We start from the raw sequence: 72089 nt of genomic DNA on the forward strand, positions 1-72089 counted from the left end.
TTGTCCTTCAGATGACTGTTTCTGAGAATTGAATACTTAAAGCAGTAGTTCAATACCTGAAATCTATGGACTTCAAGGAAGTAGGTCAAGAATGCTCAAAAAAAAAAAAAAAAGAATGCTCCAAAATAGTGTGGAAAACATTTGTAAATATGAACATTTTTCTGGAGAGAAGATCTGTTCTGTTAAAGGCCCTCAAGATGACCTAAGATATAACAAAGGTAAGAAGTACTACCTTAGCCTAAACAAGAATGAGAATTTCAGGCCTGTCAAAGCACCTGTAAAAATTGCATTTTAAAATGTCTTTTATCCTATGAAAGACAAATTGGCAAACAATTGGTAAAAGCTGCTCTTCCCTTACACAAGTAATTTTTTTTTTTTAATTTTGGCTTGGTTCTTTAATTTCAAGTGATGATGAAAAATTATGCATTAAACTGAATCAGCCAGTAATTTTTCAGCCAGTGTATACAATCTGTGCTCTAACTCATAACATTGTTCAACTGAGCTCTTACTTATTGACACAAACAAATGTGTCTGAAGGTTATTTCACCCTCTTTTCAAAATTAAAAGATTTTTGAAATGATTTATCTGGTTGATGCATACTGACATTGTAATGAATTTTGAGAATATAAACTCCTTGCTTTCCTAGCAAAAAAAAAAGCATGACTATCATGAAAAATTCCAATTAATAAAGCTGTCTCCATTGCTTCTGTTTAACACTTGTTAAAGCATTTGTGAACTAAAGTTAAAATAAAATTCTCTGAAATTGCAGCAAATGAAGTCATTTTAGATTACAAAAAATATTTCTCTCTTTTGAAAGCATTTTCTTCTTTGCCTGTATATGAAACTTCATTGAACCTGAAAATTATCATAACTCAAACCTGTGAGTTTTAAAAAGAAAATATTTTCAAATTAAATATAAGGAAAAGTAGATCTATAATTCAATGTTTGTCTTAAGGATGGCAGACTGCTGTAGCAATGTCATCAATAACTGACATTAATACAGAACTTCCCTGTGGGAAAATCCTTTTCCAAAATTTGATTTCTACCAATTTTCACTCATAAAATAATATAACTTATCTTTCCCCTTCCCTCTACTTTTGACCATGGCAACATATTCCTAACTACTCTCACCAAGCGCCAATCTATGTTTCACAATATTAACAGAGTGATAATTCCAAAAGATACGTTCCTGATAATGGACACATTTAACATCCCTCAGTGTCTCCTCATTAATTTTAGGACAAAATCTAAGTCTTCAGCAATATGAAAAAAAAGGTCTTGCCTACATTTCCAAATTGATCTCCCACTGATCCCCTAACACACCTTGTGAAATAATCATACTTTCCTTATTTATATTATACTTGGCCTCACCTCTCTGTCTTTGCACGTGCTGATTCCTCTGCCTAGAACTTCCTTCTCCAAATAATACAATTAAGAAAACCATCATTTTACAATTCCTAACGAAATAATTAATTCAAGCAATGGTCATCAATGGCTATTAAAACCATTAGGCCAGGAATAACATACTTTCACTACCTCAGTTTACTGATCTACTAAAAGTGAGATAACCGGGCATTATTTCATTCCTGGTGGGATGTAAGATGAGGTACTCAGCACTATCTATGAAAATTCTTAACCTACCTACACCCACCTCCCCCCCAAAACAACAGTGAATCTAAAAAATCTTTTAGTTCTAACTCCAATCAATGGAAATAGACTAATAAATTAAATGACATCATGAGAACTATTTAACCAGATTTAGATAGCAGATATCTTAGGTTGGGTTTTCCCCAAAAGAAGACCTTGAAACAAGGTTTATGGTTTTTTTCTGGGATATCATTTGAAATTAGCAGAAAGGAAAGGAAACCACTATTAGGATTACTGAGCAGGGTACTATTGCAGATAGGTGAGGTTCAATCTCACAAAGGAACTCTGAAAAACAGAGTAGAGTATATCTCAGAGTTATCCCAAAGTTTAGGAAGCTGAATCATTTATCCATTCTCATCAATCACTGGTTGAAGGCTGCTGGGGAGCAGTGGAGACGGAGGGGGTTATTATTAACTCATGCTTGGCTAGTGGTGGGGAGAGGCAAAAAAGCCCAAAGGAGGTCCCAGATGCTTTCTTTTGGAAGCCATTAGGTCAGTGTGCATGAGAACAGTCATTGTCAAAGGAATAGGAACATGGCATTAATAGCATCTTCTACAGTAAAATACTTTATAGGACAACCGACACTTCAGCCAAACAGTGGAAAACGGGGGTAATCTGGAATCATGGAAAGGCACTTTTCCAGACTAAAAGAGACTTTAAAAACTTCAATGAAATAACCAAACCAGCGAGTGGCTTGTTTGGATCCTGATTTGAACAAACCAAAATATTTTAAGACAATCAGAGGAATTCACATATGGAAGCTCATTCCTAAGCATATTCTGGGAACTGAAATGTTTTATATCATTTTGTGAACTGTGTATATTTTACCTCCTAATATAAAGATTGTATTTTCTAGTATTAGAATACACTTGTTCTTCCAGACCTTTAAAGTAGAACTTGTTGATTATGTTTATTGTGTATTGTCTTTTTCTCCTATCTAGAACATAAGTTATATGAGAACAGGTATAATTGTCAGTTTAATTCACAGGTGTATTCAGTGCCAGAACAGTGCCTAGCACCCAGAAAGTGCTTGTTAAATATTTATTGAAAGAATGAATGTACTGAAGAGTTATAATATCATTCAGGGAAATGGCAGACAGAAGTTTTGTTTAATGGAAATAAACTGGGAGCATTGTGATGAGGAGATCCTTTGTAATTCAGGCTCAATCAAAAAATCACTCTTACTTCTAAAACCCCAAATGGGATAAAACCTTTCCCATCATCACTGCATGATAAAAAGAATGCAAAATAAACCAAGAAAGAGACCTGGAGAAGGAGCTCATAGCACCAGGCAATGGAGAGAGAGCTTTCCCCAGGAGATTGCAGTTCCCAACCGGTACTTTGCAGGACATATTCAGGATAAGTTCCATTTTCTGACATGACAAGTAAAGACTCACTACTTAAAGTGCATGTAATGCGGTGGCAAAATTTTCTGCAAAGGGTTAAGTTTGATGATACAAGCAAGAATATTTCCAAGCAAGATATCAGCAGAATAAAAGAGAAGATAATCTATAATTCAGTTATGAAAAATGAGAGAGAAACAATGTCCCTTTCGTTATGACTCCATTCCCCATGGCATGATCAGACTCCCTGGTCAGAAGAAACTTGGGTTTCATTATGAATTGATATTTCATAACAGTCAAAATACTAAGAAGTGAAGCGAGCACATCTGCTGAAAGTGACTAAAATTAGAATCAGGGTGTTTGTTTTTAAAAAGTAGCTTAAGATTCTATACTCTGAAACAATTTTCAATGCCTGTCTTAGGTTAGTAAAAAAGAAAATGATCTGCTTAGCAAAAATGTCAGTGGAGACCATGTCTAATTTTGTGATACTCTGTGATCTCTCTGGCTACTAAGACACCTAGGAGATGAATGCTCTTGGACCAGTTCCCATAGTAAGAGCACAGTCTAAGGGGTTTTGTCTTTTCCCGATGCTAGGCACGGAGCTAAGCTGGAGCCAGCGGTCGTCTTTCAGCTAACCACCACAAATGACTTCACCCCTGTGGCCAGCTTTGCTGAACCCCAATGATAGAGTCTCAGTGTCATTGGTTTATGTATATTGCCTTCCAAGCCAGCCTCCAAAATGTCAAATTAACATTATAGATGGTAGGCATCAGTATGGCTATTAAAAACTCTATCAAAATTGTTACCTTGAAAAAGGGCATCCTGCCATCTGGAAGGTTTCCTGATGAGAATCTTTTGCCTGGCTATGAATAGATAACAGCTGGTCAGATGATCACTCTACCTTACAGTCCACAAAAGCCCTAATTAATTTGGAAAAACTGCACATCTAGCCTCATCTCTCACCATGCACACCTCCTTCGCAGCCATGCATTTTATCCTTAGGCCATGCAGAATTTCTATCATTTCTTTGAACATCTTGCTTCCTCTCATATAACATCAGTTGTTCCCCAGTCACCTTACCAAATGGGGAACTCTGATGAATCTTTAAGATGTCAACTTTGATGTCACCCCCCTCTATGATAATTTCCATAAGCTCCCTACCCAAGTTGAACAACTCCTGTCTGCTCTCATCATTTCTTCTTTCATTTCACCCAGTATGCTCTTTGCTGGTGTCTATAAATTCTGAGGTCCACAAGGAGAGGAATCGTGTATAACTCATTCAACACTGTATCTACAACAATTAGCACAGTACCTAGAAAACTAGCCAGTCGATTAATATTAATATTGGATGAATAAGTAATTGATCTTAAAAACACAGAAGAGAAGGCAAAATAGAATTTTGTCCAAATAACAAAATATGGTCTGGAATCCTTGCCTTGATTACACAGAGCCAAAAATTTACCTATTTCTTGAAAATGTTACATCTGAATAATGATGAGGGTGGTGAGGAGAGGTTGATGCATCACGTCTCTTACCACCTAAGCATAGCATCCCGAGCTTTAACCAGAATAGCTCACAACATGGAAGGTTTACCAGGTAGTGCTTCAAGTATTTTGTGCTTTGTGAATTCGCTCATGGAATCCTCACAAGAACTTCATAATATAGATACTAATATTACATCCTTTTACATATGAGGAAAATGAGGTTAGTTGACTTGCAAAAAGGCTCATCGCAGGGAGTCAGGATTTGAACTCAGGCCTAGGGATGAGATGACAATAAGAGCCATTTCCATTAAATACAAGGAAAAAGGTTTTAGCATCAGGGAAATGAGAAACATGGGTAAATTACATCATGGTTTGGTCCAGAATTGTGTGCCTTCCTTCATCATATTTCAAGTGAAAAACAAATCTACCTGGTCTACTGATAGCAGTCAGTAAGTTTGGACACGGAAATCTCTTTCAAACTAGAAGAAACTGCAATTTCAAAATACAATTTCCAACTATAATTTCACCTTTGTTTACTATTAAGTAAATAAGTCAAAGAAAAGTTAAATTCTGAATATTTTTCTTGGTCCTGAGGTTAAATAGTGATACTGGCTATCATAGGAAGTTAAGTTAAAAAAAAAAAAAACACCTGGCTTTGAGAAAATTTTAAGAATAAAGGAGAATAAGTTTGAGATATGTTCCATGGATCCCAAGCTCTGTACAATATTATGGGGGGAGGGGAGGAAAAATCATAGAAATTTGGAAATGGTAGGTGAAAGTCAAACAAGAATGTACACTGCTGACTTTCTCAAAGCCTTTAATGCATTATTTGTTGTGAAACTCCATACCTAATAGGCAGTGTTTCCTAAGTTATTTAATCATCAAATTATTTTCTTAAGGCATTTTCTCAGGATTTGTATATCAAGAAATTTATTGGGGGAATTTATTGAGGGATTTGGTGCAACATCCTGCCCAGGATGAATGATACTGTGAAAAGTTGAGGTTTGGTTCAACTTTCCATGTAATAATCTTACTATGAAGGATTAAAAATGCTTCTCTGCACAGAGATTACCACATATTCTATAGATATAATTAGAGGCCACATCAGCTGCCTCACTATAACTAATTATAGAGGGGACAAACTAGGGTGTCAATATAATGAAACATGAATTTATGTTATTGTATTCCTTTAATTGGACTAAATAGGCTTCACAGTAACTCCGTATCCTGTAAATAACTTATTCCAGGAAAGCAACAATGAACTCGAGACACTAGGGTACACTACAGGTCCCTAGTACCCCATAATTAATGACTGCTGCCTAATGAAAGTCCATAATTTACCAACAACTGATAAAAGTCAAGAATGTGTGCTAGGCAAAGACATGGAGAACCAGCCAATGACAGAAGAATTTAGGGGCAAAATTATGAAAAAATCAAAATATTAATGGTCTTTCATGGTGACACCAATTCTTGCCATTTTACAGATGAAAATACTAAGCTCAAAGAGAGTAAGTGACTTACCAACGTCACAAGGCAAGTCAAAGGCAGAGTCAGAACTCCGAGGTTGAACCAACTTCATTTGATGATGTATGCTGTTTTTGACCTACAGAAATGCTAAAAGAAGGCGAAGGAGGAGGACGGAGTGGGAAGGGGAGTGGTGGGAGGGAGAGGGAGACAAAAGGAAAAAGAAAATTCCTGCAACTAATCCAAGGCTTTTTTTTAACATGTCAGACCTTCAGTGCCTGCACATTGCCCTGAAAAAGGAGGGAGATTGGGGGTTTGGGGCAGAGAAATATCTGGGATTTGAGTCTCAATGACCAAATATAGCCTTCACCTAAATATTGAAAATCCACTCTAAGTATTGGGACATGAATACTTAGTCAATTTAAAAAATAATAAGATAACCAGTGGAGAAAAAAAAAATGGAATGGGCAATGACTACAATTAAATAACTGGCTCAAATAATATACCAGTTTGCAAATCTTAAAAAACAATAATCTTTAAAAGTATTTCAAGCACAAGCTGAGAGTTGCTAGTAGTTCTGTTTCTTGTGAGCTTCCCTGCAAGGCTCCTGGGCTCCACCTAGTGCCAAACCATCAAAAATTACACCATAAACATGACATGGAAATCATGCTGCCAGTATCTTCTTTTCCTTAGAAAAGCAAGTGACCGTGTCATTAGTCTCTTCTCCATAAAGAGAAGCTGTGAAGTGTTTTAGCTCTTTGCAAACTTCAGGGTTCATGGCAACCACAGCTGACTGGATATGTCTACATACTCATACCTTGAAAGAAATTTCACCTAATACACAATTCATTCTTTTATTCCACAGACTTTATCGAGCACCTCCTTTGTTCCAGGCACTCTACAATTGACTAGGGATAGGAAAAAAGACCTAACACTCTGGTGGAGGAGAAAACTAAGTTATCAAATACAATGGAGTACAATAGGGGTTACTTGCCTGAATTAAATTTTAAGGCTAACAGGAGATACCAGGTGAAGAATCAAAGGGAAAGGCATGCCTTACAAAATGAACAACCCTCTGACGGCTTGTAAGCACAGAAGGGATGGCCTTCAAGGAGCTGAGTAGCGTAGAGGGCTCTGAGAAGCACGATTGTTAAGAGTAGGCCCTGAAGCCAGAATGGCAAGGTTTAATCTTGATTCTGTTACTATACTTCTCTGCGGCTTAGTTTTCACATTTGTCAAACTGGGATAATAACAACTATCTCTCCCATAGGGTAACTGTGAGGATGAAAGAACTTAATACACAGAATGCACTTAGAAAAGCACCTGGCACATAGTAAATACTCACTATTTATTGGTTGGAACTATTTTATCTGCAGTGTAAGTGCTTACAGATTGGAAAAAGAGGCAGTCACCAAATGATAGACAGGTGTTATGAACAACCAGGCACTGAGAGTCGTCTCTCCCTCCACACACATGTTGTGGAGTGAAGCCAGGCCAGGGGTGCTCACACCCAGTTTATTTCCTTTATCTAAGGATACAGTGGAGGCGCCTGGAGAACCAGATGCCTCAAAGGTGACTGCTTTCACTTTCAACCCTAGTGCAAAGAGAAAGGCTGCCAGAACCTCTTGAGAGCTCTTACAGTTCAGGGGCTCAATGGTTACATGAAGCTAAGAGTCTCGTAGTGGAGAAATTTGTGGTCCCTGTAGCCTCCTCCATATCAGGACAGACAACAGACAGACAGAGCAAACAGAATTGTGAGAGAAAGACCATAGCTCACTGAAATTTTTCTCTTATATCTGTCTGCCTTCTTTTTCTGATGTGTCTTGCATTTGCTGGTACATTCTTACCTTCTATCCACCAGGGGACTCAGGAGGAAAAGAAAAGGAAAAAGAAGGAGGAGGAAAAACAGGAGGAGCGCAGAGACTAATATTTATTGAGTGCTTATGTCCTAAGCATTTATATGTATTAATCTCATTTAATTAGCACAACAGCCCTATGGGGTGGGTCTACTGTTATTCACAATAAACTAAGGCCCAGGGAGATTAAACAATTTACCCGAGATCACACAGCTGGTAAGTGGTGAACCTGGGATCCTATCACATCTGAACTACCACATTTATTGTCTTCCTTGCACCCTTAAGCTTTCCAAAGGTCCTGAGTATGGTGGGCCAACCAGGCTTGCCTTCTTCATGAGGTGTTCCGTGATCCAAAATTATCTTTTCTCCCCCCGACCCAGACCCCTACGTAGATATTCTTTCAAAATGGCTAGATACAACTAGGCAATAATAATATATGTTATTAATTGTATTAATTGTAATTAATAATATATTATTAATTGTAATAATATATATATTCACGCATGTATATATATATTTGTGTTTGTCCCAGTAATATGCATCATAACAGGCTTACGCACGTGTGTGCACACATACCCCAACACTTAATCCTCCCAGGAACATTTGACTTAAAAAAATGTTAATTTGAATTATTTCTGAACAAAACATAAAGGAATATAATTTTCTTCTTGAGAACCTCTGACCTTATTTACTTATTATTTACCAGATGTAACTATTTTGATTGGAGTATAATTGCTTATCTTCTCTAACCTCAGACAATTAACACCCTTAAGATCAGAACTATTCTCCGCTATCAAGCACTGGGAGTGCAAAAAAAATGTACACACATGACTTGTGTTCATCTTTTGTTAAGGGTATATATTGAGTATTACAATTTTAATACAGTATTTTCCTGCACTCCCTATGTGTGTGTTGATGTGCAATAAAGTTCATGTGTTACTTCTCCTTGGGATTATTAAGTCTCAACTTTACTATAGAATATAGTTATCCCCTTCCCCATTAAAAGAATCCAAAACATCTCTAAAACATGCACAACTGTTTTTTTTCCTAAAAGGACATAAAGGTCAGACTTATGTGAGAGTAAAGACTCAAATTCAGAGAGAAACAGAATGAGAATTGGTCAATATTCAAGAGAATGATAATTTTTACACTAGGTATTTTGTGTTTGACCCTAAAAATCTCTATATATTACTTTTTCCACTAATAGAAATATATGTTTGTTTATAAGAGTATTTCAGATCCCTCTAAAGCTGAGCTAAAAAAAAATAGAAAAAGGAAAGTGGAAATAAGTAGTAAGAAGGATGCTGTGAAAACATAAGCTTTACAAAAGTTATTGTAATGTAATCAATGTAAAACCTCCATTTTGCAATATGTGAAGTTACTCTCTTAGGTCAACAAAATACACATCAAGATAGCTTTGTTTTGTGGGCGCACTGTAAGAGGAAACCCAGGCAGGCAATGACTAGGTGTGCTTTCAAAATTGGTTTCTTGTTCTAAATTTAATTTGACTCATCTAGTGCATTATCTACATATTGTGTCATTTTTCACTTCTGCTGAAACAGCCTGAATCACTATTTTGATTTAAAATTGACAAAAGAAATGCTGTCTGCAGACACCTAGCAACTTGAGTCATTGATGTTTTTATACCTAGAGTTTCTTAAATTGAAATGCAATCCATAGATGTTCAACAACTTGAGTCAGAGATGTCTTTATAGCCTCATTTTCTTAGAGAGACAAAAGGAGATTTTAGGGGTTTTCCCTAAGCATTGCACACATATTTTTAAAGCATGTACTATGAAAGACGTTATGGTAGACTGTGAAATATGGTGTTAAATAAGACATAATCTCTAACCTTGAGGAGTTTGATGTTTAGTTGAGCAATTAAGAACTCACTAATTTTATTGAACAGGTATTGTGTTAAGGCATTGAATGCTAAATGAAAAACAGGCTACATTCCCCTGAAAAACCTGGTGGCAAGTGTGTGTGTGTGTGTGTGTGTGTGTGTGTGTGTGTGTGTGTGTGTGTAAATAACCAGAATTTACAGTACAATGTGGTATCATAAATGCTAAAACAGTCATGCACCAGGAGATCTGGGAGTGCAATGAAGATGGGGGTAGGGAGGGAGAGAGGTCCCCTGGAAGGTTGCCTAAGGTAAATCTTAAAGGATGTTTGGGAGTTCAAAATTTACCAGGTAAAGTAATTCAGAATAACCAGGTTTTAGAAAATGGATAAAGGCAATTGAGAAAGTACAAACAGCACAGAAATGAGAGTCGAATGAAATAGCCAGATATCTGAAAGACAGATTCTGATAAATGCTATTGAAAAGGTATCACCAAGGACTACTACAGTTCAAAAAGGGAAGAAATTACTTCCAACTAGAAGAATCTGAGAAAGATTTCCTCGAAACATTATATTCGACGGTGGGTAAGACCATGCAAGCACAAACTAAGGGGGTGAGGGCAGCAATAGGAAGAGAATTCCAGGAAGAAAGAATACAGTTATTCTCAGTTTTAGGTTCTGCAAATTACAGCGACATCTTAGGCAGTCAAAAGACTCCCAGGCTCATATAACCACCTATTCCCAATTAATAGTGATAACAATAATAATCAATTAAAAAATGGAAAATATTCTACATGCTAATTTGTGAGACTAGTTCTGTATATACAATTACTCCATCCACAGGGCTACGGACAGTCAGCAGTTACCTTTGGTCCCTGCAGCAAAATGCCTCGGACTACCTTTGATTTCAGCCAAGCAGCTGTGGACAGCTCCATACAAACTCAGACCCAACTCACCATGAGCACCTTCTTACCTCCTGCCTCAGAACCTTCACTGACTCTTGCTGGGCAGTCCAGATGTGCCCTAAAAGCCCTTGGGGTCAACTCTCAAATAAGACAGGGTCATATACAGGGTCATCTAGGAATTCAAGGAAGGTGGGAAGGAATCACCTGCAAGGTTCTCCAGAGGTTTTAGGGAATTCTGGACTCCACTGATTACTACAGCAACTTCAATAACACACCCTCATATTGGATTTCCCACATTCCTGTTTCACTCTCCCCAGTCCCTCACTCTTGAAATCACTTCCCAAATAAACTACTTGCACAGAAGTCTTTGCTTTAAGCTGTTTTCTGGGAAGCCAACCCAAGACAAAATGATTCATATTTTAATTTCAATGTGTGCAAGTCTTAAGGTCTAGTTAGTTTTTGAAAAATTATAAGCTGAAAATGCTGGTGATCTAAATATATTTCTCTTCAAGCTGTAAGGTTAACCAAATGATTTATAACAAGTCAAAATTGAAAATGATTAAGCTAAATGAACAGCAATTACGAATTTTTAAAAATATCAATGGGAAATGAAATGTAAAATCAGTTTCAATTGGTAACTAACAATATGTACTTCTGGAAATTTCAGTTGCCTGGGAGCTTTGCCATTACCAAGACAATGTGTCAGCCAGATACGTGAAAAGGAGAAATTCAAATCCTTACCGAACTTCATTAAGGCACTGATGCTTATGAATACCAAATTTTAGCAATACCTTACTTAATACCTCCCTTAATAGTTAATACCTTAATCTTCCACTAGTAGGTAAGGCTTAGTCACATGTAAAGAGTAAGAACTACGGAATTGTGCATTATTCACTGACTGAAGGACAAACTTGGATTTTTGGATTAGTTCTCAACCCACAAACTGAGAGGCTGAGAAATCTTTTCATTACACAAAGCTATCTGTTGTGATGGGAATTTGTCCCAACAGAATTTGAGCTATTATAAGTTTGCACACACACACACACACACAAATGTATAAGAAGTATTAATTGAATTGCCTGGTTTTGTTTTTGTTTTGTTTGGTTTTTGTTTTTTTGGTTTTTTTTTTGGGGGGGGGAGTATTTTAGAAAAATAAAGATTCTTCTGAAGAGACTTAGGAACCAATTTTTATTTATTTGAAGTTATCAGTAACTAACCAAAACAATCTCTGAGTCAAAGGGGATTCCCCAGAAAGCTGCTGAACAAAGCAAAAGCTTACTCAAAGGAAACATAAGGCCTGTTAGTGTACGGAAATGATCCATGGACTATTCTCATTAATAGGGTTAATTTCATTCATTCATAATGAGATCCCTGTATGAACCAGATTTAACCTTCTGTGACTTTCTTTGACTTACAACAGGGTTGTAAGATGGATGCAGGGCAAGCCAGTAGATCTGAATTTCAAGTTAGAACCATAGCTGTGAGATATGCTTGGCACCCAGACTCAAACAGGGATGGGTCAGAGTGGCATTGTCAGAGTTCTGTGGAGTGGTGAACACCTGTCCAGAAGACAACTACAGCAAGGGCCATGGCCAAGGTGTGGGGTTAGGTGAAGGGAGTCGAGAGGAAAGGATATTAATGATTATTTATTATCTACCAGATACTAGGCACTATGTGAGTTATCTCGAGTTTTCATGTAATCTTTACAACCACTATATGAACTCAGTACACCCACTTCCATGTTTCAGATGAGGAAAAGGAGAGTCTGACAGATTAGGTCATTAAGTCGGAGGACACTGCTAGGAAAAAGCATTTCACCACCAGAGGTGAAGAGGTGAAAAATTCCCTTTTGCCTAGATCTTTGTCTTATCTTTGTATTCTCCTCAAAATGTCTACCCAAAGCAGACCATCAATATTGTTCATTAATTGATGAATTGACCACATTGTGGCTGTTCTGTAGTCTGAAGGAAAGGTCACTGGTGTCAATAAACAATGAGATCATTAAATACCACTTATGAAACAATTAGGCCAAGGGAATTTTTTTTTTTTTTTTTTTTTTTTATAACATTGAAAGGTGGGAGTGGGAATTTGGCAGCACAACCTGGCAAGGTCCTGTTTATCACCCAGGGCCACAGCAGATTTGTCTTCAGGCTGAGGGAAAGTCCTTACTGAAGTGTGAAAGTGTTGATTTGAAAAATAAGTCTCCCCCCCCCCACCGTTACTACATCCTGAAGTTTCTTTCAGTTTGCCTTTGAAGAACACACAGCCAATAAAGTGCCACTAGGTGTCCTCAAAGTAAAAATAATAACAGGAGAAAAAGTACCTCGGCCCTTTTTCAAACTAGCTTGACTTATTTTTATCTGCGTTCTTTGACTCCTGGGCTCTAAGGGATAAAGTTGACAGTAAGTAAACAGGTATATTTAACCTAAATGAAATGGAGTACTGTATTCTAAGAAAAAGACATTTAAGATGCTCATTTTCTTTTTCTTTTTTTAATTAGAGTTTATTGGGGTGACAATAGTTAGTAAAGTTACATAGGTTTCAGGTGGTCATTTCATTTTAAATTAGAATTTGTATTACTGTGATTCAGGAAGGCAGGCCAAGGAGACTTCGAACGGGCATTGGAAACGTTGTTGTCACCCAGACTTACCAGTGCTGTGGGCACTGCAAAGTAGGGGACACCTAGGGGCCAGTTTGTCATGGCTTCCAGCAACTGAAAAATTTCAAATTTACAGAAACTCTGTTCTGGCAGGTTTTTAACGACTAAACACCTTCCTATTTAAATTAGGTGAATTGCAGCAATTGCCTTCCCCTGAAATAGCTCCTGAAACAGCCTTTGTTTTCTTTAGTTACGGCTGGGCAAATGGAAGAGTGCAATTTAGCAAAGTGTGCTCTCGGACAGTCTTTTAAGTAAACACATGCTTCTCATCATTGGTCTCAGCGGGCTCAGGCCCCTTCTCTCCTCTCCTTATTTCCTGTCCCTTTCTCTTTTCCAGTTCCCTTTTCCCATCTCCACCTCTCCTGTCTCTCTTCTTCCATTTTCTCCCTCTTTTAACCATTTTTTACACAAAAAGCCAGTTTCCTGATTATGATCTTTTATACATTCATCTTAAAAAAGTACTTGCTCTGGCTTTTTAGAGAGTAAGGAAAAAGGGGGGGGAAACAGAAATGGACAAAAAGAGATTAGAAAACCGGTGTCTCTATCTGCATCTGTCCAAAACTTAAGAAGGAAAATTAGGCCCCCATGGTATGGGGGTGAGATAAAAGCCATCGAGGACTGCTTTGCTTTGTTTTCCCTGCCAGATGCTGGACTTCTATACCATGTTTTAAGAATTCCTCATCTTACCACTGCCAGATGACTCACACCCACTGACTGATTCTTCAGGCTTCTATAAAACACCTGGAAAGATAAACCTGAGAAAACAATTTCACCCCAGGTTAGCCTCTCAAGGTAGGTAGGGGAATTTCCCACATTTATGTCCACTTTGCTCACTCAAGACTCACAGGCCTTAATCTCGATTTCAAACGTTGTTGTGTCCGACAGTCAAAAACAATTTCCTGTCATGGACTGGGGCTTGCTTCTGTCTGGGGACGGAAACTGAAATGAGTCAACGGTGACCTTATTTCAGGCCAGAAAGAACTGAGATTCTTGTGGGAAGGCACCCTGTCTGCTTGTGGAAGCTGGTTCTCTGGCTCCCCAAACCGTTCATCCCTTTATGCACCGCACTCACCCCAGGTTGCCTTTTGGGGACAAATCTTTTTTATCTTCCTCAAGGCTGACTAGAATGATCTTTGAAGTAAAGTCTCTGTGAATGCAAGCCATGAGGGAAAGAGAAAGTGGGGTCCATAGAGTTGAATTCAAAACTTAAATGTTAACTAAATCCACAGAAACCACCATATATCAGCATGCCTCTTCTTTTTGTATGAAAATCAGAAGGAAAAAGAAATCAAGAAACTACTTTTCTGAAAGTATATACAAGAGTCCTGAATTTGGAAACCCTGGATATAGAAGTAAACCATACATAACCAAAAAAAAAAAAAAGGAACTGCTTGTTCAATTATTTGTTTCTAAGATAACAGCTAAAAGTAATCAAACACTTAAAAACACTTAAACTATTCCTGGTTCTGTATTAGGGACTTTACAATCATTAACTAATTTAATACTTTCAACAACCCTAATAGATGCATATCATTTTTAAAGTTGAGATATAGTTGATATACAGTTGAGATATAGTTGATATAGTTGATATATAGTTGACATTGTGTAAGTTTAAGCTGTACAGATGTGTTGCTTTGATACATTTATATATTGCAATATGATTACCACTGTATATCATTATTATATGCACTAACAGATAGGAAATTTGTTGTTCAGAGAGGTCTGAAATTTTCCTTGAAGTGAACAGCAATTTCCTCTGACGTAATTTGACTGAGGTTCTGAGCATGCCTGAGAGCCTGAGGGACCTGGAAATGAGGAAAAATTGAATTAGAATTTAAGATGGGAAATCAGACCATTAATAAATTATTAATGTTTGGATCTTCAAAAATGAAAATGCCCAATATTTCTCAGTACGCAAAGGAGGGAAACATGCTCCTTAACCATCCCCTATTTTTGTCTTTTTCGCTTTTAGATTATCTATATTCTTTCCCAGTAGACTGCATTCCCCATCCCAAGTTTCCATGGACACAGACAGAGCTAGTAGGCAAAGACCCAGGATTTGAACCCAGGATGATCCAGTTCAGAGCCTGGATTCCTATTTACTCTGCTAGGCCTATGTGTCACTGTTGTCACCCCTCATGCCACTGCCATGGAGACCAAATGTGAAGGGCAGAGGAACTGAAACTTTTAGAAATCCGAGTGCTCTTGTGGGAATGAAGGGGACAACTGTGAAATGTCAAGGGAGTAGAGGAAAGTCACTCCCACAGCCAACTGTCATTAGAAACGGGCTCATCTGCAATACTATATCCCATTGGCAACATGTTCCCTGAGGTTGTTTACTTCAGTGCTACTCAGTGTGGCCCAAGAACCTCTAAACAAGATAAGAACAAAAACTGAGATTGTGTAGAAACCTTTGGTCGTACCACATCATCAAAGTAAAAGATTCTATGTGTCCAAAAATACGTCTGACATAGTTGAAAATTAAAAAAATGTTCAAGACAAATAGTTTAAGAAACACTAGTTTATTTCACTAGGATCTTGGTAGGTGTCTCCAGGTCTCCGTTATAAGGCTCACAGATCATTCAGCAAAACCCAAGTTTATGTCTGCCTCTCCAACTAGTACCTAAGTTCCCCAAGGGGGGTACTTTGTTGTGTGCACTGCTCTGTCCCTAGTTCCTAGAATCATGCCTGATGGTCAATGAATATTTGTTGAGACACTGAAATACACTCACTTCCCAATGGGAAATGCCCAAACTTTTGTCCAAGAGTTGCCCTGGACCACATTGAAAGTGGATCACAAGGCCCAGGTTACAGTGAGGCCTCTGCTCCCAGCCAGCCTCCTCACCTTCCTGCCATCTATTGTCCCCTCACCCAGCCCATACCTTCACCTCCCCAGGAGGAGAAGTAGGGGAAATTATGTCCATTTATTTTTCCCAGATCAGCTTCAGAATCATTTGGGCACAATTTCCAAAAGGTTCCACAGAGATTTTGATTGAATTACTTTAAATATATAAGTTATTTTGAAAAGACACAGTTTTATAACATCGAGTCTCCTCATTCACAACCATGATATGTCTGTTTATTTTCTTGTCTTCTTTTATAACTCGTAGTAGAATTTTGTAGTTTTCATGTGGTTTCTGCATATTAATTGGTAAGCTAATTTTAGGATGCTTTATTTTTAAACTTGCTGTTGTGGATTGGGTTCTTCCCACAACCTTTTATTTTCTAATTGTTGTTATAGAAGAAGAAATGAATCATTTTGTGAATGTTCATTTTGTATCTATTCATTTTAACTAAACCTTTACTAATTCTAAGAATTTTCATTTGATTATCTTGAACATATTATCAATAACTAATCTTTTTATCTTCTTCCACTTCCTTCCTCTAGTTGTACCTCTTTTTCAGCTCTATTTCTTATTGAATTCAGCAGAGTGAATTCTACTTAATGAAAGTTTTGGTTGAGAGGACAGTTAAGAGACAACAGAATAGTTAAAGAACAAAATCATGAGAGTCTACATCTCAATCTGGGATGTTACCACTGCATTACTTATAGGAGATTTATTGCTCTCAGTGCTTATATTAGGGAGGAAAGAAAGAGAAACAACATGTTAAGCCAATACCTGATGAACTTTGTTCTTTTTTTCAAAAAAAAAAAGAGAGAGAAAAAGAAAAAATGAAGTAATAAATTTAAACAAAATGGAGGAATAAGAAAAAGATTTGGTAATTAAAAAATTATCCTTCACCACAAATAGTTTAAGAAGACTGGTTTACTATACTAGGTCTTGGTAGGTATTTCTGAGTCTCTCTTATAAAGCCTAAGAATCAATGAACAACAGCCACTCTGTAAAGAGAGTCAACAGACTATTCTCTAAAGTTCTTCAAGCCTGTAGGTCTTGAAAATAAAACTAATTAATACAAGTAATACTTTTTGAATTTAGATTCTAATACTATGTTTAAAATGAAATAAAGAAGTGTGATTAGCCACTATCTACATTTTTGTTTTCAAATGGTAGTTTTTGCACTCAGGCAGCTCAGTCACAGAGTGCTTAGTCACTCTGAATCACTCAAAGCCCTACCTGCCTTATGAAAAGAAAGAACCCACTGGGCATTTCTTCAACGGTGCCTGCAGAGACCAACTCTAGGAACTGCCTAAGATGAAGAAAGATGGACCCTGTCTTCTTGGAGATACAAAGGCTGTGGAAACAACTCTACCCTCACATTTCTCCATTAGCATGCACCTATCCCTAACTAGAGAGTGAGAAAATATAATTTACAATTTGTCTCTCTCAGGCCTTTGCTCAGTGAAAAGAAAAACATCTCCCCTAAAAATGTTGAAATTCAATCAGGAAGGTTGGAGGGGTAGGGAAGTTGAATTATATCTCTATGAAATCCTGGAACAAGCAAGTAAATTAAATGTGCCTCTAAGTTGATAACACCCTGAGATCTTGTCAAAAACAAACAAAAATCTTTTCTGAAACTTTGAAGATCTTTATCCAATTCCTCTCTGTAGTCTAAAAATATATATATAATCAGCCAAATATGAGGAATAAGTAATCAAAATGAACAAAAACATGTGAGAAAAAATAAACAGGACTTTCAGGAATGAAAATATAATTGCTGAAATTAAAAACTCACTAGAATATTTGAAAAGCAGATTAGAATGAGCTGAAGAAAACATTAGTGAACTAGGAGCTAGATCTGAATAAATTATGCTTAATACTTCAACGAGAGACAAACAGTTGGGAAAGATATGTTAAGAGATGTAGAGGATAGAATGAAAAAAAAAAAAAAAAGAAAGGCTCAGAGTTCCAGAAAGGAAAAATAGAGAAAATAGAAATATGTTAGTCATCTATTACCAGGTCCCAATTATTCTAAAACTTAGCTGTTTAAAACAACAAACAGTTTTTTCTCACAGATTGAGAGGGTCAGGAAACTGGAAGCAGCTTATCTGAATAGTTCTGGGTCAGGGTCTTACATGATATTGTAATCATGCTGTTGACCAGTGCTCCAGCCATGTACAGCTTAGCTAGTTCAATTAACCACAATGATACAAAAATTCTAAACTTGTATATAGTTACTAACAAAGCCTCATAATATATAAAGCAAAACATTAACAAAGTCGCAAGGAAAAGCTGACAAATCCACCACAAGTGGGGGGAGGGGTGGGTAATTCTAACATACCTTCTACATGATGAATAGGTGAAGCAAACCAACCAATATAGGCTTCCAGTCAAGATGGTGGACTAGAACTGAAATGCACACTTGAAATACAAAACTGAAAGAAAAAAAAAGCACAATATAACCATACAAATAAAGAACATTTGAACACCATAATAATTTACGTAACAGGCACAACAAAACCTTCCACAACTAATGATCAGCGTATACACATTCTTTTCAAGCATACATGGAACATTGATGAAAACTGGACACATATCAGTCCATAAAAAAAATTCTCTGTAAATTTCAGTCAGTATCATTCAAACCATGTTCTATGTCTTCAGTGCAATTATATTGGAAATCAGTAAAAATAATTATTACAAGAAAACAGATTTGGGAAAAATTATAAACATACTTTATTAAACAACTAAAATATCAAAGAAAAAATCCTAATGAAAATTAGAATAAACCTAGGACTGGACTGCAGCTTTTATAAGGGCAAGAGTCATGTCTGTTTCTTTAATAAAAATAATCTAGCATTCAGCAGGGACTTCATCAATAATGGCCAGATAAATACATGAATGGATTTGAATCATAAAAGTTAAAAAATATTTGCATGTCATTTTAAAAAAATTCTTATTGCTGCCTTCATTTTTCTGAGGTAATGAAAAAAAAGTCCTCTAGCTGTTGTTACATTGCAATGTGTCCCTAGATGAGCTCTTTAAAGAGTCTGAATGCTGCCAGGTTGGTTAGGCTGTTTTTTTCCTTCAGCTTTATTGAGGTGTAATTGACAAATAAAAATTATATATGCTTAAAGTATACAACTTGATGTAATAATACACATATACATTGTGAAATGACCACCACAATCAAGTATTAATAATTAACATATTAATCACCTCATACCGTCCTTTTTTTATTTCTGATGAGAACACTTATAATCTACTCTCTTAGCAAATTATAAGTATAAAAGTATACAATGCAGTGTTGTTAACTATCATCACCATCTGTACATTAGATCTCTAGAACTTATTCATCTTGCATAACTAAAACCTTGTACCCTTTGACCAAATTCTTCCCATTTCCCCCATAACCCTGGCAACCACCATTGTACACAGTGTTTCTATGAGCTCAACTATTTTAGATTCTACATGTGAGTGAAATCATGCAGTATTTATCTTTCTGTGTCTGGCCTATTTCACTTAGCATAATGTACTCCAGATTCATCCATATCAGTGCAAATGGCAGGATTTCCTTCTTTTTTAAAAGGCTGAATAATATTTCGTTGAATAATGCATGTAAGCTTTTTAATTACCATAAAAGGTTGTAACAACTATTTTTATGAAATCCATTTGTTATAAAATAAACAAAAAATAGGAAGCAATCTATTTTTACTTGGATAAAACTACACACATGAAAATGCTATTGTTTCTGACAGTGAATCATATATGATAGCAAGTTAAATGACATGGAAATGTTATATTCAGTCAAATCCCCATTCTACACTTTAAACATATGAGGACCAGAAACAATACTGTATTCCCTGGGTTCTTATGGCTATTTAAGGGAAAGTACCCATCACCTAATTCTATTCATTTGTAACTATGCCATGTTTATATAATGTGTCTTCCACATGATTTCTGCTTTCACATATCATGACCTCCCTCTCCACACACCTTCTCCCAGGTGACCCATGAAGAACTTGACCTGAGAGTGTAAATAATAATTAATAATTTACAGGAATTTTTATGTATACCTAACAAAATTGTAATAAAATTATGTATATTACTAGGAAATTATCAGCTAAACACTGCTGTAAGTTGTATTTTATAACAAAATAATATTGCCCCTGTGTACTTATTGTTAAATTTCTACCATTTTTATCTGCTACAAAGAAAACATTGGCACAAATATTTCTGAACTGCCTACCCAGGAGGTCCGACAATTAAGTTCACGAACTTGTTACAACCATGTTGCTAACCTTTTTTGATATCAGAAGGATTATTCATTATGAATTTGTACCAACGAAGCAAACAGTTAACAAGTTTACTATTTGGAAGTGCTGAAAAGGCTGTGTTAAAAAGTTACATGACCTGAACTTTTCACCAACAATTTATGGCTCTTGAATCACAACAATGCATCAGTTCACACAGCACTGTCTATGAGGGAGTTTTTCACCAGTAAACAAATAATTGTATTGAAACACCTTCCCTACTCAACTGATCTGGCCCCCAATGACTTCTTTTTTTACCCAAAGATAAAGGAAATATTGAAAGGAAAACATTTTGATGACATTCAGGACATCAAGAGTAATAAAATGACAGCTCTGTTGGCTATTCCAAAAAAAGAGTTCCAAAATTGCTTTGAAGGGTAGACTAGGCGCTGGCATCGATGCATAGCTTCCCAAGGGAAGTACTTTGAAGGTGACCGTAGTGATATTCAGCAATGAGGTATGTAGCACTTTTTCTAGGCTGAGTTCACGAACTTAATTGTCCGACCTCGTATGTCGTTAGGAGAGGACATAGAACACCAGAACAGGGTAACAAACATTTATTCTTAGGATTTCTGAAGTCCTGGATTGACTTGTGTTTTTTGCAGATTTCTTTCCACAGATTTGTAGTCACACTGGGAGATATGCAGCACACATTCAGCACTTTTCCCAAGCTCAGGTTCAAGACTGTCTGCCCTGCTCTCCTACTCAATCTGTGAATATGCAGTTTAAGTTCAGAAACACTGTTTAGAAGTTTATTTATTTATGGATAAAAATTGTCTAAGGACAAGAAGCGCTGCCTTTGAGAAAGCCTCAGCTCTCAGTACATTAGAAAAGTTCTTTTAAGGTTGGAAAAGTGATTTCACTTTCAATTTTTCACATTATTTTTGAAATACAACTTTCCAAAATCCAGTTACATGCAAAAAAATAGAAATTTTAGAACTTTACTTTGAGAACTTTTAGCTGTCACCAATTAGCTATATCTAAAAGTCCTCATTTTTTGTTCTCTAAGAAATTAACATTTTCTCACTACAAACTAACAAGAGGTAACATTTGGTACCAGAATTTCCTTCATTATTCTAAACTCCTTTGTTCCCCAAATCAAATCCTTTCTTTATCCTCTTTAGTCCAAATATGAATATGTAACATAGTGAGAACAAAAGAACTTTTAAAGAATTATCTTCATAAGAAAAGCCTATATCATATGACTATTATAGTGATATAGATCACAAGAAGTTATTTCTTTTTTCTTTTAATTTCTTTTTTAAATTTATTGGGGTGACAATTGTTAGTAAAATTACATAGATTTCAGGTGTACAATTCTGTATTACATCATCTATAAATCCCATTGTGTGTTCACCACCCAGAGTCAGTTCTCCTTCCATCACCATATATTTGATCCCCCTTACCCTCTTCTCCCACCTCCCACCCCCCTTACCCTCTGACAAGAAGTTATTTCAACCTCTGACTTTACTATAGTCAACTAAGTTTAGAGGAAAAAAAAATCATGCCATGGAAGCCACAGCAATTTTCCAGTCTTCCGGATTAATTGATTCATCCATTCATTTATCCATTCCTTCATTCTTAAAACTATATAATAAGTGCTCAATGGGTAGGGTGTGGGCAATCGTCTAGGCACTAGAGAAACAGCTATAAGGAACATGAAGTCCCACACACACCCCCATCCCATAGCATTTACATTCTAACAGAGAAGAAAGGCAATAAATAGGTGAACGAATGTGTGAGTACTGTCCAGTTTTATGAAGAAAATAACAGCAGGGCTAGAGTGGGAGAAGTAATACTATAAGCTGTGAGGGTAAGGTGTCTCTATGGAGGTGACATTTGAACAAAGATCTGAAAGAAGTGAAGGAACAAGCCACAGCAATATCTCAGAGAAGCGTGTTCCAGTGGGAAGGAATGGCAAGTGCAAAGATCCTGAAGCAGGAATGTGAAGGATGTGTTAGATAAAGGGGGAAAAATATGAAGTATGTGTTAGATTTTTTAAAAAAAAGACTTAATCTTTTATATTTTTAGTCATATTTTGTCTATAATCTCACATTTTTAGCACAGGATTGATGCACACAACTGACAGATACAGAGCACCTACTAAGCCAATACCAGGCTGACTACTCTAGAGATGCAGACCCTGTTTAAAGGATCTTAACAGCAGTTTCTGTGAATCAGAAGAAATCTTAGAATTTCGGTTCTGTAACTCAACCGGAATCTCTGAAATAGGGCAAAAATGTGCTTGCTTTTTTTTTTTTTTTTTACATTGTGTAATCCAAGTTTAATTTTTCTAAGGGACTGCAGACAGAGATATCACTTGCAAAACAGAAATGGGGGTTTATCTCTCACAGTCTAAAGTATTCCAGTAGGTCATAAATCAGCTAGTCATTTCTCTATTTAATGATTTACCACCTTATCAAAGGCACCTTCCTGTTAACTTTTTATGAGGTTTATCATCCCAAGCCACCCTTCAAAATTAGAGGCTAATAAATGACTAGCTACATGTCTAGATGTGCAACAGCTGACTGAGAACCAATAAAAGATCCCTCCTCCTTACCATTCAGCTGGGTGATTTTGTCTGTGCCCACTGGCACAATCTTGTAAAGATCTGGAAATCACTCTGTTAATATGTTCAACACTGGCAGCTGGAGGGGGAAGACTCTTCAAAGTGGCTTGGGAGAAACTTATAATCTACTGCTTATACTGATCACATTTAGAATTCTCAGACCTCTACCTCCCTCTGTCATCTGTCTGTAGACAGAGACAGATATTACTATTTTGATTTTGATTTATAATTTTGAAACTTATGGGCTTTTCAAGTATGCTGTCAGATTTCATCTGATTCAGATTTGGATTCCATCTTGATTCAGATTCCATCAATTTTGGAAGTCCAAATAATGCTAACAATAAAGGCAAAATGTTCACCTTTAAAAGCAAATCCTTTCTTTCCTGGTAAATTTGCAAGCAAATTATGTGGAAATACTTGTAAGGGGTAAAGATGTTTTATATTCCATTAGAGTAAAAGTTTTCATGCAATACAGATGTATCTTTTCTAGCCCAATCTAGATATATAGGTATGTCCTGCCTTGGAAGATAATAAATAGACAGATAGATAGATAGATAGATAGATAGATAGATAGATAGATAGATAGATAAAAGAGAGAAAGGGGGAGAGGGAGGGAGAGAGAGAGAGAGGGAGGGAGGGAGGGAGGGAGGGAGGGAGGGAGGAAGGAAGGAAGGAAGGAAGGAAGGAAGGAAGGAAGGAAGGAAGGAAGGAAAGAAAAAGAAAAAAAAGAAATCTATACGAGTGTATCACTAGGATATGCTTGATTTTCTCAGGATTGATCAGCCTTTTGGAAGCTGACTCAGTCTAACAATCGCACATAGGAATTTTATAAAAAGTTTATATTCACAATCATTTTTAAATTTTACTGGAAGAAATCTCCCTAACCAAGACCTAAGGCCAATCTCCTGCCTTCTTACGGAAAGATGTACTCAGCATTAAAGTTTGGTTGGTGGAGAGAGAATTTGAACCAAAGGAGTGTGTTGTGGCAGAGATCACTATTGATAGTATAGAAAGAACAGAAAACAGAACTGCTAACGTAAGTGGGCTGATGGCTGAGGTAGAGGCCCTCCTTCTGTCTCAAATGACACCGCATTCATAGCGGCATCACATTCAGGATTCAGTACAGAGACCTGAAAACGCAGAAAGTCAGTGTTGATGGTACAATCACAGAAGATCCCTCAAAGAAGAAATAAATCTTGTTCATATAGTTCACCCTAAGTGGGTGTATATGCTGGTTATTAGCACTCTCCATAAAATATTCCTGGCTCGCCACTCTCCTGGTACACGGTAGGAGTGATTTCCCCACCCGATTTATATTAGATATGCTCATTACTTTAGCCAAAAAAAATAATGTACGAATAGAAGTGAAATATGTCACTTTCATGCTGAAGCTCTAAGAGGCAAGGTGTGATTTGCGACATGCCCTGATATGGTTATTATGGACACACAGATGGAGATGACGACAGTGAGAAGCCCCATGCCAACCTTTGTTGGGCATGTGTGTGAGAAAGAAAGAAATGATTGCCATGTAAAGCCACTGAGATGTTGGGGTTGTTTATTACTGAAACATAACCCAACCTATCCTTCCTGTTGGTGTATACAACCTGGAATTAAAAATTATTATAAATTGAGGCACCATCTTCTTGGAGTCAAGGTACAATGACAACCTAATTGATACTTAGAAGGTGACTTGGTGTTTATATAATCAGAACAAAGGCAAACTAGAGAGTGTTGTGAGATACCTGGAAAAGCATCATGACCTATTACTGCATTATGGCAGAGCATAGTCTCTGGTGATTACATTGGACCTGCCTGCCAAACACCATAGCTCATTCATTCATTAATTCATTCATTCACTCAACAAATAAGTATACAAAGCGCTTTACTATGTGCCAGACACTGTGCTGGATCCTTGGCATACAAACATGTAAGCCCCAGCCCTTATAAATGTATTTACTACCTTAGCCTCTTTACTCCCATTCTTCTAGATTCCATGAAGATCGTGTACTTTTCACCAACACATATTCCTTTATCATAACTGCTTAGGCTGCCACTTCCTCAGTTATGTTCTTGTTCTAAACATATGCTCTACATCAGATGTCTCAACTTACCAGGTTTTTTTCTAATACTTCTGTAGAATACAATAAATATAAGTTACTAGAAAAAAATATTTTTTTGTAATTGGATGTCAAAGCGACATCAATAAGCTATAAAAGTTTCTAAATGATTACTTGCAATTTCTGTACTTATCTCCTGTGAGATGGGCAAAATGTTCACAGATTATTTCTGGTGTATGCAGGACCCTTTGAGAATCACTGCTCCAGATGTGTACTGAGGACTTAAGCAAACTATGTTTTCTATTTTAATTTTTTAAACTATCTGCCTCTTAACCACCAAAATTATAAAGTTTTATATGCTGGGTAAACTTCTTCAGGTCAGTCCCCCATTCAGCTCGCCACTTGTATTATTGTTTAGTTAATATTTTTTAAATTAACTCATTTTTATATGTCTACTCCATGTAAGTGGAAAACCAATTTCACTAGCCATAAATAAAATGCGACTGTACGAAAAAGGGCTATGAATAAGTAGCTATTCAAGTCTAGGAAGATGTGGTTGCCTGCTCTGAAAAGAGTTAAACTCTCAGTAATGCCAAACTCAAATATCTTGCTTGACATAATCAGAAAATTGAGAGGGAATTAAAAAGAACACTTACTCATATATTTCATTGCTATGTCATGCCCTATTCATGTTCCATCTAAAACCATTTTAAGGACCAAACAGTAGTCTCTCTATACTTCAGAGAACAAAGCATTATTTTAACTCTCCCAAAATGATAACCAACTTGTAGTATCCTCCATGACTATGAGTATGTCTGTCTATAGTCACCAATCAGGTGGTCATAATCAAATAGATAACTGATTGGACATGGGTGTTAAATGTCACCACTTCCTTTCCTTGTGCCCCTGTCTATGGATCACTGATGCTGCAGACCGTAAGCTCATTCCAACTTCTGAAAGGAATATTTTCCCCAGATCTAAATAGTTTGAATTTAAGTCTCAGAATCCATTTTTTGTGTGTCTTACTGCAGCTTCCGGAACACCGTGAGTACCCAACTAACTTGTATTTTCTTCCTTCTTCCATTAATAACCAGTTTCTTTACCTGATGAGATAGGAAATACATATATTATATATATATATATATATATATATATATGTAAAATAACTGGAATTGCCCCTTAGGCTTACTGTTGTAATGATTTAATCATAATTCACAATTATAATATTGGTGATATTATCCAACAGACCTCAGAGATTTATCCAACTTAGAGCATTATTTTGACAGGAGGAAGCAGAGACTTCAAGGACATCAGAAGAGTTGTTCAGCCAAGGGTTTATCCTCAGTATGTCGCCCCACATCAGGACTTCTGTGTGCACTAGGTCAAGCTGTGAATATGCTCAGGCAGAAGAATTAAATTTGTGATATTCCCAGAGATGTGAAAATGAGTCAAATCTTTATAACAATGGAAAGATCCTTCCGCAGGCATTTCTTACCTAATGTTGAACTTTTATCAAAGAATTTTTTTTTTCCAACTAGCTGTTTCAAATAAATGCTAACCATACAGTGGCTCTTCTCTCCCTTCAGGATATACAAACCACAGAATTCCGATGACTCACCCCAAACTAGTTTATGAATATGCCAGGGGCGGAAGGGCATGCTGTTTGGTTCTTTAAAGCTTCCTGCCAAACTGAAGAAGCTGAGAAACTGAATATACACAGATTTGGGGGACTAACTGTGAATAATAATGAGAACTTAATCCCTTTCAGTTTTCTGGGTTAGCAACAGCTTGCCTAACATGTCCGGTTTGTATCCTGTTTGCTATACACATGACTCCTCAAAAAATAATAATAACAAGAATAATAATAATAATAATAATAATAATAATACAATATCAATAGCACAATGTTTCACTGTTAAGATTGCTACTATCTATGTCAATGGTTCCCAAACATTTGCAGCCATTTGTAGAGGAAGGTCATTTTTTGGAAGAACTGTAAATTAATGGCTTTATGAAACAAATATATAATCATTATGACTTTGAAATAAAAAGCCAGGATTGTATGGAATGTTAAGGCTACATAAGCCTTTGAAAAAGAAAGGCAGTAATGTATATTGACTGAAATCTTGGGTTTGAATCCCAAGTCTTATACCAGCTATGGCACTTTGGCAGATGCTTGACCTCTCCAAGTCCTAATTTTCCCATATGTAAAATGAGGACAATAATAATACTATGTGTAGGGTGAGGATTAAATAAAGGCATGTATGTAAATGAGAAGTACTACTAAGTAAATAGTTGACCTAGTGCAATCTCTTTTCACAAATAATGAATCTGAAGACCAGAGTCATTCAGTGACGTAAGCATGGCCACACACTCATCAGTGCAGTGCCAAGACAGAGCATCATAAGGTTGTGGTTAGAAACAGGCTCTGGAGCCAGTCAGCCCAAATTCTAGCCCCAATTTTCCTACATGCTAGCGGTACAACCTTTGGCAAGTCACTTAACGCTTCTGTGCCTCAATTTTCTTTTCTATAATATTAAGATAACAATAGTATTTTTCTCACAGGGTTGTTGTGACAGCTTAAAAAGAATACATGTAACAGTGTCTGTTATATTCACACATAATAACTAATCAATAAATACTACTACACCAAAATTGAGAAGTTCTGGTTCTTCCAAAAACAAATTTTAAAGTAAAATAAACGTCAACTATATCAGACTTTTTAAAACTATAGCCATAAAAGTAACCCAAACATAAAAAAGATAAACAACTGAAAAATTTATAGAATGTAATTTATAAGATGATCAGAATATTTGTAGATGTCTTTCCAGATCAAGGTCCACGTCTTCTCCAACCATGTTTATGTGTCCTATTTCCCTTTTCTTATAGAGGAAGGATACAGCACAAATAACTTAAAATATTTCAAACAACCCCAACTGCTGAAGAGTCACTTCGATTGGAGTTTGAAAAGAATGCCAACATCCAGCTGCCCTTGGCATTTGTAGAAGCAGCATTTTAAAAAATGTAATGAGAAGAGCTGCAGCCTCTCCCTTTCAGTCCAAGTTCTACACTTGCCCAGCTATAGTCAAGTCACTCAACCTCTGAGTCGTCATCTATAAAACTGGAGCAATAAACTGTGCCTGCCTTACTGGAAATACTAGATGGAAACAAGCATGTGACATGCTTCATAAAATGTAACATGCTCTAGTCATATTCATGTTTTAAACACGGTCATAGCACTTTGATGGACTAGTTTATTCAAAACTATTTTGAAACAGGAAAGAATCAGAAATATACTTTTCTTTGCTTATTACATACTCAGAGGACACACAGACTTTCATTTTAAGAAGCAGTGGAAAAGAGAAACAGGAGAAAATCTTCAAATCTCAGAAAAAGGAAGAATTTGAGACTTCCCAATCTTGACATGTGATAAAAAGGCATGTAAGACTACCGTATATATTTTTACATTTCTTGACAAGAATTAGCACAGAGCCCCATGCGTAGTAGGTGGTTAAGACATATTTATTAAAAGAATAGATAAGACACAAATTAAAATTTTAAAATGTATTGTGTTCAGCCCCTAATTGACACCACTGTATCCCTACTCCCACCCAATATGTATCTAATTTGAAAATCACTGATGTAGGCCCAGCTATAGATGGCCTCCAAGAGTTATATGCGTATAACTGCTAGCACCTTAATAAAAAGGTTTAAAAGGTGACAGTGGTATAAAGAAGTTCCCCCAACCCATCATTTGTTTTTCAAGTAATAGACTACTCTTTCCCTTTTTATTGTCTTTAAGTTCTGCAAGAGATTTCAATCCCAAAGTGAAACTAAACCAAAGTATGGTTTAGAAACCATACTTCCCAGCCTTAATCGGTATTATTTCCAAAAATAAGAGAAAAAAAACATCCCCATGGCCTTTATATTTCATGTGTCTCTTGAAGTACCATAAGAAACAAACAGGAATATTTTGGGGATTTGGGAGTGAGATGGGGGCCTGGGTAGGTATGGCCCCTCACATCTCCTCATGCCTTCCAGGAGAAAGCTTGCTGAAAAGAACTCTGCTTAAAGTTTCAGGGAGCACCACAATTCAGACTCCTCCCTCCCGTTCCTATCACAACCAAAGATGAGAGGGAGACCATTCTTCAGAGCAGCACATGTTTGCTGGCACAGGATGCTCAGTGCTTCAGAGCCTCACCTGACCCTGACTCATTCCTGGGTAGGAAGCCAAGGCCTAATTGTGTTGGTCATATGTAACTTTCCACTTCCAGCCAAGTATTCCAAGCCTACTCAGAAAGAGTCCACCAACTTGCTTCCCCACTATGCCCTGAAATATTTCTAAGACCATAGCCAACAGACTCCTGAATTCTCTTACCATCATGAGTTTATTCCTGTCTCTTCTGATGGCCCTCCTCCCCTATTACAGCGACCTCTGAGTCAAACCTAATGCAAAAGCTGGGAACCTCTTCTTTGTTGGCTGTCGGTAAATATTTATTCAACTCAATTCAGTCCCACTCAAAGATAATAGGCATCAAGGGTTACCAGATTTCCTAAATGCATCTGAAATCCATAGCCTGGGGTCAGGGGGATAGGAGGTTGTTTCCTTACAGAAAAAAATCAATTTTCTCAAATGTGCTGCATTAAGCCTCAGTACAGATGCTGTGTCTTACTCAAGCTTTATAAAAAATTCAACAAGTCTGTCATAGCAGCTTAAGGCCCCAAGGCAGAAAATCTGAATCAGTAACAAAACTCTTCCAAAGTAGTCGATGGTTCACAGACATCAAAGAGTCAAACCTATCGTGAAACATGGACTGAACACAAATAACATAGAACCAGCTCTTTTTTCATGATATTTCAAGCAGCACATCCTCCCGTTTTTCACGGCAGATTCCATGTCTTATTAGTTTGTGTACCCCCTGTGTCTGCAAAGTGCTGGGAACATCAATACATATTTTGGATTATTTTGTTACAAAAATAAAAAAATGAATGAATATGGGATGGCAAGAAAGAAATGAAAAAGGAAGGAAAAAAACAAAAAACAAAAACGACCAATCAGCATTTATTCTATGAACGTAAGCACTTTAATATTATTGTTGTCTATATTAATATCTTAAATATAAAAACAAGCCTATGAAGCATAATTCTGTGTACAATGGCAAAAAGACATAAATAGAATCTAACCCCTGCATTCAAAAGAATAAATTAGGGAAAGAAAGTTTCACACAAATCGTTTTAAAAAAATATCAAAGTTGTTCAAGATAAAAATACTAGATATACAGTAGGATCAAACATAGCTAATTTACCAAAGACTGGTACATGCAATAATTCCATAATTTGAGAGGTAAGGGAGATCATGGTGGACAAAAGTACAAAACAAAAAAGCTTCCATAAATAAGCAAATAAACAAAAGTAGGTGAGTCTCAAAGAATTTGGGGGACGTGAATAAGTGAAATAGAAAAGAGAGAATTTCAGGAACAAAACTGGGAAAGGCGTTTCCCAGGCTCATGCATGTTGAATGACTTAAACTAATACAAGAAATCAACAGGGTGTGAGGAGAAGACAGAATCAGAACTGTCCTTCTCTCTTCCTGGAGAAATAGATGACTCTTAATTGTAAATGATAATTATCAATACTAAATTATAAATATTAATATCTATTAGCAATTAATAGCTACAAATATGAATGGGTGGAAAAGGATAGACAAAGAAAAATGTTGAGAAAAAATGAATCTGGCAAGACCATTTGGGGGTAACCGAGGAAGGTGAGGGAGGTCTCAACTAAAAGTCCGAGGAGGCACCTTTGCTCACGGCAGAGGAAGAAGCTCTTTGCTGGGTGCTCATGTAGCTCTTTGTACATATATCACCCAAAGTGAGTATTCTTATATGCTACTGCAACTGTATCACCTTCTATCATGGTGTTATCATAGCAGGTACTTAATAAATAGTTGTTGAATGAAAAAATTCACCAATGATATGGACTCTGACAATGACAGACTTCTCAAGCAGCGGTGGGAATAAGTTCAACTCCGGTACATGCTTTCTACAAAACCCTAACCTAACTCTAAACTTCAGCCTCCACTGGAATAGCCCAAACAAAGAAAGGCAGTAAGAATGGTCTCCCAACCTGTACAAAGCTAAACTCTTATCTATTCTCTGCACCTGTAACTGCTTGACTTATAAATAGTTGGCCCTTTTACTTTGCTTCATGGTCAGCTGCACAGCAGAAGAAATGCCGAAGATCAGAAGATCACATTGCTGTTGTGAGTAATCTCTACAAAGAATAGTGCTGGAGATGAAAGAGAAAGCAGCACCAAAGCCCTCAAAACCAGGAGCAGAGAGCCCACCAGCTCCACGTGCAGAGTCGAAATGCAGAGATCTTGTTATGTGACTTGGAAAAAAAGTGGGAGAAGGAAGGGAAGGGAAGGGAAGGAAGGCAAGGGATAGAGGGAAGGAAGGAAAAGAAAACAAGAACACTGAAAAGGATTTGGGCAATATGGGATAGTACAAGAAAAGAATATAATTGACCAGTTCCTGAGAATTTTTGCACTTATAAGACAAATGTTACAATATCGCAGTATAAGTTGAAAATACACTGCCCCGATTAATCAACTCAATGGTATGATACACAGCCTCAAAAATTTTTGTTATGAAGATTATGTGGTAGTATGGAAGTTCGCTTATTTAAGGATCTGATGAATATTTGTTGACCTTCTCCTATGTGACAACTCTGCTTTAGATGCTGAGTGTATGTGATATATATATAGATAGATATAGATATAGATATAGATATAGATATAGATATAGATATAGATATACACATATATATGTATATATATAGAGAGAGACATACATATGTATGTACGTATATATACATATATGTATATATATAATGAATAATAAAATGGCAAAACAACATTATCTATCAATTACTTTCAATGTAAATGGATGAAATGCTCCAATCAAAAGATAGGGTGGCTGAATGGATGAGAAAACAAAATCCTACATATGCTGCCTACAAGAGACTCACTTCAAATCAAAAGACACACACAGACTGAAAGTAAAGGGATGTGAAAAAGATATTTCATGAAAACGGAAAAGAAAAAAAAAAGCTGGGAAACAATACTTACACCAGACAAAATGGACTTTAAAACAAGGCTATAACAAGAGACAAAGAAGGACCCAGTAATCCCACTTTAGGGTATTTATCTGGAGAAACCCAAACACTACTTTGAGGGGATGTGTGTATCTATATGTTCATTGCAGCACTGTTTACAATGGCCAAGATATGGAGGCAGCCTGGGTGTTTGTTGACGGATGAGTGGATAAAGTGTAGGTGGTACATGTAAACAATGGAATATTGCTCGGCCATGGATAGGAATAGGTTCTTGCTGTTTGCAGCAGCATGAAAGGACCTGGAGGGTACTGTGCTGAGTGAAATATGCCAGAGGGAGAAAGACAGATGCAATGTGATTTCACTTAGATGTGGAATCTAAAAAACAAAATAAACAAACAAACAAAACAGAAACACACTCATAGATACAAAGAACACTTTGATGGGGGGGTGGGGGGTGAAAAAAATGAAGGGATTAAGAAGTACAAATTAGTAGTTACAAAATAGTCATGGGGATGTAAAGTATAGGGAATATAGTCAATAATATGGTAATAACTATATGTAGTGGAGGTGGGTGCTAGACTAGTCAGGGGGCTCACTTCTTAAATTATGCAAATGTCTAACCACTATGCTGTACACCTGAAATTAATACAAAATAATATCAAATGTTAACTGTAACAAAAACTCATAGACACGGACAACAGTTTAGTGGTTACCAGAGAGTAAGGGGGGTGGGAGGTGGTAGAAGAGGGTAAAGGGGGTTAAATATATGATGATGGAAGGAGAACTGACTCTGGGTGGTGAGCACACAATGTGATATATAGATGATGTATTATAGAATTGTACATTTGTAACCTATGTAGTTTTACTAACCATTGTTACCTCAATAAATTTAATTTGAAAAAAGAAAAAAATGGCGGGGAGGTGAAGTGGAATAAGAAGTTCAAATTTCTGGGTATAAAACAAATAAGTCACGGAGATGTAATATACAGCATAGGGAATATAATCAATAACATTGTGAGAACATGGTACAATGTCAGATGGTTGCTGGACTTACAGTGATCACTTCTTTAGGTATATGAATGTTAAACAACTATGGTGCACATCTGAAACTGATATAATATTGTATGTTAGCTATATTTTTTTAATAAAAATATTTTTAAAAGAAGTGAGAGATATGTTTTGCAATTTATCAACTATAAGCTCTTACCTTCTATCTTACCTAAAAAGAAAAACAAAATATTTGAATGCTTCTACTTTCTCTTCGTTATTTCCAAATCACTCATCTAAGAATTTATACTGGAAACTAGACATATTTTAACCTCTTGAAGAAGCAAATTACTTCTATTTACTACCTAACAATTAAAATATAACTTAGTTTTCAGATGTTTTGACCAAAAGTCTGAGTTTGGGTTTTCTATGATTTGTTTCCCAAGGCTGTTTTATCACATTCTTTCCAAAATATAAAAATGAAAATCAAGTACATTCTCTTCACACTGATATTTTACTCACTTTAAAACCCTCTCTGGACCTTTTCTATGGAATTCTACCTTAGTCCTTGGATTTCTACATGTTTGTATCTCAGGTTCATTAAACTCAGGTGACCCACCACACCCCAACCAGAACTTCAAAAGAATCTATGAATGGCAGCACTTCTAGCTGAAAGATCATCCTGAGTCCTACCCTGTTTACTCTTGAAATATCTGGGCCTCCTTTCCTCTCCAGTTCTAAGATTCTGGCACAATAACCAGCTCTGATATCAGCATCTAACTCTGGATCCTGGGAGGTCACAGAAATTTGTTGGCCATACTGGTTGTATGGCTCTGCTCTCACAGCTCATTTTGCATTGCCTTGAGATAGAAATCTTGCTGTCGAGGACAAACTTCAAATTCCCAGAGGAGGGGGATTTAGACATCTACTGCCTCTTGTCATACAGCCCAGCCAGACCTGGAAGGATCTATCACATTAGCCACAGTTGAAACAAGACTTTCAAATGACCCACTATGATATCATTGATCCTCTCCTATAACTCAAATATAATGAAATCGACCTTGTTACATTTTCAATGAAGTTGAATATGTCAGTCAAGTGACATATTCATTATAACACAAAAGTGGCCTTTTCTGAAAAATTTTTTAAGGTATGGGGAAATACGGTGAAAAACACCTCACAACCCGGAGGAAAACTTCCCCGAAAAGGTTTTTCACTCATCATTCTCCTCCAAATACCCACATCATACAGCAGTAGCCCTTTCTCCCACCGCTCCCTCTCCCTTTCTCTGAATCTCTAGCTCATTGCTGTTCTATAAGTTCCATAACAGGTTTTTTAAAAATGAAGATGATCTCTATGAACTCATATGAAAATTTTCCAAAGATGCTGTGAACTGACTAATAGTACAATACATAAGAGCAAATATAGTATGCTACCTTTTGTGTAACGAAAGATAGGGAAATAAAGAATCATACATATACCTGCACAGCTGTATAAAAAGAAACAAGAAAGGAGAAACCTAAAAACAATGAATCTGCTTACCTACAAAAGGTGAGAGGAACAGGGTGAAAGGGATATGCAAGTCAGTGACATTTCCCTGAGAATTCCTATTTTCATAGTTTTGATTTGAAACATGTTAATATTCCACATATTCAAGAGTAAACATAAATCAAAAGAAGGATAAGGGAAAAAACTAAAACTGAAAGCAAACTGAAAGAAATGAACCCAGTGGTATTTCAAAAGAAAAACATAACATTACAGGGATGAGATGGCAATGAAAGAACTACTCCAAGTAAATTATGATCACAGCATTTGACTCTCAGCCTTGTGTAAGGCACAAAGCAGGGATAGAGAACAGCAAACACATCCTGAACTCTTTTTAATAGGTTTGATTTTTAGTGGTATGGCAAGGAAATTCTGAAATTATTTTACACCCATTATACAATTTAGCAAATAAAGACATGTATCAAGATTGTTGGCAGCCATGCTTTTCTCACTATGGAAGAGACAAACTAGTATGGTGCAAGGAAGGCAAAAACCTTGCTATATATATTTGTATATGCATGTATATGTGTACATATATATGTACTTATGAAATTTATGTATAGGTATATATGTACACATATAGCGTGGATATACAGATGGTGTCAAAAAAATACACATTTTAAGAAAGGAAAACTGCATCAAAATTGTAATAGTCAATATATACCAGTATCAAAAGATGAATACAAGTCATGTTTGATTTCTACAATTACAAGGGATGCTCAAAGTGGTTACCATCAGCGTCCAGACGCTTCTGATTACGGTGAACTACTGCTTGAGCAATGTTGACCAAAGTGTCCACTTGTATACATTTATTGGCACCCCTGGTATATAGGAATGTATACATATATGTCTATATACCTGCACGTATGTCCTAGTTCTGTTCACAGAGAGGCTTAAAGACAAAGCTAATACAGTAGCAGTGAACTCCCTAGTGTCCAGATCTTAATCTCTAATACCACTCCCCACTAAGGAAACCAGGAACCCTAGTTTCCTTGACATCAGACTTCACTCAATTGCTCAAATTAAAACTCTAAACTTAAAAAAATTTAGTTATTTTTGATTAAAGATCTACAAATGCTCTCCATGTTCTTTTGAAAGGCATTATGAGACCCCTCAACTTTCAATATTTTTAAATCAAATTCCTACAGTGCTTTGGCAAATAACTTGTTAAAATCTTTTTTTAATTCTATTTTATTGTTCAAAACAGAAATGAGCTATTGATCTGAGTTTAATGAGTTTTGAAATAACAAAAATGTCAGTATACTTAGAGACATACTACTCTGTCTATACCTATGTCACCAAAGAAACTATTTAGGAAATTAACTTATAAATAGAATTGTCTTAATGTGGAAAACACATCTATCTTTTGCTTCAACAGACCTTTTCCAGATTAAGTAGAAGTTATTCAGGAAGATCTCTGACCTATGGGTTAAATCAGAGGTTTTTCATTAATATTTTTTCTGACCTCCTTGAGAATAACTAAGTGAATTTTTTTTTTTATTAGTTTCAGGTGCACAAGACAAAGCAAAACTTAGACGTTTATCATTTATATCCCTCACACTGTGTGAACCCCCCTCCCCCCATCCACTATCCCTCTGTACATTCCCCAAATTAATTTTCAAACCCCCATGACCATCTTGTGGTTACCGTAAGTGAATATTTTTTAATCTAAGCAAGTTGACAATACAAGGAGGTCCCAGTTGTATACGTTTTGTTCACCCCATGCAACCTCCTATTTTGCATCCTATCTCACTTGATTTAACTTTTTGGCACCAAACTTACAGTTTCATTGCCAGCAATAGTTAGCAGCCTTAGTGGACTAGTAGATTTTGAAAAGTGGCTTATCATAAAGGAAAAAAGTATATGGTCTTTAGCATGTTCTTGTAAAGCGGTGAGCTTGTGGGTTCCTGCCTAGAGTCAAAGTATCTAACATGTGTACCTACAGATGGTATCAGGAAGAAACTCTGAGAACCACCACTGAACCCATCAGCAAATGACTCACTGTGCTTCCTATTGATAAGGTTCCTATTGAAGAAAAGAATGGCCAAAGCCCCAAGAGGGAAAATACCTCTAACTGGGAGCCAAGGCACTATCTTAGGCAGTTAAACCTACACTTGACCTATGGTCTGAGGATAGTCAGCTTGCCAATGGTTCCGCAAGCGTGGGTGTCCTGAAAACTCAAAACAGGAAAGAGACCTGGATTGCATTTAGGTCTCCTGGTTCATTCTTCAGAGATCAAAAGTCAGGTTAAAAGAATTGCTCAAGACAAAACAGTGGCACACCTTGTGCTAAAACCTTAATCTTTGACCTGGATTCTAGAATTATCTCTGGAACAGAATTTGTATGATGATGATTTTCTAATGTAAGCTGCTTTAATCAGATAATAAATAGAATGCACACAAGTTATTAAATGTATATAAAGAAATTGTTGAAGTAAATTTCCAATTTTTGAAAATCATTACAAGTGAAAACAGACACAAGTGATGTGTTGTAAAGAAAATGAAGGGAAAAATTTAAAGCAGAGCATGTTAGCTTTGACAGAACACTGGAGGGTCATCTGCTTCAGTAATTTTACAAGGGGTTTTGCTGTTAGTTTGTGTGTGGGGGGGCTATTTTTGGGGGAGGGATGTTTTGATGCTTTATCTTGGTTTTATTTGGATTGTTTTAAACAGCGCCCCCTGAGGCACCTTTTTCATTCCTAGGGGCTCAATCACAGTTTGAAACCCCTCACAACCACCACCACCACCACCACCACCACCACCACCACCTATTTCAGCCCTCTTGTTTTTTTAACCGGAACTGGCAGCCAAACACCGCAGTCTTTCGGTAAGAAGCAAAGACATTACTTAACAAAAATACTTTCTCAATCCATTCTTACTATGCTGCAAAGTGAGGCTGGGAGGAAGGAGAGAAAGGGGAGGAAGTCCGGGAGAAGCTCTATCCCCCATGCCTAGAGCCCTTTCAGGGCATTTAGCCCCGGACCAAGGCCCGCGAGTTCCACCCGAGCTGGGCAGAGACGTGCAGCCACAGAGCTACAGAGACCCATTACTCCGCGGGACTCCGACGCCTCCGGGAGACCTGGAGGTGGCAGGAAGGCCCGAGATCTGCTCCGCGGCTAGTGTGTGAGTAGGACTGGAGCAAGGAGTGGGCTCATTCTTGGAGCAAGCATCTGTAGAGTGAATGCAAAACTGGAAACTGCAAAAGCAATGGAAGATCAGGTCCCTGAGGGGATGGAGTTTACAGTCGTGTGTGTGTGTGTGTGTGTGTGTGTGTGTGTCCATGCCAGAAAACAATCTCCAGAAGCAAATTCTTAGGAGAATGTTGTTGATGTGTTCCAGAACTATTTGATATATATGGAAATTCTGCTGCGTTGACAAGACACAGGGCAATTTTCAAAGGTTTTTTGCAAAAGATGTCTGTATATTACTAGGGTTTGAGAAATACCAGCCCCGCTGCATCAAAATTGTTTTGGAAGAATGATGAATTAAAATGCTTGGATCCTAATGGTTAATCCTGAGTCTAGGGACCATGAGAAGTTAACTAGATGTTCTGATTTAGGAAGTGACTGTGTCTGAATAGCTAAGTTACACGAAAGAATCGTAAACTGGAAGGGTCTTTAAAGAACTCATCAGGCCCAGTGCCCCTTTTTCCAAAAGTTAAATATTTAAACCAATCAAAACACTCATTAATCATTTATTTAATACAACAAATTTGTGTTGACTACCATGTTCAAAGTTATGTAGGAGATACAAAAGAAGACTACAAAAAAGGTCTTCTAACAGACTACTGGGGAAAGGCAATAGTAGACAGCCCATTTATTTGTAAACCATTATGTGCCACTGTGGACTTAAAACTGTACTATGTGATAAAGTTACTATTCAAAAATCAGTAAGGAAAGGAAAGTTTATAACTTATATGATATGGAAATGAAAGGATTGAGAAAAGTCATGTCAGTGCCTTTTGTCCAATCATACTACTAAAATTAATTCAAAAGAAATAAAAAATCAAGTATTTTTTTAAAATCATAAATCAATGTGAAGTAAATTTAATGGGAAGGACTTTCTAAATGAACTCTTTGAAAGAAATAACAATAGAAACACTGATAAGCTTGACTGTAAAAAATGTAAAACTTCTTTAGAAAAGAAACAAATGAAATTAGAAGGAAAAGTAGGAAAATATTTAAAACATAACATACACGAAAAAGTTTATATCTTTACTATAGACAAAGTTTTTACAAACCAGTAAGATGAAATCTTAAATAGCAAATTGGCCAAAATCATGATAGGCATAAAAGTACATTTATAGATATAAACGTTTGAAAAAGAATTTTCAAAAAATGATTGAAAAATAATTTGTTCACACAAAAAGTTAAAGGAAAGGAAAAGAAAACTGGACACAATATTTCATACATCAATTTATCAAAAAAGTTACATATTGATATTTTATACTGATGAAGTTGAATTTTAAAAAGTACTCATTTTCTGGAAACTGAATTGGAAAACAATTTCTATAGGATAATTAGGTAATAGATACTAAAAATCTTTTAAGTATATTCTTTAAAACAGTAATTCCATTTTAGAGAATTATGCTGTGGAATAGTCACAGATTCATACAAAGATCTGTGAAAATTATAATCTTTCTCCAATGACCAAAGATATGTGTAAAGTAAAATGTAAATTGAAAAAAGTGGGTTACAAAGAAATCCTAAGTTTGTGCTTATTTATACATATTTGTATGTATCATACACACATATCCATACAGAAGTCTGTGGGAAATATTCCAAGATGTTCAGTAGTCCTCACTGGGGCATGAAATTATGACTGATTTTCCAAGATTTTTAATAAAGAATGTAAATCACTTTCATAACCAGAAAAATAAAATATTATAAAATAGAAAATATTACAAAAGAACAAAAATAACAAGTTATCCAACATTCTCAGGAAACCAAATAAAATTTTATAAAATTAAAAAGAAAAAACCTTGTGGCACTGCTGGGCTGGGAGACAGAAGATCCCTCCATCCCCAGCCCCCACCCTTTCTGGCTTGCCTAGGGCAGGGCAATTACCACTGCAGACACTCCCAGTGGTCAGCAGTAGGCGGCAGACACAGGCCTGGGCTTTCAGCAGCTCAGAAATCTCCCACCCTCCATACACACACACACACACACACACACACACACACACACACACGGAAGAAGTGCCCTAAGACTCAGGAGACGTGGGCACAGGGCTGGTTGTGTTACTCTCAGTGCACATATGTGCAGGCAAAAGCAGAAACTGCACTGACTTTGTAAACACTACCATACAGACCCCATAGCCTTGCTCATCTAGAAATGCATGCAGTCCCAGGGTCACTCTGGGCACCAGGTGACCAGCTCTGCCTGAACAAAACGCAGAGGACTCTTTGGTACAGCAGAGGACAACCTGGAGATTACCTGGTGGGCTTAAGCCAAGACTGGTGCTGCTTTTTTTGTTTTGTTTTCTTTTTGTATTTTTGATATTTTTGCCCATGTTGAGTGTGAGTTATTGGTTGTTTTCACAAGTGAGTGCATTTGGTTTTTTCTTTGTTGTTGTTGTTGTTGTGCTTGGTGATTTGCTTTGTTCTGAAATTGCCCTACACCAGGGCCCAGCCAAAAAGGCACAAGATTCAACAAACCCAGAGGCCAACTCCAGACCAAACCAGAGTATTACCAGGTTTGACCTACAAGTGACATACCCAGAGGGAATTATCTACAGGCACAAGAGCCCATAGGGGCCAAGCCTCATTTGAGCAGTCAACCCTCATGCAGCAGAACATCCACTGTGGGCAGAGCCAAGTCTCACAACTAGTCAGTCTAGAAGTCAATCCCACCTACTGACAAGCCAAAAGCAATTAAAGGTCAACTTTAACAGGACAATATACACAACACAAGAGTCACCGTTGGAGCACACACACAGAAGAATAAGGAAGTGGTGCAAGTCAAATATAAAGGTCACATACTACACAAGACCAACCAGCAAAAACCAAGAACCCTAGGGGATCTACCTAATACATCAAAGCAAACACAGAGAGTCAGCCAGAATGGGGAAACAAAGAAACATGTCCCAAATAAAAGAGCAGAAGAAACCTCCACAATTGTAACCAAATGAAATAGAGGTAACCAACATATCAGAGACAGAGTTCAGAACACTGATGATAAGAATGTTTAAGGAGCTTAGTAACAACATAAAGGACAGAGAAATCATAATGAATAACCAACTAGAACTAAAGAATACAATAACTGAAATAAAGAACACACCTGAAGGAATTACCAGCAGGTTAGATGAAGCAGAGTATCGAATCAGCAACTTAGAAGATAAGTTAGCAGAGATTGCCCAAACAAAACAACAAAAAGAAAAGAGAATAAAAAACAATGAAAATAGTTTAAGAGACCTCTGGGATAACATCAAGCACAACAACATGTGCATCATAGGAATACCAGAAGGTGAAGAGAGGAAGCAAGGGATCGAGAACATATTTGAAGTAATAATGTCCGAAAACTTCCCCAACCTGGTGAAGGAAAATGACATACAAGCCCAGGAAGTGTAGAGAGTTCCAAACAGGATAAATCCAAACAGGTCCACATCAAGACACATTATAGTTAAAATGGAAAAGGTTAAAGACAAAGAGAGAATCCTAAAAGCAGCAAGAGAAAGACAGAGGGTTACATACAAGGGAACTCCCATAAGACTATCAAATGACGTTTCTACACAAACATTGCAGACCAGGAGGGAGTGGCAGGAGGTACTCAAAGTGATGGAAAACAAAGGCCTACAACCTAGACTGCTTTACCCAGCAAGGCTATTATTTAAATTAGAAGGAGAGATAGAGAGCTTCCCAGAAAAGATTAAGCTAAAGGACTTTATTACCACCCATCCAGCATTGCAGGAAATAATAAAACGGCTTCTGTAAACAGAGGAAAGATGAAAACAATCTAACTACAAATTTTTTTAAAATGGCAGTAACTATGTACCTATCAATAATCACTTTAAATATAAATGGATTAAATGCTCCAATCAAAAGACATAGGGCGGCTGAGTGCATAAGAAAGCAAGACCCTTGTATATGCTGTATACAAGAGAGTCACCTCAGATCAAAAGACACACACAGGCTGAAAGTGAAGGTTTGGAGTAAGATGTTTCGTGTAAATGGAAATGAGAAAAAAGCTGGAGTTGCAATACTTATATCTGACAAAATAGACATTCAAATGAAGAATATGTTAAAAGACAAAGATGGGTGCTATATAATAATAAAGGGATCAATCCGACAAGAGGACATAACCCTAGTAAACGTCTATGCACCCAACATAGGAGCACCTAAATATATAAAACAGATATTGACTGACATAAAGACAGAGATCAACAATAACACTATCATAGTAGGGGACTTCAACACACCTCTGACAACAAGGGACAGCTCTTTCAGACAGAAAATCAATATGGAAACAACAGCCTTAAATGACACATTGGACCAGTTGGATTTAATCAATATTTTCAGAGCATTTCACCCCAAAACTGCAGAATACACATTCTTCTCAAGCGCACATGCAACATTTTCCAAGATAGACCACATGATAGGCCACAAAACAAGTCTTGATAAATTTAAGAAAATTGAAATCATACCAGTTGTCTTCTCTGACCATAGTGCCATGAAATTAGAATCAACTACAAGAAAAAAATTGGAAGACACACAAATTCATGGAGGCTGAATGTTACTAAATAATGAATGGGTCAAGCAGGAGATCAAGAAAGAAATCATAAGATATCTCAAGACAAACGAAAATGAAAACACAATGACCCAAAATCTATGGAATGCAGCAAAAGCAGGCCTAAGAGGGAAATTCATAGCACTGCAGGCCTACCTAAAGAAACAAGAAAAATCACTAATCAACAGTGTATCTTCACACTTAAGGGATCTGGAAAAGGAACAGCAAAATAAGCCCAGAGGGAGCACAAGGAAGGAGATAATAAAGATCAGAGCGGAAATAAATGAAATAGAAACCAGAAAAACAATACAAAAGATCAATGAATCCAAGAGTTAGTTTTTAGAGAAGATAAACAAAATCGACAAACCTTTAGCCAGACTCATAAAAAAAAAAAAAGAGAGAGAGAACCCAAATTAATAAAATCAGAAACAAAAGAGGACAAGTGACAACAAACTCCACAGAAATACAAAAAAAAATTAGGAAATTACTATGAGCAACTATATGCCAACAAATTAGACAACCTGGAAGAAATAGACAATTTTCTAGACATACAACCTTCCAAAGCTAACTCAAGAAGAAATGGAAAACCCGAATAGACTGATTACTGCTAGGGAAATTGAATCAGTAATCAACAAGCTCCCAACAAACAAAAGCCCTGGACCAGATGCCTTTACAGGTGAATTTTACAAAACATTCAAAAAAGAATTATTACCTATTCTCCTCAAGCTATTCCAAAAAATCCAGAAGGAGGGAAGGCTCCCAAACACTTTTTACGAGGCCACTATCACACTGATCCCAAAATCAGACAAAGACACTACTAAAAAAGAAAACTACGGGCCAATGTCTCTAATGAGCTAGATGCAAAAATCCTCAATAAAATATTAGTGAACAGAATTCAGCAATACATTAAAAAGATCATACACCATGATCAAGTGGGATTCATTCCTGGTATGCAAGGGTGGTTCAACATCCGCAAATCAATTAATGTGATACACCACATTAACAAAATGAAAAACAAAAATCATATGATCATTTCAATAGATGCAGAAAAAGGATTTGACAAAATCCAGCAGCTGTTTATGATAAAAACTCTTAAGAAATTGAGAATAGAGGGACAATATCTCAACATAATAAAGGCCATATATGATAAACCCACAGCTAACATCATACTCAATGGGGAAAAGCTAAAACCATTCCCCTTAAGATCAGGAACAAGGCAAGGTTGCCCACTTTCTCCACTTCTATTCAATATAGTGCTGGAAGTTCTAGCCACAGCAATCAGACAAAAAATAAATAAATAAAAGGCATCCAAATTGGTAAAGAGGAAGTAAAATTGTCATTATATGCAAATGATATGATACTATATATATAGAAAACCCTAAAGACTCCACCAAAAAACTAGTAGAACTGATACATGAATTTAGTAAAGTAGCAGGATACAAAATTAATATTCAGAAATCAGTTGCATTTGTATATACCAATAATAAAATATCAGAGGGAGAAATTAAGAAAACAATCCCATTTACAATTCTTCAAAGATTATAAAATACCTGGGAATAAGTTTAACCAACGAAGTAAAAGATCCGTACTCAGAAAATTATAAGACACTGAAGAGAGAAATTAAAGAAGATGCAAATAGATGGAAACACATAGCATGCTCATGGATAGGAAGAACCAATATCGTTAAAATGTCCGTACTGCCTAAAGCAATATACAGATTCAACTCAAAAACCCATCAAACTACCAAGGACATTTTTCACAGAAATAGAACATATAATCCTAAAATTTATATGGAACCATAAAAGACCCCAGATAGCCTCGGCAATCTTGAGTAACAGAACAAAGTGGGAGGTATAATGATACCTGACATCAAATTATAGTACAAGTCTACAGTAATCAAAACAGCATGGTACTGGCATAAAAACAGACACATATATCAATGGAACAGAATAGAGAGCCCAGAAATAAATCCATGCCTATATGAGCATTTAATCTACGACAATGGATGCAAGAATTTACGGTGGGATAAAGACAGTCTATGCAATAAATGGTGCTGGGAAAACTGGACAGACACATGCAAAAAAATGGAGCTGGACCACCTCCTTACACCACATACAAGAATAAATTTAAAATGGATTAAAGACTTAAATGTAAGATCTGAAACCATAAAATTCCTACAAGAAAATATAGGAAGAAACTTTATAGACATTACCCAGAATAAGATTTTTACTTATATATCCTCTCGTGCAAGGAAAGTAAGAGAAAAAAATAAACATGTGGGATTACATCAAACTAAAAAGCTTTTTCACAGCAAAGGAAACCATCAATAAAACAAAAAGAGATCCTACAGAATGGGAGAAGATATTTACCAATGATATATCCGATAAGGGGTTAATATCTCAAATTTATAAAAAAAAACTCACTGAACTCAACTCCAAAAAAACAAACAACCCAATTAAAAAATGGTCAGAGGATATGAAGAGACATTTTTCTAAAAAGGACATACAGATGGCAAACAGACATATGAAAAAGTGCTCAATCTCACTAATCATTAGGGAAATGCAAATGAAAACCAAAATGACCCCAGTCAAACCACCTCACCCCAGTCAAAATGGCTATCATCAATAAATCAACAAACAACAAGTGCTGGCGCAGATGTGGAGAAAAGGGAATCCTTGTGCACTGTTGGTGGGATTGCAGATTGGTGCAGCCACTCTGGAAAACAGTATGGAGGTATCTCAAAAATCTGAATATGGAACTACCTTATGATCCAGCAATTCCACTCCTAGGTATCTATCCGGAGAAATCCAAAACTCTAATTCAAAAAAAATTATGCACCCCTATGTTTATTGCAGCACTATACACAATAGCCAAGACATTGAAACAACCAAAATGTCCATCAGTAGACGACTGGATTAAGAAACTGTGGTCCATTTATACAATGGAGTATTACACAGCCATAAAGAAGAAGGAAATCCTACCATTTGCAACAACATGGATGGACCTAGAGAACATTATGTTAAGTGAAATAAGTAGACAGAGAAAGACAAATACACATAAGATTTCACTTATATGTGGAATATAAAGAAAAGAATAAATGAATGAACTAATCAGAAACAGTCTCAGAGACATAGAGGAAAAACCGAGGGTTGCTAGATGTGAGAGGGGATGGGATAAGGGGGAAGGTGAGGAGATTAGAAAGCACAGTTGGTAACCCCAAGATTGCCATGGGGAAATGAAAGCCAATTTGGGGAATGCAATCAATAATGTTGTAAAGATTTTGTAGGGTGATTCGATGGACACTTGTCCCATTATGGAGACCACCTCAGGGATGATGTAGATGCCTGATCACTGTACTGTACACCTGAAGCTGAAGTTGAACAATAATGAATGTCAACTATAATTATATATATATATATATTTACAAGAAGTGGAGTACAACATTAGGAATCGAGACAGTGGAAATGTAATGGCTGTGTGCGATGTCAGAGGGGTAGTGGATGAGGGGAGGGGGTTCGTCACTGTGTGAGAGATTTAAATGATAAATGTCTAACTATTACATTGTTTTGTGCACTTGGAACTAATTTTTTTAAAAAATAAATAAAATAAAAACAGAAAAAGAAAAAGAAAGCACTTGCAAATTGGCTTTCTAAAATATGCAATTTAAAACTAAGGATTTTTGCAACTCAATCCCAGAGACATTAATTATTTTTACTATAATAGATCACAGGTCTATCATCATTATCATTATCATCATCATATTATTATCATTAATGTAAATGTTTCTTCAAATAACTGTCTTTTGTGATTTCCAGTGACTTCTCACATCATTTTTATTTAACGATAATAAATGAGACTTATTGTTGAAAAATATGTGAGACAATTAAGTACATTTAAATATGGGTTGAATATTAGATTATATTAAAATTATTGTTAATTTTATAACTTATGATCATGACATGATTTGGACATAAAACACATTCTTTCAATTATCAATGAATAATGAAGTATTTATAGTTGAAATGACACAATGTCTGGAATTTACTTAAATACTCTAATGCCCCCCCAATATATATATATATATATATATATATGTGTGTGTTTATATAAACAATATGTAAATGAAACAAGATTGTCAAAATATTGATAATTATTGAAGCTGGATGATAGACATAAGAATTTACTACACTTTTTTCTCTGCTTTTGTATATGCTTTAGATTTTTCACAATAAAAAGTTTTTAAGTTGTAAATGGAATAGTTTAGGCAGCTACTGATAAATATATTTTACAGAAAAACATTATCCTAGAGAAATCAGACAGAATGACACCTTGTAAGGCAGTAAAAAAATTTTTTTCTCAGTATTTTTTATCTTGTTAAAGTGTAAAATATCACAGGTTTCTGAGTTATCGCCCTTCCCCTGGATCCCACGCACACACTCTTCCTTTTCTGTTAACAGTGCATGTCATTACATGAATACTAGAACTGGGTCAAGAGCCATGGTGAAAATCATTTTTAAAATATCAATAATGCTGTTTATTGTATTTTTAAAAGCATATTTTTAAAGAAATAATTTATACTTTTATTAAATAAGTCAATGTTTCCGTCAGTTATAGATAAAAATAAAAAATTTATTAATATAATTGCAAGAAAGTAGTATCCAAAAAACTGTTTCTACCATGTTATACCCTATAACATGTTCCCTGTTGTCATAGTTGGGTACAAGATTGAGAAGCTAATTAAGATAGGATGGAATGATCACCATGATAAGTCCAGCAACCATCTGACACCATACTACGTTATCACAACATTATTGACTATATTCCCTATGCTGTATATTACATCCCCATGACTTATTTGTCTTATACCTGGAAATTTGGACCTCTTATTTCCCTTTGCATTTTCCCCGTTTTTTAAAATTTTTCAATTATAGTTGACATTCAATATTATTTTATATTAATGGTGATCACTTCTTTAAGTATATAAATGTTGAATGACTATGGTGTACCCCTGAAACTAATGTAATATTGTATGTTAGCTATATTTTTAACAAAAATCTTTTTAAAATAGGATGGAATGATACTTCTCCTGTGTTATTTTAATTTTGGTCCTTTCTTCTGCTATGGATTTGAGATAGGAGGCAGTACAGAAAGATATTATTATAGAAGATGAAACCTCTTGCTTATGAAAACCTCTCATCACTTTCAAGTCAATATGAGTCTTCTGCTTACATATGGCAAGGCTTGTCTAGGTTAGTAGTCTGCCATACCCCAGAATTTTAATTTAAGTTGGTAAATTGGATTTGTCATATATAATCTGCAAACACAATGGGATTTGAGGCCATCAGATTTGTTTGATTCTATCATATCCTCATGGTCCTTACTCAGCTCTGAACTTTTGGCTCCGTGACCTAGTCTCCATCCTTACCTGTGTCATTATAGGTCTTGACATTTATAAGTTCTTTCCCTCCTGTTTGTACCTTCCTTCAATTTCCCAGGCAGACCCTCATTCAGCATGCTTTAGTTACTCTCTCCCTCTCTGCTACCTTAATTCACTGATTCCAATGAATTTCTACATGCTGACAACACCATAGCCTTCCTCACCTCCCTACTCCCTTGCCCCTCACCCAGACACTGCAACCACAACCCAGTAGAGCTCAACATGGGTATCGGATGCTTCCATAGAGTTTTGCTACCTGACCTACCAGCTCTAACCATGTGATTCTTACATTACTTTGGCAAAGATTTATAAAATAAATGCTGAAAAAATGTTTTTTCTGGGGAGTTTTTACTTCACCTGAGCAACAAGGAGAGGATGTGGGCTTCATTTACAATTCTGTGGGCAAGAAGTGCCTCTAGAATTTGGTGCATTCCGAAAGTATGACTTCACTCTCACCCACTCCATCAGATGTTACTTCTTGGTAATAAGGAAAATGAGTAATACTTAAACCTGAGGCTAAAACCAAAAGTTTTGCTTGAGTCAATAATTTCCAACTTTGCCATAACCAAATCTCAAACCAGAAAAAAAATTGACGATATTTAAAACAATTTGAATGTTAATTTCATCTTTTGTCCTCCAGTTTGCATTCAAACATTTGTGTAAATTAAAAATTTGTTAACTACTTAACCTAGTCCATGAAATGTATTCTTCTTATGACCGCTCTATTGAATTCAACAAACATTTGCTAGGCATAGATTATGTTCAAAACACTGAAAATACAAATATGTCATAATAATCATAGCTAACAGTTATTGCATGCTTCCTCTATGCTAGGCACAACATTTTTTTTTATGTATTATTTTATGTAAGCCCTATGAAGCAAGGAGCTATTATTTTCAACCACTGAAGTGAAAATTCCCTCTAAAGTTACAAAACCTAAGAAATACAAGTTTAGGTATGTTTAAAGTGTTATCCAAAAAGTGTGTTACATTTTTTTAAACTGAAAACTGATGTGCAAAGCACAATTAGGCAAATATGTAATCTTAGAAGAAATGTGCAGAAGACCATCTCCCACTTACTCAGAATTGGAAATCATGAATAGTCCTTGTTATTAACGTCCTGTTATACATGTTTCATTGTTTGATAGCATGTCTTCCAGGAACAGCAAAAACCTGAGTATAGAGAAAAAAGGAGAGAACAAAGTTTTTCAGCTGCTAGATGCTCAGCTAGAAGTTGATTAAGCTAAAATTGGAAATGACTGGTTCAGCTGAGATTTTTGAATTTACTGTAATCTCTTAGATCTAGACTTACATAATAAATTTGGAAATTGAACTAGAAAACACTCACAATATTGGGCCAACTGTAAAAGCTAGGGGCTTTCTGTACATTATCCCATTTAGTAAACACAACCATGTGACATAGTATCTATTCATATTCTTATTTTATATATAAGGAAACCAAGGTTCACAATAATAAATAATACACTCAAGATATCAACCTTCTGGTATCTTGAAGGAGGGTAACAGAGAAGCCTCAGGGAAAGATTGAGCTTTGAAGTCAGGTAGATATGGGTTTAGAACTCCGATTATTCCTGCTATGTAACCTTGGACCAGTTCCTTAACCTGTCTGAACTTCTGGTTTCTTTTCTTCTTTTTTTTTTTTTTTAATTTATTGGGGTGACAATTGTTAGTAAAATTACATAGATTTCAGGTGTACAATTCTGTATTACATCATCTATAAATCCCATTGTGTGTTCACCACCCAGAGTCGGTTCTCCTTCCATCACCATATATTTGATCCCCCTTACCCTCATCTCCCACCCCCCATCCCCTTTACTCTCTGGTAACCACTAAACTATTGTCTGTGTCTATGAGTTTCTGCTTCTCATTTGTTTGTCTTGTTTTATTGTTGTTTTTGGTTTATATACCACATATCAGTGAAATCACATGGTTCTCTGCTTTTTCTGTCTGACTTATTTCGCTCAGCATTACATTCTCAAGATCCATCCATGTTGTCACAAATGTTCCTATATCATCTTTTCTTACCCCCGAATAGTATTCCATTGTATATATATACCACTACTTCTTTATCCATTCATCTATCAAAGGACGTTTTGGTTGTTTCCAAGTCTTGGCCACCGTAAACAAAGCTGCAATGAACATTGGAGCAAACGTGTCTTTATGTATAAATGTTTTCAGATTTTTTGGGTAGATACCCAGGAGAGGGATTGCTGGGTCATATGGCAATTCTATTCGTAATTTTTTGAGGAACCTCCACACTGCCTTCCATAATGGCTGCACCAGTCTGCATTCCCACCAACAGTGTATGAGGGTTCCTTTTTCTCCACAGCCTCTCCAACATCTGTCACTATTTGTTTTGTTGATGATAGCCATTCTGACTGGGGTGAGGTGATAGCTCATTGTGGTTTTTATTTGCATTTCTCTGATGATTAGTGATGTTGAGCATTTTTTCATATGTCTATTTGCCATTTGTATGTCCTCTTTGGAGAAATGTCTCTCCAGGTCCTCTGCCCATTTTTCAATTGGATTGTTTGTTTTTTTGTTGTTGAGTTGCATGAGTTCCTTGTATATTTTGGATATTAGCCCCTTATCAGAGGCACTGTTTGCAAAAATCTTCTCCCATTCAGTTGGTTGCCTCTTTATTTTGTCAATGGTTTCTTTTACTGTGCAGAAGCTTTTGAGTTTCATAAAGTCCCATTCGTTTATTTCAGCTTTTCCTTCCGTTGCCTTTGGAGTCAAATTCATAAAATGCTCTTTGAACCCAACGTCCATAAGTTTATTATCTATGTTTTCTTCTATGCAGTTTATTGTGTCAGGTCTTATGCTTAAGTCTTTGATCCATTTTGAATTAATTTTGGTACATGATGACAAATAGCAGTCCAGTTTCATTCTTTTGCACGTGGCTATCCAATTCTCCCAGCACCATTTATTGAAGAGGCTGTCTTTTCTCCATTGTATGTTTTTAGCTTCTGGTTTTGGATACTGCACCTGCGAGTGCTTTTGGATCCTTGGTTGCTATTCTTACACCGTATGTAGGGCAATGGATCCATGAAGTTACAACTGCCATGGCCACCCTAGGGGATGTTGAAAGCCGGAGGCGAAGGAAGTTAAGACAGGAGGTCTGCACAGTTGAGACCTGGAAGCCCAAACCAAAGGTAAAGGGGCGAGGTCGCGGGCCTCAGAGAGTAACACGAGCACAGATGTGGCGTGATCTCGTGGCAGCAGGGGTCGATAGGAAGAAAATAGACCGACAATCCAATGCACTCCTGCTTAAACTTTGGAAACAGTTGCATCCGGAACAACAATTCCGGAGAAGCATAAAGGAGGAGTCTGGCAAAGCGCGACCCGTGTCCCTCCAGGACTTCATGCAGCTGCTTGAGGCCGACCCCTCTCAGCTTGATTAGGTGTGGGGCCAAGGTACCCGGTCAGAGGGGACGAGCAGGGACCGGAGGCCCCACGTGGAACTGTCCATACATTGGTCCCCATCGAATGTACAGAGGGTTTTGGCTCTAGTTGACACTGGCACCGACTGCAGTCTCGTTTATGGGAACCCAGAACTGTTCCCTGGACCAGCAATCTGCATTGATGGCTACGGGGGAAAAACTGTGACTGTGAAAGCCGTTTCCTTACCACTAGGTATAGGAAGGCTTCCTCCTCGTACCTACAAGGTTTATGTCTCCCCCGTTCCAGAGTATATTCTAGGGGTGGACGTGCTACATGGCCTCAGCTTACAGACGTCGGTAGGAGAGTTCCGTCTCCGGATCCGGGTGGTGAAAGCGGTGACCCGCGGGCATGCTCACCACCCTCCTCAAGTGTTGCCACAGCCCTGGCACGTGGTTACAGTGCGACAGTACCGCCTGCCAGGAGGACAGGAGGAGATTGGTCGTACAATATTGGAATTGGAGAAGGCACATATTGTGAGGCCAACACACAGTCCCTTTAACTCCCCAGTATGGCCTGTCAAGAAGCCAGATGGGACCTGGCGAATGACTGTGGACTATAGGGAGTTAAATAAGGTGACACCACCCTTGCACGCTGCAGTGCCTTCAATTCATGATTTAATGGATCGTCTGACTGTCTGCCTGGGGACATATCACTATGTAGTGGACTTGGCCCTGGCAGGTCAAAAGCCCCCACTGTCAGTGGTTGGGTCTGATAGCCCCATGGGGGGCCGGTTTGACTCATGATTTGCAAGTGACGCCAGGGGTGGTGGCTGAGTGGCCACCGCAAGTGACTGTAGTATACAGAGGTCCCGATACCGGGATGATTTTGCGAGGAAACTATGTGCTCTCACTATGGCCTATTATGGGGTCCCCTGTTCTGTTACATGTTGAAACTATGCAAGGGACCCCAAGCACTGCCATAAAGGTCTGGTACCACAAACCAGGAAAGGTGCCAGTGGCAGCGACCCTCCTTTCCCAGGACAAAAAGCTAGCATGTATCCTCCCAGATGGAAGGGATTTGCCATTGTTGGTTTCTAAGACTACCGTTTCTTTTCGTCCGTAGGTGTCAGTAGGCTAATACGGCACAGGGACCCTCGCGGAAGACGCTTGTCGCGTAGATTGTGAGGCGAGACCCTGTAGGGGTGGAGTGTGGGGACAGAGCCCCAGAAAGTAGTTTACAGGCTCTCGGCCTCACGTGGAAGGGTGCTGGCTCGGGTGGTGAATGGCCGTCGGCTGTGGCTGATTGGCTGTCGGCTGTGGCCGGTTGGCTGATTGGCCGCTGGTATAACTGCTGCGGCTACCGAGGATTGCCGAGGAGCTGAGCAGAGCCGAGGAGAGCGGAAGAGAGGAGAGGAACAGAGTTGAGAGAGTGGAGGAGAATTGCCGGTCGGTTGGCGGAAAGGTGGACGGCAGGTCGCGTGTCCGGTGAACCCAGCCCCCGTTGAGACCGTGGTGGTATGGCTCCCCTACCTATGGCTCCATGGGTGTTCCTTTTTGGCCTCACCATATCCTGCGTTCTTGTGTGGGGAGCGGGAGCAGAGACCCCGCAGGCCACCCCGCCTGAAAAATGGCGCGGCGAGCAGGCCTCCGCGCATGACAGACCCAGTCTTATATTGTATTATATTATGTTATAGTGTACTATATTATATTAAAGACCTGGTCTTATTTATAGTAAAATAAGACTGGGTCTTATACTGTTTTTCGTTCCAACAGATGCATTAGACGCAAAAAATGTTTTAGAGCTGATTGTCCAGCTAGGTCTTATTTTCAGGGAAACATGGTATTACCCATTACAGCCTTGCTGCAATAATTAAATGAGGTAACACATGTACAGTAGATTCTCATTAAATGATAGTTTTTCAAATTCCTACCCACTGTGATTCATGTCATAAGGAAAACTCCAGCTCTACTTTATTTGGGCCAAGAATCTTCCTCCAATGGCAATAACTATGTCCCAGAGGCAAAATACAGAAAGTGATAGAAACAGAGAATGAAATTTGTGTGAGAAAAGAATGGACAGGATAAGGAGGGCCACAGAAAGCTGCTCATATTGAATGACACAGTGATTCTTTGGTTTTAAACAACATAAACTACATTTTTAAAGGACTTCATTGGAAAGCTATAGGATGAAGTAGCTCACAAAATCAAAGGAAACTTGAACAACTAAGCTTCTTGCAGAGCAAGAAAGGAAGCACCAGTCATCAAGGAAGGTTGGAGAATCTCTTCAGGACATGGCTGTGAGAAGGAAACCTCCAACCATTTTGTTTCCTCAAAGTGCTCACTAAGATCTAAGGTCCTGGGAGAAAATGTCAGTTAGCCTGTCTTGAGTCACACACTTGCCCCCACTTAATGGAGCCCAGTCTCCTTGAGTGACAGTCTGGTACAACTCAAATGACAGGTCATAGTTGGGAAGGCATGATTTACCAGGGAAAATCAAGGTCCTATTCGAGAAGGAGTAACGAAAGCTGAGCAGGCAAAAACAGGGGCCACAGCAAGTTATACATGGGTGGTGTGCGAAAAGGTACAGGAGAAACATTCTTCTGTGCAAACCTCTTTTATATCACTGATCACATGTTACAAGTGTTCCTTTACCTTGGGTACCCCCATGACATACTATGTCACATGGTTGAGATTACTAAGGGCGATAATGTACAGAAAGCCCCTAGCTTTTATAGTGACAGTGTCAACTCTTTAAGAGCAAGGACCTGCTTTGAATATTTGTCCTCAGCAGCTATTCCACAGAGGACTCTCAGCAAATCTTAGACTCACAGAAATTTTGCATTTCACCACACAAGAGTGTCACAATGGAACCCTTATTTGTTAGGTCCCATAACCAAAGGTAGAATATCCATTTATATGAATTCTACATACAGATGAGTAAAATACAGGATTAGATAATGAATCAAACTCGTTAAATGTTCAGTTTTCAGTCTCTAGAATTTGTGAATAACGTAGGTAAGGGAGGAAAAATAAGATCTTAAAAGTTTAGTAAACAACAGTAACAACCTTTATTGTGTATTTTGATACATATAACAATAAATTTATTCTGAGTTATTTACTTTTAAAAGAAAGTGAAAGTCTCATTTATAAAACAAATGAGATGCAGGCAAAAAGGTGCTGGTCCTTTACATCCATCTATGACAGAGCAATGACATAATTTATCCACCACCACACCCCAAAAGCCTGTGACTCAGTGTTTTCTCACAGGAGCATGTGTGTATTGACTTACACATTCCTTTTGCCAAATCCCCTTAGTGAGTAAAGATGTATTTGATAGGGTGATGGACAGAGTCTAAAACCTTGGTCTTAAATCCAAACGACTCATGTGAGAATCACACTCATGTTTGTCAGCATGGACACCAGCAACTGATAATAAATGACTTGCCCTTGGTGATATATTTTTAAACCTGTTCTGGATGAGTTTTAGAGTCAGAGTTTAAATGAAAATTTGTGGAAGACTATTGGAAATTATTATGATTATTTTTATTTCAAATAATCACAAACAGACCTTTAAATTTTATATAATTACATAATAGGTCCATTTTTCTAAGGAACTAAATCTTTTTCTTTATCAACCTTAGATGATAGGTGATGAGCTTCAGACTGTATGTATGTTTCTCTGTTGGTTGCTGTATTTATCATTATGGCTCCAAAATGTACAAGGAAAGACTTCTTTTTTTTTTTTTTTTAAAGATTTTATTGGGGAAGGGGAACAGGACTTTATTGGGGAACAGTGTGTACTTCCAGGACTTTTTTCCAAGTCAAGTTGTTGTCCTTTCAATCTTAGTTGTGGACGGTGCTGTTCAGCTTCAAGTTTTTGTCCTTTCAGTCTTAGCTGTGGAGGGCGCAGCTCAGCTCCAGGTCCAGTTGCCGTTGCTAGTTGTAGGGGGCGCAGCCCACCATCCTTTGCGGGACTCGAGGAGTTAAACCAGGTGACCTGTGGTTGAGAGCCCACTGGCCCATGTGGGAATCGAATCGGCAGGCTTCGGAGTTGGGAGCATGGGGTTCCAACCGCTTGAGCCACCGGGCCAGCCCCAGAAAGACTTCTAAAACTATCAAGTAGGAAGAAAAAATCTCCTTTTTCTGCCACCAAACAAAATTCTTAACAACCCTCCTAAACCCATCCCAATATCCTTTTTCATCTTCTTTAAACATGGTCATCAGGGTTTTGTAAATACTGCCTTCTACAAAGAAAAGATTATTCATTATAAATGGAAGCAGTCATTTTTTTTTAAGGTGGAAAATTTCAGTTAATTAACAAAACATCAATTAGTTTCTACAATGTCAATAATGAAGCTAAAAGGCATTAATCCTTATCACAAAGTTATCATTAAAAGGATTGTGTGATAACAGGACAAAAACGGAATTGTCCAAATAATGGTACTTATCACCTTGGATTTCCAGGGGGCTATAAAATGCCTTCCCTTCTCAGTGTGAAGCAGATAAGAGTAGCCCTCTCTCTTACTGATTACAGGCCTAAAGCAAAAATGGTCAATTGACTTTCCTGGGATAATGGGGTCACCTCTAAACTAAGGATAACATCATAAATTCTTTACTATCTGCAATTGTTATTTTTGTGTGCAAACTTGGCTAGACTGTGGTGCCCAGTTGTTTGGCCAAACACCAGTCTAGATGTTGCTGTGAAGGTATATTTTAGATGTGATCAATCAGTAGACTTTGAGTAAAGCAGATTACCTTCCATAATGTGAGTAAGCTTCATGCAATCAGTGGAAGGCCTTAAGAGCAAGGACCAAGGTTTCCAGATACACACACACACACACACACACACACACACACACACACACCCTGTTGGTCTATTTCTCTGGGGAACCCTGACTAATACACCGTCTTAGAGCATTTTCAAAGTTTTGATGAGTAGAAAGCATGTGCCTCCCTTTTTTAAATTTAAAATAGATCAACTAGATGATTTTGTTCCCTGATTTCATGTTCTATAAATCTATAAACAGCGCCACATTGTCTCTCACTTCCTCTTTAAAATTCACAAATAGCTCCTCAACTCCCAAAATACTTCGCATGGCCCACAAGGCCCTGTGTGGTCTGCCCCAGGTAGAAGGTTCATCTAACAAGATTACTGGCATTGGGCATTTTCAAAAATCACTTCCTACTGTTGGATGTGAACAATCAGTGGAACAAAATATACCTCACGCTGTGCCCTTGTGAACACAGAATTAAAACAGCTGGGCATAGATGATCTTAACAGTTTCAATAGAGCTTCTGAGTAGATTGTCCCATCCCTTGCTAGGTATTTCTGTCCAGACTACTGGCGCCTGCCCTCAGAGTCATATTACCTTGTGCTCTGAGAACTGCTGGCTGCCTAATGAGAAGACTTTACTCACTGGCACTCATTTCCCCGAACTCCATTTTCATAACTTGATTTGTTTCAATAATACAACACTCCTGTAGGTGTGTTGCAATACTTTTGTCCTGTTTTCCTAGGGGACACACCCTAATCACTTTGATAGAACTTGAGAAACACCCTGGTGCCTATGCATAAATAGAAAGGACATCGTGGTCTCATTTACAGCACATTTTAAATGACCACTTAGGTTACTGCTGCACAGGGTACATTACATCTACTTTGGATCTGTTTTTATTTTCTTCAGTTTGAGTGGCAAATGTTTTCTGACACCATCCCTGTAATCTGAAAGCAATTTGTTTGGTATCTAGTGCTTCCTGTGCACTGATTAGGTCATCCTATTCCTGAATAATACAACTATGTGGTTTCTCCCTATCTCTGAGTCATTTAGTACCCTCTCTTAAACCTGTCTAAAAACATCTCATAGTCAACATATTCGGAAGAACTTATGTTATTCCCATCCCTCACCAACCATAGTACAATGTTTACCTTTTGAGAGATTCCCTGATAAAAATGTCCCATAATAGAAGCTCCAGATTTTTGCTCCAAAAATCTGTAGCAATTTCCCAACAACAACAAAATTAGTTGTAAAATGGACGTATGGAAAGTTGCAGCTACACCCAAGTCCATATGGTGGCGTGACTGTGCCACCATATCTCATGCCCAACACACACACACACACACACACACACACACACACACACACACACACCACTACCATCACAACAACAACAAGGAAAAGGGACAATCCTCACCAAATCCTAATCAATTATGATCACAGAAGGAAACTTTGACTTAACTAAGCAAAATCTGGCTTGTGTGGCTGTATTAAATGTATCAGCAGAAGTAAGGTCTGTATAAGACCTGGGAAAAGAGAAGTAAAAAGCAAGAAGTGGTCAGTGTATCTCACGCCTCATCCAAGAGGGATGTGCCTTGAACCTTGAGCTTAGAAATTCCATTCCTATAGGCAGATAACAAAGGTAACAGCTTATACTCTATAGTTCCTACTCTGTGCCAGGAAGAGTTCTAAGCACTCTGCATTTACTAACTTGTTTAATATGCAGAGCAGCCTATGTGTAGGGCTATTATTATCCCCATTTTCAGATAAGAAAACATAGGCAGAAAATGTTTGTTTATATCACTTGCCCAAAGCCAGAAGTGGAGCTGTACTTGAATCTAGATAGCCTGACCCCAGGATATACGCTCCAATATTAGAATATAGTAAAAGTGGAAGAGATTGCTCTCCTTTCTCTTTGCAAAGAGAGAAGAGAAAACTAGCATTTATTGAGCACCTGCTAATTACTAAAGATTATGACAGGAATTTTACATACATTGTGCTGTAAATAACCCAACGGTCAAATCATCTGATCCCCATTTATAAAGGAAGAAACCAGTCCTCATGGAGGTCCTTGAGAATCAAGTACTTTCTAGGGGATCACTGAGAACTTGTCAAAAAAAAAAAAAAAGAAGCCAGTGTTTTGGTTCCCTTTCCTTCATCTTAAAACTAAGCAACAAACAAATTTAGTCTTGAGATTGTGGTTCATCTGTTTATCAGATGTGAATCAATGGACCAGTTGGTAACACACACACACACACACACACACACACACACAGGAAAAAAACAAAAACCGGAAATTTCAGTTTGGCTGTCTTCTGTGCTGGTCAAATTGAGTTGAGGATGACTCATTTCAGTACATCCCATTGTACTAATTATATGAGTCAACAGAAAGCATATATTTAATGAAAATGACATCTCAGAATTGAGTACATTTTAAATATCTTAAATTGTTTGGTTAGCACCATAAAGACTTGTTTATATGTAGGAGAGAAGGTCCAAAGTTACAACAGAAGTCAAAGCTGGAGCCAAGATCAGCATCCATGAATCTCTCTCAGTATAATGACTTATCTAGAGACCGTTCCTTCAAACAAAGTTCCATTTTCCTTTAATGATAAAAGTAATGTTTTCATGCAAGGTGTCATATGGGGTCTCTAGTCCCGCTCCCCACATAAGAAGGCAGGATATGGTGAAGCCAAAAAGGAACAATGGAGCCATAGATAGGGGAGTCATACCACTATATTCTCACTGGCGGCTGGGTTGGAGACATACGAAACAGGATCCACACGACCTGCAACCTGCTGTCCGCTTCTCTGTCAACCAACAAACCCCACTTGCTAGCTGCAATCCACCGTGCTAACTGCAATCCGCGCTTGCTAGCTCAGCCACCATCTTCTTGCTAGCCCCCATTTGCTGCTAGCATAGCCACAGCAGTTATATTAGTGGCCAATGGCTCACTGGTTACAGCTGATGGCCAACTAGCCACAGCTGATGACCATCCAATCACAGTCGATGGCCATTTACTACCTGAGTGAGCACCTTTCCATGTGAGGGCAAGAACCTGGAAACTGCACTCCTGGTTCTGTCCCCACAAATGTATTATGTAGACGGGTCTATGGAAAATAAAAATAAAAACTGCAAGACCCTAATATTCACTGTCCTATGGTAATCACGTTCATATCTGTGGCTAAGATAGTATTTTACAATGCATGTATTTTAGAAAATATTTGGATCACAGGATATATACATTCTCAGGTCTTTTTCACTTAATATTTTATCTGGAATATTTTTGATGTTATTAAGTATTCTTTGAAATTTAAAGACTACACAATAGCATAGATGTGGGGACAGAGCCAGGAGTACAGTTTCCAGGCTCTCAGCATCACGTGGAAAGGTATTGGCTCAGGTAGTAAATGGCCATCAACTGTGATTGGATGGCCATCAGCTGTGGCTAGTTGACCATCAGCTGTAACCAGTGAGCCGTTGGCTATTAATATAACTGCCGTGGCTATGCTAGCAGCAAGTGGGGGCCAGCAAGAAGATGGTGGCTGTGCTAGCAAGCGCGGATTGCAGTTAGCACGGCGGTTTGCAGCTAGCAAGTGAAGTTGGTTGGCAGAGAGAGAGAAGGGGATGACAGGTTTGCAGGTCGTGTGGATCCTGTTTCCTGTGTCTCCAACCAGGCTGCCAAAAAGATTATAGTGATGATTCCCCTATCTATGGCTCCGTGGGTGTTCCTTTTTGGCCTCACTATATCCTGCGTTCTTATGTGGGGAACGGGAGCTAACACCCTGCATGCTACCCCTCATGACAATAGATATACCACAGGATATCTTCTACTGTTGGACATTTATGTTGTACTAGCTTGCACCATTATAAACCAATGAGATAGAGGTAGCAAAGTAATTAACACATTACTCTGAAAATAGATAAGGGGAAGAATCAAACATGTATCATGTCTTTCCAGCATGAACTTTTTTAGAGTAACCAAATTGTTGAAGAAGGAAAGCTTTTCTTTATAGAAAAATTTCAGTTAATCAATGCAAAAGGATTGGTAGGATTTAAAAAAAAACCACCATTTTATAAATCCTAATGAAATCATGGATCTAGACAACAAGCCTTAATACATGTTATAACTAACAATTATGTAAAACATCAATAGGGAACTTCACAAAAGAGGACTCACCAGAACTTACAAATCAACCTTACCATCACTAAAAGTGGGGCAATTAGAAACTATGTCCATTCTGGTGTGATACAAGAAGTAGAAAACACCACACAAATTGTATTCTTGCCAAAAAATAAAGATAAAAATAAGCCTGACCCTAATCAAGTCTCATTCACCATATGGTTTACAGGAAATATGAAGATAAAGAAAAAAATAATTTCCTAAAAACTGAGTTGAAATATTTTAATTAAAATTAGTCACATTTCTTCAGTGAATTGTTTGATTAAATTATTTATTAATTTTTTTATTGCAGTCTTAGTGATTTTTGTCTTTGATTCATAGGGGCTTTTTATATAGTAAAAATAATAGCCCTTCTTACTCTGATGCTAAATATTTTCCCATTTATTACTTGCTTTTTTTAATTTTACTTGCTATGAATATTCAGAAGTAAACTTTTATGTAATTAAATCTATAGACTTTTGTCTGATTCTTTTCATTGATTTATGCTGAAAAATTCCTGTCCTCTCCTAATATGAGATAAATATTCATGTTCTTAGAGTTTTTTAGTGAATTTTTACTTGTAAATATTTAATCCATCTGGATTTCATCTTGGTGTATGGCTTAAGGAGTCAATTGGAATTTTACTTTATTATTTTCCAAATAATAAGCCAATCATTTTTTTCATTTTTGTCTTTTTCTTGTTTTCAGGTTTAAGTGACCTCCTGACACATAATAAATATCTCCATATACTCTTTTTAAAGATTTTTATTAAAATATAGCTAACATACAATATTATAATAGTTTCAGGGGTACATCATAATTATTCAACATTTATATACCTAAAGAAGTGATCATCATAGTGAGTCCAGAAATCATCTGACACCACACCATGCTGTCACAGTATTATTGACTATATTTCCGATGCTGTATATTATATCTCCATGACTTACTTCTTTTATACCTGGAAAGTTGGACCTCTTATTCCCCTTCACCTTGCCCCACTTTTAAAATTTTTCAATTACAGTTGACAATCAATATTATTTTATATTTCTTTCATGTGTACAGCATAGTGGTTAGACATTTATATAATTTAAGAAGCGATCCCCCTGACTAGTCTAGTATTCACTTAGCATTATACATAGTTATTACATTATTGACTCTATTCCCTATGCTTTAATTTACATCCACATGACTATTTTGTTACTAATTTGTACTTCCTAATCTCTTCAGCTTTTTCACCCTCCCTCCTAAACCCCCTACCAATTTATCACCCCAATGAATCTCTAGCACCCATCTAACACCATACATACTTTTTATAATATTGTTGATTATATTCCTCATGCTATACCCTACATCCCCATGACAACTTTGTAACAAGCAATTTGTACTTTTTAATTAGACATGCCAGCCCCAGGGCCTCCTACGAGGGGCCCCACTACAAGCCCAGTCCAGCTGCATCCTCTTCCTTGCCCCGGGCCACCTGGCATGAGCCACAAAGCAATCCACAGATGGCCTCCCCCTGCGCTGGGCTTGGAGGTACCTCAAGAGGGCAAGCCACAAACCAAGACCAGCTGCTTATGGGGAGCCCGGTGTGAGGCTGGGACCCCTTGCTCCTCCATGTATCTCCACAGCTGAGAAATCCCTCCTGATTTTTAACAGTCACATGTTGGTATGAGACCAGCCTGTCTGTATCTCCACCCCTCCTACCAGGCTAGAGGTGGCTTTTTTTGTATGTCTTTCAGCTAGACCTATGGTGAGTCTCAATGATGGCTGTTCTGTAATTTGGTAGTTTAGTTGTAATTTTGATGTGGTCATGAGAGGAGGCAAGCTTGGCATTTACCTACTTTGACACTTGGACCAGAAATCCTCCATATACTCTTGTATGTTTCTGACATTTTTGATAACATGGCTCCCTCCTACTGTTGAATTTTGTGTCTGCATCATATTATAATGATTTTGTACCTGGTTGAATAGAGATAGACTTGTTAAACAAATTAGGATGGGAAATGAGAGCAACAAGGAGAGGGCAAGAGATTATTATAGCATGGGAAATAGATTTATTTCAGTGTATATCATCTATATCATCAGTATCTATACAAAAGTTGTATGCTCGAAGAGAGAATTAGACTCTGGAGTCAGTGTACAAAAATTGAGAATCTGGTTTTATTGCTTTACTGACTGTGTGTCCTTGGATAAAGCACTTAACTTCACTGATCCTGTCTACACTGCAAAATGAGAATTATAATATGCATATCATAAGGTTCTTGTAAGGTTCAAATGTAGTGAGAGGTGCCTGAGAAATTCTTATAAGATAGAAAATAGTGTTATTTTTATTTTTTAAACAGAAATGTTGATAATGCTCAGGATGCTGTGAGAAAAACAAAAGCAATAATTAATTCATTAGGAAGATGCTGGAGATGTTTGCCATGGCTTTTTCAGTAATTTCTGCAGTAATTTTAGAACAAATGTGTGTTATATATATAACCGGCCAGCTATGCTGAAGAGAGTTTAAAAAAAATCTTGTTTGGCTTTTGGGAGCTCTGCATCATTAATGGAATTTAAATTTTTTGCAATTAATTTCAATTCTATATTGTCAGTTTGACTGAAGCTTGGGATAGACTAAAATCAAATTCATCACTTCGTGTCTTTTAGCAACTATCAGCTTGGCTTCTCCTGTACAAGGAGGAATTGAGAGTAGAAGCGAAAAAAAATCCCTACCAAGAATGTAAACAAATAGGGCAGATACTGCGCTGAGCATCATCCTTAAGAATACTTTCAAAAAATAAGCTTTGTATAAACCCACTTCTTTTCTCTGGTATCAGAAGCTGAGGTCTGTGCCTTTAAAAAAATGGAAGGGACACCACCAGTGCAGCAAGGAGGGGTGGAAGCCAGCTGGGACTTAGAGAAGCAGCCACACTTCCAGCAGTAACTTGGAGTGCTTGCCCTCTCTCCTCCTGCTTTATCAACTTGGCGGCTACATACAGCTGAGCAGGCTGCTGTCATAATCAGTGATTCTCCATTTTACCAATGTTGGCTTCTATTTTGCTCAACCAGGCACTGACTCCTAGCAGGCTTCCCAGACCTGGGATGTCCTCACTTGGTGTGCCTGGCTTCATCCCTTGTGTCAACGTGTCCTGGCCTGGGGGATATAAGGAGGAGCAAACTTTCAACAAATACACTTCGTGAGTTGAACTGAATTTCAAATGAATAGCAGAAAAAGTACCACAAAAAAAAAAGGAACAAGACAACAAATGAGAAACAGAAACTCATAGACACAGACAATAGTTTAGTGGTTACCAGAGGGTCAGGGGGGTGGGGGGTGGGAGATGAGGGTAAGGGGGATCAAATATATGGTGATGGAAGAACTGACTCTGGGTGGTGAACACACAATGGGATTTATAGATGATGTAATACAGAATTGTACACCTGAAATCTATGTAATTTTACTAACAATTGTCACCCCAATAAATTAAAAAAAAACGTGAAAATGCCAGTCTCAAAAATGGATTTATACAGCCACAGTCAGTAAATTATATGAAGGTTGAAGGTTAATGCAACATAGATTTGCTGACTGCTCACATTTGCATTTCTCTCAGATCAGAGAGAAGAGGTTTAAGTAAAAAAGAGTATGTGCTAAAATAAGGCATATACAAATAACTTCTCAGCCAAGCTTGACTTCTTTCAGTTTTAGTAATGAAATCTCCAGGAGGATTTATCAGCCTTAATAGAGAACATTAAAAGGAGAAAATAATAGTATAAAGGCTATTTGTATTTAGGTTTGACCTATCATGGAAATCTATATTCCATCCCATATTTAAATTTAATTCATTCAATGTATTCCCTGCTGATCTAACTAGAGTCTTACTAGATACTTACATGCATAAGATTGAGTTGAATGTAAACAAAATAGTCATATGTATCCAACTCTAAAATCACCAAGGACAAACCAGAGCCCCAAATTAAGTACAGTCCAAATAAATAAAGCTATACCCTTTCTTCTTATGCTTTAGTCTTGAAATTAGAAGTGCTTCTTAATTACATTTTCTTCTAATTCTTCAAACTCCTATTAAATGCTTACCGTGTTATAAGCACAGCCAGGCCTTTACACATACATTTTCTCATTTAAACCACATATTAACCCAGGGCAGGTGGTATTACCATTTTGATTTCACCAAAGAACACAGGGCTGAGAGAGATTAAACAGCTATAATGAGCAGAGCTGAAATATTAACTTAGGCCCTCTGATTCTAATACCTTTCCATAGCCTAGCTTTCCCTTCCTAAATGTCTTGCTGTGTCCCATTAGTGACTGTGGATGCAAAGTATTACCACCATCAGTAATAACAGCAAATACATAAAGAGAAATATTATTGTAGAATATACTTTATAAGATATTGTTGGGGCGGCCAGTTGGCTCAGTTGGTTAGAGTACAGTGGTCATAACACCAAGGTTGCCAGTTCGATTCCCACATGGGCCAGTGAGCTGTGTCCTCCACAACTAGAGTGAAAACTTGACTTGACTTGGAGCTGATGGGTCCTGGAAAAACACACTATTCCCCAATACAAATTTAAAACATAAAATAAAAGATATTGTTTTCCCTCATTTTTAAAATTGGATCATGGATTTTCAAACAGAAAGAAGACTCCAAATCCAGTATTCTCTTCACCATGTGAAAGCAGAGTAAAGGCAAAATCCCAGGAAAGGTGGAGGCCTAGACTCTGGAAATGGACATTCCTGAGAAGAAAATTTGGCTCTACCTTTATTTACTATCTCTGTTTCTCTGGGTAAGTCACTTCACCTCTCAGAACCTCAGTTTTCTCATCTATAAAATGGAAAAATAATTTCTTCCCCAGGATATTGACTCAAGGATTAAATGAAATAGCCTATTAATTACCCTAGGCCATGCCCAGAAAATCATAGCTGGCATGGTAATCTTTCAATTTTTTAGGAGCAAGTTAACTGATTGGCAGAATAAAGATGAATCAAGTTAAAAACATACATTCATACATGTAATACTATATACTGTGTGTGAGAATATATATGATATTTGAAAATATCATGATAGTTATTGTCTCTGGGATCAAATATACACTGCTTTGACCTTCAACTCCAACCTTACCAGTGCAGCTTTGTCTACTCAGCCTCTACCCAGCTCCTTCCCTTCTTTCGTTCTTGCTATCCCCACCTCATCACTCTCTCTCCCAATCCTGGTCAAGATTTGGTCTCTTCTCTCTCTTTTATAATAGCTGCTGCCTAACCTCCCCATGTATGCAGTTCAGGTGGGAGCTAATTAGGGTCCAAGTCCCCTCTGTACCCAACAATGGTTAACTTACACCCGTATGACACAGAACTAATATGGTTACATTTACAGATTATTTGGGATTACCTGTGACGTGTCAACACCTTGCCTCACTCCAAGTCTCCCCACAAATACACCATATACCACATTATCAACACTTTTTTCTTAGTTAATTTACATTTGACTCTTTCATTATTCTATACCTTATCTTCCAAATGGCCCTTCAGCTTGTGTCTCTATGCCCTTAATGACAAGGAAATAATTTCCTCTTGAAGATGATCCTATTTAATATTTTGATAACTCTGAAAAATTCCTGTCTCATACTAAGCCAAACTCTCCTCTTGGATAATATTAATCTGATTTTTTCCTTCCCTTAAATTATCCTAAAACAAACAAACAAACAAAAAACCCTCATTTAATCCTTTTTCCACAAAGTAAGCTCTTCAGATAAGATCCCATGTAAGTTAGGTTGTATCACAAAGATATGATGCTAAGTAAAAGGTGCCAGTCTCAAAAGATTATATACAGTATGATCCCATTTATATGACATTCTGTCAAAAGGCAATATAGCAACAGAAAACACGTTAGTGGTGGCCAGGGGCTAGGATCTGGGTTGGGGGTGGGGGACATTAGTATCTGACTACAAAGAGACAGTATAAGGTAATTCTTTGGGTTATTGAAATTATTCTGTACCCTATTGGGTTAATATGTTGGTGGTTATAGTAATCTATGCATGTATGAAAACTCATTGAAGTATACACCAAAAAGGTAAATAGTACTATATGTAAATTTTTTAAATTCTATTTATTGAGTACTATGTGCCAGGTTCTTATCATGATTCTTTTATTTTAATCTTCATAAGAACCCCACAAGTTAGGTAATAGTATTATAGTCCCCATTTTACAAATACACTGAAGCACAGAGAGGTTAACTAACCTTCCCAAGATCACAAAACTTGATAGAAGCAGAGCTTAGATTTTAACCCAAGCAATCTGACTCCAGAACTGAGTATCTTCACCACTGTCCTATGTTATCTCTGAATAGAGTGAAAAGGAACTTCATTTAGCCTCTATCAGTGAAACATGACCAATTTAAGGAGCAGAACCTCAGACAGAACTATACAACACAATTAGCTTGCAAATGGAGCAGAGCATATGCCACCAAGACAAACACATTTCCGGCCCAAAAAAGTCTCAGTTCCTGTTTTAATAACTAATATTTAAACTTTCGATTCCGATTTCCTTTATAATAAAAGGTCTTCTTGTTAACATACTAAATAAATTTCAAAATCAACTTTCTAAGGCCTATGAACTGTGATACAAAAATCTTTTCTTAACTGTCCCTTAAGAAATCCTGATTCTGATGTAAATAAAATAGAACATATCAATTGTAAGCTCAAATTTTTTAAATTGTAAGTTTAAAAATTCAAAAATCTTGATTCCATTCCTTCTCCCTCTCCACTTCCCCAAAACTAAATCCTTCCGGATAGTTTTCGGAACTAAAACCTATTAGTAATGAGACAAACGGATAAATACACCCACGTGTGGTGCCTTGTGGTCATTCTTACACATTCATTTGGGTCTTTTAGTGCCTGCAGTCTACATCCCCACAAACTCCATTCCATGTACTTTGCAAAAATAAAGCTATCCTCTGCAAAAGTGATGTGTGGCATGCCTGATAATTCAGGAGCAGCAGCAGCAGCTGAAATGAGAGAGTAAAGGGAAAGAATTATGATGGCTTTTACAACTAAAAGTTACTCCAAAATGCCCAAATTTGGTAAGCGCTATCTTGAGATGGTAAAGGTTGCCTAGTTTTGATGTGAAGAGTTGGTAGCAGAAAATCTGTTTTGGGATTTTTAATGTTCAACACTTGTTCATGGTGGATTTAATTGCTTCAGCGCTATGCCCAGGACAGATTACATACATGGTCATGTATATATTCTCCATTTTCAGGTAAGAATGATGTGAAGTCTATGTGACAATTCTGCCTTGGATCCAGCTTCCCTAAAATAGTCAAGAGTTTAATGGAGCTATTCTCAGCCCACCATCTCCCTCCTCCAAACATTTCTAGTCTTAACCCTCTAATATCAGGAAATTTAAAAAAGGAGAAATTTCTGGAAAAAATATAATTGGTCTTTGGAGTCAAACAGCCCTGAATCCTTTCAGCACTCTCTCATTTACTATCAATGCCACACATTCCTGTGAATTTTCTGATCTTTCTTCTATAAAAGTGCTTTAGCCATATTTATGTTTCAGGACTTCCATTAGAAATAAATAAAATGATGCCGACCTAACAAAATTCTTGCCACATACTAGACTCTCTAAAAGTCGTAGTTATAATCACAATCAGGGAAAGAAATCTGCACATGGAACAGTATTCACCTATGGCCATTTGCAGCTTTATTTCACAATGTTTCCTTAGACAAATTTCTCTACTCCCTGCCTCAAGATCAGGTTTGATCTTGTTATAAACTCAGGGGCTTTGCAGTGTTAATTATTAGTTACCAGCATACCTCCCATGCAATACAGTGATTTTTGGTTCATGAAATTAGGTTTGCTAGAAAAATATTTAAGAGATGTGAAATGACTTTGCAACCAGATTCGGCTAGCAGGCTGATTACACAATCTTAATTCACGGCGCAAGCACACCCACCCACACACCCAGGAAGCGTGGGGGTCTTGTGGAAGTCAGTAGCTTATCTATTATGTGCACTCCGGAGCTATAAACAAGACCATGTGAGGATTCAGCTAGAATGCTTCCTCTGAGTCAGTATTAAACAAACTTCCGAACTGTTAGGGAAGGAAATAAAGCCACCATACCCCCAAAAACACCCGGGACAGAGAACCAGGGATTGTGGGAGTTGTTTTCAATATCCTGTCACAGACTGTTGCAATAATTAAAGTAAGTTTTGTAATGAAAAAAAAATGTTGCTTAATAATAATAGTTAGCACGAATTAGAATAGGTAGTAATCTCCATATGGAGTACCCTATCAGAAATATACATGACTTATTATGTGGAATGGCAGAATTTTAAAAAACTTTGTCATGTTTTACTCCACAAAAATGCTAGCACAACTTTCCATTTAGTGTCACAGTCTCCAATATGATTTTGGTTCAGACTAAATCAGACCCAAAAATCTTGTCAATGGTTACAAAAATAAAACACTAGGAAATGACAGATTTTCAGACAGCGTAACATGATGCAGTGGAAAATACACAGGCTTTGAAATCAGAAGTGTTCCAGTTCTGCATTTTCTAGTTTTGTGATCTTGGGCAAGTTACATCTCCTTACTGAGACTCCATTTTCTCATCTAGAAGATCGTGATATTCACGAGGTTCTTACTGAGATCAAATTAGAGATTAGATGAGTAAGCTACTTTGACAAATATGAAGAGCTATCTGAATATGAGATATTATGATTCACTGCTCTAACCTGTCACTGTCCTCAGTTCAACTGAAACAGAATTAGAAAGAAATCAAGTTTGGAATACCTTGAAATTGTTTTTGCTTGAGGTAAATAATGAGTTCTAAAGCTTACATCCCTCTTGGACATTTTGGTTTTCAGGAAGGAAAAAGATGGATATCATCTATAATAGGAAAGCTACAGTTTAACTGACTATGGAGAACATAGCACTTACTTACATATAATTTTATTTCTGAGTTTTAAAAGACTGAATATAGAAATCACAGATGATAAATTAAGAGGAAATAGTTAAAGCACTTTAATCCTTACCAATGTCCACAAAGTAGGATGTTTCATTAAAGGTTGTCTGGGTGCTCAGACAGTAAAGGACGTTACCATTTCCGGCAACCCAAAACTTGACCTCATACTTGGACTTCTGAACGTAAACTTCCTGGGAGGAAATTAAATACAGAGAACCTCTTCTAGTTTTGGAGAGCAGTCCTGCCAAAAACACTGTAGGAAACATTTAGACCAAATTAATTCTTAAATTTTTATCCTAAATATATTGAAGCCAACAGAAAAGGCAGTGCTGGGGATTTTTATTTAGAATACGAAGTGAAATCAAAATCAAAGTTGTCCAAAATATCCTTCTTTCTTTGCCTATGTCCTTATAAAAATATGCTGAAATGTAAGATAACAGTTTCTCCTTCCCTCACTGCAATATTTTTACTTAGACCCTAACCCCAAGACCTTAAAAAAGAAAATACTCAACCAAAAGAAAAAAAGAATTATAATAGTTATAATTTACATATGTGACATATATAAATCAAATTAAATATAAAATGTGTTTACCCTATTTTTAATGCTCAAGCTACCCAGGATCATTCAAGCTTTCTTTCTTCTCTAAGGTGTGGAGTACCTTCTAGGTTCAGTGGACATTTTAAAAGGTCAAATAGAGTCCATCCTTCAGGCAGATGAGATGCTATTCTATTTTTAAAAGACCTCTAGAAAAGGAAATTCCACTAGCTTACCCAGTTACACATTCCAGTGTCTACCAAATCTCACTGTCTGAAATTTTTTTCTTTTCTCTTATCTAAATCCCTCCTGCTGTAACTCAAGCCTGTTGCCTTCTGTTTGGTCCCTAATGGAGATGATCATCAACCTTCGGAGATCAGCCTTCTCACGTGAGGCTCTTTTCAAATTCTGCAAGCCAGAAACCACTTGATTTCTAACTCTCCTTATCCCAGCTCTTTAACCATTATTGTTATTCACCTATCATTTTCTTCCAAGTTTTCTTCCTCCAACCTTTTTTCATTTCACATATCCTTTTAAAATAATATTTTTTAAAAGCAAAGGAAATTAAAGTTATCCAGTAACTTTATGACACTAAAACAATCTAATTTCTTTCTTTTTTAAGATAGAATTTGATTTTACGTAATTTTATTAAATTTATTGGGATGACATTGGTTAATAAGATTAATAGTTTCAAGTGTAGAATTCTATAGTACATCATGTATCTATTGCATTGTGTGTTCAACACCCGAAGTCGAGTCTCCTTCCGTCACCATATATTTCACCCCCTTTACACTCTTCATCCTTCCCACTCCCCTTTCCCTCTAGTAATCACCATACTGTTGTCTGTGTCTATGAGTTTTTTGTTTAAAAACAATCTATTTTCAATTTTCTTTGTCCTCACCTCTCCTCCTCACACATATATCGTTATGACTATAATGTGTAATTTTATTGAATTAATCCAAGTTTTTTAATTCCTTTTTCAGTTTGACAATCCAGAACATGCTTAGAATGAGCTAGTATATGAGCTAGTATGGCATGAATTTCAAGATTTGAAGAATTTCCTTCTTTACTCAATAGAATTAAATGATTGATTACTACACATCAAAGCACTGCTAGGTTCTAAGGATTCAAAGTATTTACCATACAATTCTTGTCCACAAGTAGGCCCTGATAAGACACACAGCAAATTAATTAGAATGAGAAGGATCTTGTTTAGATGATTCCTGCATCTAACTTACAGGGTTGACTGAGAGAACTGGACCTCGGGGGAAGACTGACCCTACAGAAACTAAGAGTGAGGAGCCACCTGGCAGGTAGTCAGGTGGTGCAGGAGCTGTGGGTACACTGCCACAGCTTCCTCCATCTACTAGGAGACCAGAGACCCTAAGGAGAGAATGCTCAGTGCTATCCAGAGTTTACCTGGGCCTCTGAGGGTGGATGTCTGCTGAAAAACTGAGTTCAGTGGTGGCTGCTTCCCAGATCTTTTTTGAATAGTAAGGAAAGAGACTAGTTACCAGAATGAAATGGCAAATTTGTACAAATGAAAAAAAGCATGGTTGATAGGGTAAGGTGACTCTGGGTAAGTGTTACCTGAGGATTCATTTAGTAATTGATGAAACAGTGTAATATCATCAAAAGAACAAAGATCTGAAAGGAAAAACTGGTTCCTGTACCATAGTATCGTTAAACAAATCTCTTTAGGTCTGACCCTCAGTTTATTCATCTGTACAATAGATGTTGTTTATGGTGTGTTCCATGATTTACATTCCAGGAAATAGCAAATATTAAAAAAAAATACATTTTATTTCCAAAAACTGAACATATGATCCTTTCTTTAATGAAAAATATCCATACCCATTTTCACTATGTTTTAGGTTAGATTAAAAAATGGAATACTCTGAAAAAGTTTAGTTTTAAAAATGGAATCCTAGTTTTAAAATATTAAGGGAGCTTGCAGTTTAATGGATTCTGATTGAAGAGCCAACATGCACACGTGTCTGGAGCTTTGTTTACGGTGGCCAAGACATGGAAACAACCAAAATGTCCTTCGATAGATGAATGGATAAAGAAGTTGTGGTATATATACACAATGGAATACTATTCGGCAGTAAGAAAAGATGATATAGGAACATTTGTGACAACATGGATGGATCTTGAGAGAGTAATGCTGAGCGAAACAAGTCAGACAGAAAAAGCAGAGAACCATGTGATTTCACTGATATGTGGTATATAAACCAAGAACAACAAAAGAACAAGACAAACAAATGAGAAACAGAAACTCATAGACACAGACAATAGTTTAGTGGTTGCCAGAGGGTAACGGGGGCGGGGGGTGGGGGGTGGGAGATGAGGGTAAGGGGGATCGAATATATGGTGATGGAAAGAGAACTGACTCTGGGTGGTGAACACACAATGGGATTTATAGATGATGTAATACAGAATTGTACACCTGAAATCTATGTAATTTT

At 37.2% G+C, this 72089-nt stretch overlaps 1 long non-coding RNA gene across 1 annotated transcript; it reads right to left on the reverse strand.

Annotated features, from left to right (window-relative positions):
- Positions 1–13054: 13054 nt before the first annotated feature.
- On the reverse strand, positions 13055–48958 carry LOC141571326 (uncharacterized). The gene is made up of 3 exons (XR_012496090.1): positions 48864–48958; positions 18379–18472; positions 13055–15002 (listed from the first exon to the last, which is right to left on the reverse strand). It is a non-coding gene; the product is annotated as an uncharacterized LOC141571326 (long non-coding RNA).
- Between the last annotated feature and the right edge of the window lie 23131 nt (positions 48959–72089).

This window comes from Rhinolophus sinicus, linkage group LG04 (assembly GCF_036562045.2).
Source record: "Rhinolophus sinicus isolate RSC01 linkage group LG04, ASM3656204v1, whole genome shotgun sequence".
Classification (NCBI taxonomy): domain Eukaryota; kingdom Metazoa; phylum Chordata; class Mammalia; order Chiroptera; family Rhinolophidae; genus Rhinolophus; species Rhinolophus sinicus.